The sequence below is a fragment of the Alosa sapidissima genome, chromosome 21, assembly GCF_018492685.1.
Source record: "Alosa sapidissima isolate fAloSap1 chromosome 21, fAloSap1.pri, whole genome shotgun sequence".
Taxonomy (NCBI): domain Eukaryota; kingdom Metazoa; phylum Chordata; class Actinopteri; order Clupeiformes; family Clupeidae; genus Alosa; species Alosa sapidissima.
This window is the reverse complement of record NC_055977.1, coordinates 25,964,488-26,031,363: the sequence shown is the minus strand read 5'-3', so window position 1 is coordinate 26,031,363 and position 66,876 is coordinate 25,964,488. Positions and strand designations below refer to the sequence as shown.

At 43.8% G+C, this 66,876-nt stretch overlaps 4 protein-coding genes across 10 annotated transcripts; 3 read left to right on the top strand and 1 right to left on the bottom strand.

The window, feature by feature from the left end:
• The first annotated feature begins 13,472 nt into the window (after positions 1 to 13,472).
• Positions 13,473 to 22,639, top strand: nr1d2b (nuclear receptor subfamily 1, group D, member 2b). 2 transcript variants are annotated; one of them, XM_042077384.1, is made up of 8 exons: positions 13,473 to 14,061; positions 16,101 to 16,331; positions 16,479 to 16,567; positions 17,647 to 17,791; positions 18,069 to 18,829; positions 18,964 to 19,149; positions 19,511 to 19,721; positions 19,957 to 22,639. In XM_042077384.1, the coding sequence occupies exons 1-8, from the start codon at positions 14,043 to 14,045 to the stop codon at positions 20,151 to 20,153; spliced, it is 1,839 nt and encodes a 612-aa protein (XP_041933318.1). In that variant the 5' UTR covers positions 13,473 to 14,042; the 3' UTR covers positions 20,154 to 22,639. The 2 variants fall into 2 exon arrangements, with proteins under 2 accessions (XP_041933318.1, XP_041933317.1); XM_042077383.1 differs by having other exon boundaries at positions 13,476 to 14,061; positions 16,098 to 16,331.
• A 707-nt stretch (positions 22,640 to 23,346) lies between these two features.
• On the bottom strand, positions 23,347 to 29,861 carry LOC121696043 (tissue alpha-L-fucosidase-like). Its single transcript, XM_042077356.1, has 8 exons — positions 29,390 to 29,861; positions 29,142 to 29,276; positions 28,914 to 29,051; positions 28,606 to 28,711; positions 26,295 to 26,495; positions 25,835 to 26,025; positions 23,951 to 24,050; positions 23,347 to 23,776 (listed from the first exon to the last, which is right to left on the bottom strand). The coding sequence occupies exons 1-8, from the start codon at positions 29,839 to 29,841 to the stop codon at positions 23,645 to 23,647; spliced, it is 1,455 nt and encodes a 484-aa protein (XP_041933290.1). The 5' UTR covers positions 29,842 to 29,861; the 3' UTR covers positions 23,347 to 23,644.
• Positions 29,862 to 30,662: 801 nt separating this feature from the next.
• prrc2a (proline-rich coiled-coil 2A) lies at positions 30,663 to 55,060 on the top strand. 4 transcript variants are annotated; one of them, XM_042075985.1, is made up of 18 exons: positions 30,663 to 30,783; positions 30,999 to 31,070; positions 33,530 to 33,681; positions 35,041 to 35,218; positions 36,128 to 36,236; positions 37,930 to 38,005; positions 38,192 to 38,335; positions 38,966 to 39,210; positions 40,678 to 40,760; positions 41,102 to 41,256; positions 43,100 to 43,202; positions 44,501 to 44,696; positions 45,145 to 45,237; positions 45,426 to 45,975; positions 46,248 to 46,537; positions 47,507 to 47,816; positions 48,271 to 48,508; positions 48,905 to 55,060. In XM_042075985.1, the coding sequence occupies exons 3-18, from the start codon at positions 33,567 to 33,569 to the stop codon at positions 52,044 to 52,046; spliced, it is 6,027 nt and encodes a 2,008-aa protein (XP_041931919.1). In that variant the 5' UTR covers positions 30,663 to 30,783; positions 30,999 to 31,070; positions 33,530 to 33,566; the 3' UTR covers positions 52,047 to 55,060. The 4 variants fall into 4 exon arrangements, with proteins under 4 accessions (XP_041931919.1, XP_041931918.1, XP_041931921.1 ...); XM_042075984.1 differs by having other exon boundaries at positions 30,676 to 30,783; positions 31,036 to 31,070; XM_042075987.1 differs by lacking the exon at positions 45,145 to 45,237 and having other exon boundaries at positions 30,676 to 30,783; positions 31,036 to 31,070.
• A 1,364-nt stretch (positions 55,061 to 56,424) lies between these two features.
• On the top strand, positions 56,425 to 60,497 carry csnk2b (casein kinase 2, beta polypeptide). Of its 3 annotated transcripts, XM_042077231.1 has the most exons (8): positions 56,867 to 56,890; positions 57,223 to 57,303; positions 57,547 to 57,661; positions 57,976 to 58,091; positions 58,394 to 58,469; positions 58,829 to 59,018; positions 60,308 to 60,447; positions 60,483 to 60,497. In XM_042077231.1, exons 2-7 carry the CDS (start codon positions 57,232 to 57,234, stop codon positions 60,396 to 60,398), a joined length of 660 nt encoding a protein of 219 aa, XP_041933165.1. In that variant the 5' UTR covers positions 56,867 to 56,890; positions 57,223 to 57,231; the 3' UTR covers positions 60,399 to 60,447; positions 60,483 to 60,497. The 3 variants fall into 3 exon arrangements, with proteins under 3 accessions (XP_041933164.1, XP_041933166.1, XP_041933165.1); XM_042077230.1 differs by lacking the exons at positions 56,867 to 56,890; positions 60,483 to 60,497 and adding an exon at positions 56,425 to 56,557 and having other exon boundaries at positions 60,308 to 60,448; XM_042077232.1 differs by lacking the exons at positions 56,867 to 56,890; positions 60,483 to 60,497 and adding an exon at positions 56,425 to 56,557 and having other exon boundaries at positions 57,547 to 57,649.
• Positions 60,498 to 66,876: the final 6,379 nt, after the last annotated feature.

Genomic DNA, 66,876 nt, shown 5'->3' with positions numbered 1-66,876 from the left:
GGCGGAAGCTGCACTGAATACAACAGGAAAGCCCTGCAGCGCATAGTGAACACAGCTGGAAGGATTATTGGTGCTTCACTCCCCTCCCTGAAGGACATTTACACCACCCACCTCACCCGCAAGGCGACCAAAATTGTGAGTGATGCAAGTCACCCCGCTCACAATCTGTTCGATCTACTGCCCTCTGGGAAGAGGTACAGAAGCCTGCGCTCCCGCACTACCAGACTCACCAACAGCTTCATACACCAAGCTGTAAGGATGCTGAACTCTCTCCCTCCTCTCCCCCCTCCACCCTCAGCTACATAACATCCTGGACATTGGACCCACAATGGCCGCGTGCACTACTCCACTTGCACACTTGCACACTTGTACACTTTACAACTTGTTGTTGTTGTCCTGAAAACACAACACTTCTGCTGCTCTTACATAACTTGCACCACTATGTCACTTTCTTTCTTACTTAGGTCAAACAGAACTACCCAAGCCTTTTATTGGCCTGACTTTGCACTAGTATTTTATTGACTGTCTATGCACAATTTCAACCAAATTTTGCTGCTCTTATTTTTTTCATTATTATATGTGCCCTCTTATTTACTTACTTTTTTGTTTACTTGAATGTTTTTCGATTTCTTAAAAGATTGAGCTTGGTCTGGCGAAAGCCAGACTAACCATGGACCTCATAGTTGCAAAATGCAAGGGAACGTGAATCAGCATATTATTTGCACAAACAATAACGGACTGTAGCTCTTCAACTTGGCCCGTTAAAATGTGTATAAACAGTCTAGCAACGCATTTCATGAAGGCCCTTTTGGACATGTCAGTTATTTGCACCACTGGGTGCAACGGCATTTTGTTTTAGACTACTGGTATTTAATTTGTGCATTGACAATAAAGCTGAATATCATATGAACTAGAAGACTAAACTTATGCATATGTAGAAGAAGAAACATTCACAAAAATCCATGACATGACCTCTCTTCTTGATAGCTGTTGAAAACTGCATGGAACTGACAGGGATTGTTTTGTTTAATAATAAATAAATAAATACATTATGCTGCTACCTGCTTTTCAAATACAATGTAGCCTAAAGGTGTACCTTTAATCAGTCCAGTTGCAATGGATGGACTGTGATGAACTGCCCTACTTGTGATTGTTTAGATATTTTAAAGGTTTTATAACAATGCTACAAATTTTTTGGCAAGTGTTACAAATCTATTCACCTTTGCAGCGCCAGTAGGCTACTTTGTGTGCGGCCCACAAACACACATTCCAAACAAGCATACACAAAATTTTCAAGAGTGGGGGATGGAGTAGAAGATGGAGACAAATTCATTTATATGATTTATTTTCACGGAATGGATGTACAGGACTGAGCGGCGGTCATATTTTGTACCGCTATGCGGTACATCTAGTTTAGACAGAAGTAGCTATTGCACTGGTAAATAGATCACAAATTCCCATTGAGAGACTGTATAGCCTACTGATAAGCTAGCTAGCAGGCAAACTAACTTAGCTAACGTTATATTATAACCATTGTTCTTTTTTCTACCTGTAGGCTATACGTTAACCTTTGTTCACGGCCTGCTTAAACACAGCGCATAGGCCTAGGCTATTATTATCATTCACTAATAAGGTCAAGATTTCACTCAAGCATCACTCAAGCACTAAAGAAACACAATTGAAACAATAGATTGACCATATTGTACAACTGCAAAGCCCTATCATAGGCTTGTTACATTCATGACATGAAAAGTGGAACTTATAGAACGAAAATGAGAAATTACTCAGTCGGCTAAACGTTTTAAACTTGCGCAAAACTGATGAACCCAGCATCGGTGCGTCGCATAAATTAAAACACAAACTGAAGCCGCACAGCTTGACCATTGGACAATCCTACCACAAAACCTTTCCATAGGCATGCAACGTTTATGACATAAAAAGTGGAATATGAACGCATTTCATCACACCTTACAAATAAACGGGGCTGTGGCCGCGATTTTACTGTTTTATTGAGCTCTCAGCGCAGTGCTGACTTGCGCGTCTTTGATGAGCGTAGGCCTATACGAAGGAAAGCCCTCTAATCGGACGGGCAAGACTGACAAGTAGGCCAGCCCGTGGCTACGCGTAGCCTATGCCAAACAGGTGCTTTCTCTTCGACCTCCACAAATTAAGCTAAAGTTAATTCCGTAGTCGTTTGAATAAGTTTGCGATTGACAACGCTACGTTGTGATAAATAGGCATTCTAACTTTTGCAAAGTCAACTTGAATGCATCAAATTTGAACAAAGTTGACCGAGGTGAAGTTAGTTTGATATTTGATATTAGGATATTCGACAGATATTAAAAAAAAAATGTATGCGGCCGGTTACACCCTGTGTTTGCAGACAATGCACAAACAGAGGACCTGTCTACTTGCTCCCAGCCGACCTTAGGGACCGTCTAAAAAGTACCTTCTGAATTACCTTCATAGTCTTTTTTGTCAATAGCTTTGACATCATGTGACCTAGTGACTCCAAACCAATTCAAAATAGTTATCCTATATAGGACTCATCAGACACACCTCTTTTTATAGTCACTGTATGCACACTGTATTTTATATGAATATTTTTTTTTAAAAATACATTATATCCTATATGAATGGTCCTCTTTTTTCAATACCTCCCAAGTCATGTGATCTAGTGACTCTAAACCAATGCAGAATAGTTATCCTATATGGGACTCATCGGGCATAGGCCTACCTCTTTTTATGATCACTGTATGCACACTGTATTTTTTATGAATATTTGAAAGAAAATACATTATTTCATATAAGAAACGGTCTCCTTTTTTTCAATACCTCCCAGGTTATGTGACCTAGTGACTCCAAACCAATGCAGAATTGTTATCCTTTATGAGACTCATCAGACACACCTCTTTTTATAGTCACTGTTTACACGCTGTATTTTATATTAATATTTTAAAGAAAATACATTATTTCCCATATGGTCTCCTGTTTTTTCAATACCTCCCAAGTCATGTGACCTAAGGACTCCAAACAAATGCAGAATAGTTATCCTATATGGGACTCATCGGGCACACCTCTTTTTATAGTCATTGTATGCACACTGTATTTTATATGAATATTTTTAAGAAAATACATTTTTTCCCATAAGGAATGGTCTCCTTTTTTTCAATACCTCCCAAGCCATGTGACCTAGGGACTCCAAACCAATGCAGAATAGTTATCTTATGTGGGACTAATAAGACACACCTCTTCTTAAAGTCACTGTATGCACACTGTATTTTATATGAATATTTTAAAGAAAATACATTATTTGCCATTATGAATGGTCTCCTTTTTTCAATACCTCGCAAGCTTTTTTCTCGCTAGACATCACAGATCAACATAGAACTGTTCTGCTATGTGATACTAATCAGACACATGTCAATGTGAAATAATATTTTGCATGAACTATTATATTTAATTTTTTTTAAAGAATCATATTTATTTCCTATGGAAAACAGCTTTTTGCTCAATAGCTGCCATATAAGGGGTCCTAGACAACACAGATCAATACAGAACTGTTCTGCTATGGGGTACTTATGGGGTAATCAGACACATCTCAATATGAAAAATGATTTGGCATCTACTATTATATGGAAGGTATTGAGAAAACACAGTTTCCATAGGAAACAAATGGGTACTATAAAATAGTATGTGCAAAAATTATATTAATTTAAAGTGTGTCTGATTAGTCCCATAAAGGATATTCTGCATTGGTTTGGTGTCCCTACGTCACTTCCCTTGGGGGGGGGGGGGGGGTATTGAAAAAGAAGACCATTCCTTATAGGAAACGATGAATTTTCTTTAAATATTAATATAAAATAGAGTGTGCTTTCAATGGTTATAGGAAGAGGTGTGTCTGATGAGTCCCATATAGGATAACTATTCTGCATTGGTTTGGAGTCACTAGGTCACATGGCTTGCGAGGTATTGAAAAAAGGAGACCTTTCCTGATGGCAAATAATGTATTTTCTTCAAAATATTTATATAAAATACAGTGTGCATACAGTGACTATAAAAAGCAGTGTGTCTGATGAGTCCTATATAGGATAACTATTCTGCATTGGTTTGGAGACACTAGGTCACATGACTTGGGATGTATTGAAAAAAGGAGACCGTTCTTTATGGGAAATAATGTATGTTCTTTAAAATATTCATATAAAATACAGTGTGCATACAGTGACCATAAAAGGAGGTGTGTCTGATGAGTCCCATATAGGATAACTATTCTGCATTGGTTTGGAGTCCTTAGGTCAAATGGCTTGGGAGGTATTGAAAAAAAGGATTCTGTTTCTTATATGAAATAATGTATTTTCTTTAAAAAAATCATATAAAATACAGTGTGCATACAGTCGCTATAAAAAGAGGTGTGTCTGATGAGTCCCATATAGGATAACTATACTGCATTGGTTTGGAGTCACTAGGTCACATGACTTTGGAGGTATTGAAAAAAAGGAGACTGTTTCTTATATGAAATAATGTATTTTCTTTAAAATATTCATAAAAAATACAGTGTGCATACAGTGATCATAAAAAAGAGGTGTGCCCGATGAGTCCCATATAGGATAACTATTCTGCATTGGTTTGGAGTCACTAGGTCACATGACTTGGGAGGTATTGAAAAAAGAGGACCATTCATATAGGATATAATGTATTTTTTTTTACAAAATATTCATATAAAATTCAGTGTGCATACAGTGACTATAAAAAGAGGTGTGTCTGATGAGTCCCATATAGGATAAATATTCTGCATTGGTTTGGAGTCACTAGGTCACATGGCTTGGGAGGTATTGAAAAAAAGGAGACCATTTCTTATGGGAAATAAGGTATTTTCTTTAAAATATTCATATAAAATATTGTGTGCATATAGTGACTATAAAAAGAGGTGTGTCTGATGAGTCCCATATAGGATAACTATTTTGAATTGGTTTGGAGTCACTAGGTCACATGATGTCAAAGCTATTGACAAAAAAGACTATGAAGGTAATTCAGAAGGTACTTTTTAGACGGTCCCTAAGGTCGGCCGGGAGCAAGTAGACAGGTCATCTGTTTGTACATTGTCTGCAAACACGGGGTGAAACCAGCCGCATAATTTTTTTTTGAACATCTGTCGAATTTCCGAATATCAAATATCAAACTAACTTCACCTCGGTCAAAGTTGTGTAGGCTACACCGCGCCAGTTGTAGTCTGCATGAAGTTCTTGCACAAGCCACCGTTTTGATTTCCGTAGGGGAGATGCGGGCTGAACCCGCTTGAGGGAGAGAGGTGCAGGGAGAGAATGGGTGCTCTACACTACGCACATCTCTATTAAATAATGTAGCCTAGACTAACCCATATTTTAAATATTTTAAATAAGCAATCATGGAAACAATAAGTCAATAGGCTAGACAGATATTGTGAGTAGGCCTAATGCAGGAATGGACGTTACAGTTATTCAGTAACTATAACGAATTACTGAAATTTAAATTGTAATGTGTTACCTTTAGACTACTTCGTTTTCCAATAAAGTAACAAAATTACAGTAATATACGTTACCCCCAACACTGGCCTATTGAACTTTGGATGATGGACAGATGTCAGTGCCCTAGCCTAATTTAGCCTACCCTCGGAAATAATTCTACATTGTCTTTACACAATATATTTAACTTGTCTAGACATGGTGTGGTCTATTGGGTTTCACGTAATTTCAACATACAGCTTTACAGAATAAATATTGTTAACATGTTAGCCTATAGGATTCCCACGGTAGCCAGCGTCTGTGACGACACCTGAGCTTACCAAAATGGCGCCCATAGAGTCATAGAACGTACTTCAACATATCCAACATATTCTCAGAGAATCAGAGAATGTCTAATAAGGGGAGAACCTTCACTCTCGGAACGCTTCCGGTGTGGTACTGCATCTAGGGGCACTCGCGGGCGAGTCCAGAATGAATGGAGGTCTATGGAGCTGTACCCCTCAAAATCCACTTTCCACGGGATGTAATTTTTTTTCAAGTAATTTGAATATTGTATTCGAAAGGGGAGGCAAAGACAATACACTTGGTTGAGTGTTATATTTTTTAAAGTCACTTAATTGTTCTAAAAAGCCTTTCAAACGTGTCAATGACATCATTCATTAGCATGATCATAGTATAGCATAGCATCAATGCTAGCGTGTTATGGGCAACAACAACCCAACCTGTAAGAAAACGAAAGGACATGACTCCCGGATTATTTCACTTTTGATTGATAATCCATATCCATTTTGCGAAAAATAAAATAAAATCTGAGTGTTTCAGTTGTTAAATAGGTGAAAACAATAAAATTTATGTAGCCATGTAGCTCCATAGGACCCCATGTATTTTGGACTCGCCCGCGATCGCCATCTAGGTGAACTCTGGTGAACTGCAGCCAAATTCGGTTTGTATGGGATTAAGGGCCCGTCCACACGGAGACACTTTTTAGGTTAAACGCAGAGGTTTTGCTTCGTCTTGGCCGAGCGTCCAAACGAATCCTGTAAACGCACTGCCCGAAACCGCACTTTTCTGAAACCTGGTCCCAGAGTGGAGAAATCTGAAACCGTAGCCCGTTTGAATTCGTTTAGACAGCGAAACTGCACATACTGCTTGCGTATCGATGCTGTCATCGCCACACCTCAGCTGCCCTGGACTTGCACTTATAGTATTGCCTAACAATACTAGTTTTCATACATGACATTACCTACGATTACACACGTAAGATAAATATCACAACTGGTGCTGCGCAGCGCCGATAACTTATGACTTGGTGGACTGAACACTGTTTTTTCCCGGTGTTTTTTATGCATTCTAGCTACTGTCAGTGACGCGAGAGAACTTAAGTTATTAGTGCGGTGTAAGTTTAGGCTACATTAATTTGTGCGTAGTGCCAGTGTCATTCATTTATTTTACATGTCTTACAACATATTGTGATACTCCGGACACTCTTGTCACATTCGAGGGAAACTTCCCGTACTTTATTGAAGTCAAGTAAACTGTTTTAGCCACAACTCACGCATGCAACAAGGCATTCACCACCAACTCTCTCGAACCCACACCACACACGCACCCGCGCACACTCCTAAACTCCACCCCCCAATTCCCCTAAAAGGCACACAACAATTTAAGAACTGACCAGTAACAGAACACAATTATCACACACAACTCGCAGGTTATCACAATATATACATGCATTCACAGTCGAGTGAAATCAGATATAAGCATACAAAGACGCTTAGAACTCACGTTAAGCAGATGGTAGCACACTGAATGCAAATGCGCGATTTGATTTGATGCAGGCAAACGTATTGACTGTTACTAACGAAGGTTTTATAGCAATATTATAAATGTGGCGACAGAATAGCCTAGAACTTGGGTAAGCCAGAGAGGGTTAAAGCGGAGCTAGTAATCAAGGATCTTTGGGTAAGCCTTGCGTTTAGTAGCCTAATTGCGGTGATAGCCAAAACTAATGTGAATCACGGACTATCCTACAACCAAAGAAAGTAAAGGTGATTAGTAGGCCTACCTGCGTTAGCCAAATAAAGGACTTCACAAACCTTAAAATAAAGTGTATTAGTTTTACAGTTGACTACAGTTGACAGTTCACCATCAGTCCACACAAACAATTCTGGTTTTCCTTGCACTAGCCATTTTGTCATAGCCTATTCTGTCTGATTGTAAAGCACAAACTTTGGTCAATTTCTGTAAAGAAACAGTGCCACCTATAGGCCTGGGGTATGAAGTAACGTGTTGAGTCGTGTTGAGATGGATCTGTTTGGACGCAAATATTCTTAATGCGGTTTCAGGGAAGACGGAGGAAAAAAAGATCGGTTTCGTACGTGTGGACTAGCCCTAATAGAGAGTGGGGAGGCTCTCCTGCCAGTAATCTATCTTGCTCTGTTCTAGAATCTTTGGTAAGAGTTACTATTCCTAAGCTACAAAGTAGCACCGTATCCAAGACTTTACTGCATTCTAAATAATGCCTTTGCCGTAGTGACAATAACAAGCGTGCAGCCAAAGCCTTAGAATGCACCTTGTGGAATGTCTTATGTAGGCTACTGTACCAATGGAATTAAATCAAATATAAATGATACATATGAATTGAAATTAAACAAAAACAAATAAACAAGACATGTTTATTTACACATACCATAGCCTAAAATTTCAAATAATACACAGATATGGCCTTATTATGGCTTCTATGCAAGACCTGCTCAATAAAACAAGCGCCCTCTGTTTCATTTGTAGGTGACTATATCTAATTTAATTGTTGTTATGAACTGGATATGTGATGATTCTGTGAATACTGGATACGGCCCCGTTGTACAATGCCTGCATTCCACAAATAGTGCAATCATACAATCAATGACTAAACTTATGCATATGTAGAAGAAGAAATATTCACAAAAATCCATGACATGACCTCTCTTCTTGATAGCTGTTGAAAACTGCATGGAACTGACAGGGATTGTTTTGTTTAATAATAAAATAAATAAATAAATAAATACATTATGCTGCTACCTTCTGCTTTTCCCAAATACAATGTAGCCTACAGGTGTACCTTTCATCAATCCAGTTGCAATGGATGGACTGTGATGAACTGCCCTACTTGTGATTGTTTAGAGATTTTAAAGGTTTTATAACAATGCTACACATTTTTTGGCAAGTGTTACAAATCTATTCACCTTTGTAGCGCCAGTAGGCTACTTTGTGTGTGGCCCGCAAACACACATTCCAAACAAGCATACACAATGGATGGAATGGATGTACAGGACTGAGCGGCGGTCATATTTTGTACCGCTATGCGGTACATCTTGTTAGATCCACAATGAGAGATATTGCTCCCAAAGTGTTGGATTTAGCCTACTCTCCCACTGCTAAACGTTAGCCGAAGCTGTGAGGGGATTTGAATTTGCCCTGCAGTTCCGTCTGGTCATCCTCTAATTCACAATGATTTCCAAAATCACCATCAACCAATCACAGCAACTTATCCACCATGTATTTAATTTAAAAATGGTTTGATTCTGTAAAAAACAGCCCCTGCTACAAGCCATCTTGTTCTAACTTAAAGGGGAACTTGGCAACTATTTCAACGTAATAAACCCATTTAGAAATCATTTGGATGGTTAAATGACCTGTTCCGGTGAAAATGGTGACTTTCCCCGCTGCCCCTAGCGTCCCCTAACCTGACCCTAGCCAGATGAATTTCGTTCCGCTTAGCTCCGCCTAGCTTTACTCACATCCATCTGGGACCTCTTCCATTGAGAGTGATTTCTGCAACCGATTTTATGGTACCGCCAATCAGGACGCAGGGCGGGAGTTTCATAGATGTGACATAGCGTAGAAGCGACTGTGAGACTGTTATCAGCGTCACGGGTTGGCTTCGATGTGAGTGGTTGAAGTAGCACGTCAATAGATGACGGACAAGTGGCTTATTCAATCATATGCAAGCATTTTTTGATTAGGCCCAGCCTTCTGAAGCAACACTTCAATGGATCGGTTCCAGATGGATGAGTGAAGCTAGGCGGAGCGAAATTCATCTGGCTAGGGTCAGGTTAAGCGTCCCCAGGCGGAAACCCAACCTTGCAACATTGAGACTACCGTCCCGGAAAGAAAAGTGAGAAACAAGAAACCGTGTTTAAATCCTGTTTCTTACCTTGTAACATCCACATTGTCTGCCGAACTTATGCTAACCGTTTTGCTAGCTTGTAAACAAATCCATGTGCTTTATCGTTTACCTTTTTCCACAGTTAGAAATAGCATAATGCACAATTTCTCCAGCAGAGGGGGAAATCCTGCCAAGTTTCCCTTTAATCCATTTTAGAGTATTTATCTATGGTTTGTTTTAAATATTTATGTTGCAGAGAAATGAGGAGATGAGGCTTTGCAGCTGCCGCCCATGTTGATCCCACTAAGTGTAGAAAGTTGGAAGGAGAGTCAGGCCTACCACCGTTGATGAGCAGCCTGTGAGTTAAGACGATTGTTACAAATAGAACGAGCACCAACTATTGGCACCCCTGGTAAAATTGAGTAAAAAGTGCTATACCAAATCAAATTGCCATATTTATTAGTAGGCCATCAGTATCAGAGGCGAAAGAAAGTGGTGACCCTACCTTTGGTGGTCATAAAGTTTGAATGTGTTTCTTGTACTTGTGTATGCAGGATATTATGCATTCTGATAAAGTTCCCTTGGCTTTTGAAATTAAAATAGCCCCACATCATCACATACCCTTCACCATACCTAGAGATTGGCATGGTTTTATTTCAGTTAGCTTAATAGCTGGTTTGATTGGCATTGAGAGATGATCTTATGGAAAGTACTCCATGCATGCATCCTTCCCAGAATGCACCGCAGACGCAGGAGGCCCTGGTGCATTGTGCAACTGTGCCGGTGGATAAGAACATCAGAATCTCTCATTTGAGACTTGGACGCATCACATATTTTCAGCTAGCAGTTTTTTTTGTTTATTTAAACCCAAACACCAGTCTGACCATCAGCAGGGAAGAACCTTGGAATGCTGGCCTTGTAGGCAGAAAAACATGTCCAAGACTGTGTTATGAGAGGGGGGAAAATGTAAATGGTTAAAAGAAGTCACACAATGATTGATGATGACTGGTAAAGATTGAAAGCATGTTAAGTGTAAGTTGATCCCACAAGATAGAGTAGTAATTAGTCCATCAAAGTTTGTAAATGCACAACTGTGCAAGGTTTGATGAACATCACACAAACACTGTATATAACATGCAGGATGTCCTTTGACCTTGACCTTTGACCCCACAACTTTGATTTCCAAAACCAGTCCATGTAGCCGTTGAAAGGATTAATGGTGCGATGTTTGAGGAAGATCCTTCAACCCCCTATAGGGTGATATCATCCATACTGTGCCATTACAGGTCATGGAACCACGCATACACGAATGCACACACAAACAAACAGCTGAAAAACAGTTTGCCTGCCAGTTCGCTATAGTGCAGGAGTAAATGTTTTATATAAAAAGGTTGTAGCTCCATTCTACCCTAACTTCCTCGCTATGCCATATACAGCACTTGACTTATAATACAGTATGGATCCAAATTATTGCTCCAAATTATGGAAGACTTTTGTGGAAAAAGCAGTATGGATGTGTTAAAAAATGTGGTGACTTTTTCTTCTGACTTCTTTTATGCATGGTTACCTTTATAAATTGTTGCATTTACTTCATGACTGAACACTTTCAATAAGTAACAACTAGGTCAGATAGATGTCTTGGATGTCAACCAAGGATCTTGTTTTGTTGCTTCATACTTTATTTGTCAAACTTGATTGCAGATAAGGAAATAATTGATGTTGCAGACTGTGAGTCTGCATTGTGCACACATGAGCACACACGGAAGATGTTCTGATCTGGGTCAAAGAAGTGACGCAGCACTCATTTAAAAAAGAGTCCTTAAAGTCAGTCTCAGGGACCAATTGGCCTATATATCTGGATAGCCACGCAGCTTGTTTTGGCCATTCTGAAATGAGTCCAATGAAGGGTGGTGCAAACCTATAAATGCCTTATGTTTCACATGACTTTTAGCTTGAGCCAAATTTGACCATGCCCAGGGATTGTTTTATATTTGTTGAAACGGTATTCTTTGTGAATTTAGTCATAGTATTTGTCTGCATGCAGCATTGTCCTGGGAAGTTAATTTGAAATACATAGTGTCTATCAAGCCTTCTCTAAGCAAACTCTATGCCAAAACTGCTTTGTGTAACTTCACCTTGGGCTCTTCTTCTATCACTGATATCTGCCATGGAGAGGGACAAAAAGACAAACAAAAAAATGATTTGGCCTTGACTCTTTTTGCATCGCTGTGGAGATGGAGATGTGACGAGACAAAGACACCTATACATCCAGCCATTTATACAAGAAATAAAGAATGACATTGACCTTGCAGCTTGTCTTTAATGATCTAGCTTATGGTCAATTGGTCATTATAGGAAATATTTTATTTAACGTTATGATGTATCAGGTGCAGGGATGTAGTGGAGGCTAAACGTAAGTAAACACAGTTTATCCACCTCTTATTAGAGTTTATCCACCTCTCAAAAGAGTTTATTCACCACTTGCAAAAATCACAATTATCCACATTCACAATATGTACACTCATCAACACTCTAGGAACCATTTAATACCACAGTTATAAACATTGGACAATAACCTCAACCATCATCAAACATGTTCTGAATGCCTTTTTCAAAAAAATGGCGCAGTCCACCTCACCGAGATCACATAATTCATAGTTTACCCACCTTTTATTTTACCACTAAATCTCTGATCAGATGGTACTGTTTTTGTGACAATACAATATGGGCTCTCTGTTCAATTTCAGTGGGGTAGGCTATAACCTTTCTCCCTTAGTGTAATAAACCATTGCCAGGGTGCACCTATTTTTTCACCAAATTCCTTCACTCGTGCTTCTTATCCATAGTTTCCCTTTATTTCCTTTTATCTCCATAATAACCATTACCATAACCACCAATAATGTCCAATCACCATCCAACAGCCTTCCCTGAGGGAACTCTGCCATTTGGCTTGGAAAACAGTTTATATAACAGATCCTTGTGGATGTACTAAAGCCAATCTGTATACTGTGGTTGGTTTTGGCACCACTGCTGTCAGAGCAATCTCTCTTCTTCAGCATTCATTTCATTTCAGCATGACTCAGAAACCCTCATACGGTTTCTCTCGACAGAGTTGTCCTTCACCTGTTGCTGGGTGTGTTGGTGAAAGCTCTTCCAAAGCCAGGATCACTGGGGCATGCCCCCCCACCCCACACACACACACACTATAATAAACATTTTCTTTACCAGGTCCACCCAACATGGTTCACACAGAACACGTTTTTAGACTTTTCCCTTCCACTCCCTCAAACCCCCTTTTCCACCCATCTCTCTGCTATGTCATGATGACCCTCTTAGTGAGAATGTGTCCACCTCTTTAAAATAGTCCCAGTTACAATACCTTATTATCTCCTCCACACTGCACTCTTTTGAGCACAAAATATTTTTAGCAATGGGATTGAAATTGGAGGCCAAGCAGAATGACTACCAACCTTGGAGAATTACCGGCATGGACAAGTGGAAGTGGGAGAGAAGAGGGTTGGTCTGTTTGAGCCCTTGGGCCATCCTGATTAAACCTGTATGGGACAATAGGCAACGAAGAGTGGGGGTCATCTTGACCCTAAGCTAAAGGCTGTCCTGACCATCACTGATTCAGTCATGCCCAAACAATTTTGTTGATGCATCATAGACTAGGCTATGAGGGGGCAATTTTGATAGCAGACCAGAGCACTAATGGGCAAATTTGCATAAACACAGTTTTCAAACGCCCTTCTCATATTGGTAATATCGTAGGGACTTTACAAGACAGGTGAAACTTTCCCTAAATTCTTAGTGCTGATGCCAAAGATGCCCTTCGAGGGTCATGAGTTAAAGTGTGTCAGTGGGTTACATTGACATACGCAAAGGTAGGTTGCGGAAGGAGGAGCCGAATGAAGTGGGTCACATGGTAGCGAGTGTGCTTTACTGTAGGCTAGTCAGTACAAGCGAGCTGTGGTCAGCGGAGTTGTCTTGCCACTCTGGGCTACAGAAAATTATTCTTCTTTCACCGTCTTTTCTTGGACAACAGCCGTTTTTAGTAGACAGTGCGAACAGCTTCAAAGAGAATAGCCTATAATTTCGTCTGTGGAAGGGCTGAATACATTAGGCTAGTATTGTAATTACCAGGCATTCTTTGGGTTGCTCAGAAAACTGATAAGCTGAACTCTTCGTTGATAAATCGTTACGGGACTTCACTGTTCATATTATCGGAGACGGAACTCTGCAAATCAAATACATGCGATTTCACGGATTTAAGTGACAGTGGGCTATAGAGCATTTCCATTCAAAGTATCGCAGCGACTTTTTAGGTTGCTGAGAACTCAAGAAAGACGGCATCTAACTACAGGTGACCAAGAAGGTATCGGTCGTTGGAGGACATGGATTCCACAAAAGCAGGTAGGTTCCTTTTAATTTGTAAACATGCACAGAGTAAGCTACTGGTGGATGAAAGAGACCAAGGCTTCCCTAAATCATAGCCTTAGCTACAGGTTGATAGCCAGTGTACGGTGAGCTTGCAAACAAATATCATATTCTGGTCAACAGTTTAGTCACGGAATTTAATAGCAACCTTGCTTGGTTGGCATGTTTTCATGCGGGGCAAAATTTGGGCAGTTTTCGTTGTATCTCAGACCTTTTAAATATAACTAGGTTAAGAGTGTCAATGCCACTGTTGTCATTGCAACAGCGTTTGGCTCTGGCGGCACTGCAGATCCCTCACTCACATGGACTGGTCAACTTAGCCATGTGCATCTCTGTTTTTACGCTTGCCTTGCGTCGGCCCTGATTGGCTGAGAGGCGCTATGACGTATAAGTTGCATAAATTCTCATGACTAGCTGGTGTGGTGCCGGGGTGGTGATACACGTGAGGCGTCCATTGGCTATGCTGTGGCTGACCTAGTTTTTCATTCTGGCAGTCGAGAAAACGCACCGGGTCCACGTGGGGGCGTGTTTTAAAAAGGACTGGTAATTGATGGGGAGTGCGTCTACCAACCGCGTTTCAGTGCCTTTATAATAGGCATGTAGCTTATGTGTATTACGTGCGACTAGAAGCAACTTGAATGAAAGAAATAAGAAAAAAAATCAGTTATTTCGATATAGCAGATGTTAATTTTATTTTCATAGAAATAAGAGTAATATCCACATAATTGATTGACTTTGATGAGATAGGGTACTGTCGTTCCCTGTACCGTAGACTCGAGATGCCCTATTGAAATGCTAATTTTTAAATGCATATGTATAAGCTATCTTCTCTCAGATATGTAGGCCTACCACATATTACCCAGTACACGAATGAACCTAGTTGGATTTTTAACTATTTTAATGAAGCTTTTGATTTGGCACCTCTTTATTATAACTTTGATAGACCTGGATTTATGTTTCTTTGCACACTGCCCCAACAAAAGCCCACAATCCAGTCTTTAGATGGTTCTGAAAACAACTTTCAGTGTCACACAGACAGTACTTGAGAAGACTCACTTTATGATTATGTAATACTCAAACAACTCTGTCCAACAAACACCAGCAGACAGTGTGACGGTCAGTAGCGCACACTAACCCAACTGTTGGTCTTTGTCTGAGTTTGTTGGCCATTGTTGAGGCAGTGTGCAAGCTCCTTTAGCCATTTTTCATCTCAAGAAATTGTTTATTTCCACAGTGGCAGACATTATACGTGGTGTTAACATTTGGTTTTGTGAAGGTGTAATTTTAAGATCATTACATAAGTCTGTATATATATCAGACTGAACATGTACACATTATACATTTTGCATCAAACATCACTTACATCATTTTACATTATACATCAAACACATTTTCATTTCAAGATTGTCATTTTAATGCTCATTAAGCCACTGTTACTTATGATACTTAGAAGAACTTCAGGCACCCATGCAAATAATATGGTGACCTTTATTATATATCCTGATAAGCTTAAGTTTGACGTACCTCTTACAGTCATCAGCTTTTTGGGGTTTGTTTGTTTGTTGAGTGGCTCTCATTCAAGGCAGCCTACACCCTCTCTGAGAGGGGCATTATGTAATGGCGTTATCTAACCATTGAGAAGGGAGCGGAGGAAAATCAGGTCAGGCAGTGCTGGAAAAAAAGAAGCAGTCTGTCTGGTCCACTTTCTCCAGCTAGGTAGTAACTGCACGGCATTGTGGGAAATCACTATTATTGGAGACATCTTGTCTTTATGGAAGTCAGAGATTTTGTCTCCACAGTGAAAATGTAGTGCATAAATGCTATTAGGCTTTTTTATTTACTTATATAAAAATAGTATAAATGTATTTGTTTTTAACCCTTGTGACTTGTATGAATAATTAGCAAACCTAGATACCTCACATATCACAGTCACCTTAGATGTCACATACCTCCACCTCCCTCCCTCTCCCTGAACTACTAACCCAGGTGACGTTCCTCTTGTTTTTCTCCAGCAGGGGGTGTGATAGCGTACATCAGCTCCTCCAGCACAGCCTCCAGCCCGGAGTCATGTCACAGCGACAGTTCCAACGGCAGCTACCAGTCCTCCTCCCCGCCTCGAGCCCCCTCGCCAGGACACCGGCAGGCCCAACAAAAACACGCCGCCACGGACACAACCACGTCACGATCGGCCAATCACGGCACCGGGAAGACGCGCTCCCCTTCCACTGCAAAATGCGGCATTACTAGTGAGTGTAGAAAATTTGGTGGATGTCATTTTTCCGGTTTATTCATTTAGCAGATGCTAATCACAAAGTTGTTGTATTATTCCTGTTACTGTGTTTTTGTTCTATTGATTTAAATGGATTTTGCTGTTGTGTTTGTAACCCCTCCAGAAATCAATGGCCTGGTGCTTTTGTGTAAAGTCTGTGGAGATGTGGCCTCAGGGTTCCATTACGGGGTTCACGCCTGCGAAGGCTGCAAGGTGAGACCAGGTCTCACTAGTCTGAGACTCGAGAGGTTTTACTGCACCAACACAACAGATCGCCTGAGCAGATAGTCCGAATCGTGCTTTTGTGATGGTCTGTGATGCAAAACGCTCTCGTTTGAAATCATGTGCACCAGAAAGGGGACAACATTAGTTAAGTATAGTAAGTATATATACTCGTTTGATCCCGTGAGGGAAATTTGGTCTCTGCATTTATCCCAATCCGTGAATTAGTGAAACACACTCAGCAAACAGTGAACACGCAGTGAGGTGAAGCACACACTAATCCCGGTGCAGTGAGCTGCCTGTAACCACAGCGGCGATCGGGGAGCAGTGAGGGGTTAGGTGCCTTGCTCAAGGGCACTTCAGCCGTGCCTACTGGTCGGGGTTCGAACCGGCAACCCTCCGGTTACAAGTCCGGAACGCTAACCAGTAGGCCACGGCTGCCCTTATAAACAATTATAAAGATGCATACAACAGAGCACCCTAAACAGCCCTCACTTCACTACCAACACAAGCATAGCTAGAGCTTCATAATATATTGAAGTCACAATCCAATCCATTTATGATGGTCGATCGGGTTAGTTGCTCAGTGTATTCAGAAGCTAAACTCATACTTTAAATCCCTTCTTGCATTGTGACGACGACATGTCATCATTCTAAGGAAACCATTCTGGAGCAGGTCTACTGCAGTGGCAGGATTCCTTCCCTAAGTGGGCCACTTCCACCTGCATCATGTTGCGTGTTCCCAGGGCGGTCCCCTCGGGAGCTGATCGCTTGTGTCTAAGTAGTTCAGTTTTATTTATATAATTCGGCCAACCCTGCTGCTTGCTGGCCTAGTTGGTTACTGGCACATAGCCCCCAATGAAACAGACTCTGTGGGAGTGAGACTCTTAAAGCACTCCCACCTGTTCTCTGAATTTCCCCCAAGGCACATGCTAGGGCCTGGTTATTTTCAAGTGACCATCTGCACCGTTTCAAGTGACCAACACAAACAAATAAACACACACAGACAAACACACACACGCACACACACACACTAATGTTCTAATGTTTTCCAATTGTATGTTCTCCAGGGCTTTTTCAGGAGGAGCATCCAACAGAACATCCAGTACAAGAAGTGCCTTAAAAACGAGAGCTGCCCCATCATGCGCATCAACCGCAACCGCTGTCAGCAGTGCCGCTTTAAGAAATGCCTGCTGGTGGGCATGTCCAGAGATGGTGAGTCCCCCCCCCCCGTCTCTCTCTTACCCCCACTCTCTCTCTCTTACTCCCCCCCCCCCCCCCCTCGCAGGAATTGGAACTTGTGTTACGGTCATTGGAAATGGAAATGGATTTTGTAGTTCAGCAAAGTGAAAGTGTAGTAGTTTAGCAAACAGCTAGTAGAGTACCAAGCATTGGTAAGCAGTGGTAAAGATCAGGCGTGCCCATTGTGATGCACAGAAATGCTGAATAACTCAAATGGTGATTTTTTCCCCCCTTCTTTTTTGCCCCCTAGCTGTGCGTTTCGGCCGTATCCCTAAGCGGGAGAAGCAACGGATGCTTCTGGAAATGCAGAGTGCCATGAACAACATGATGAACAATAGCCAGCTCCACGACCAGCTCCACGGCACCCAGACGCCTTCTCCGCCGCTTGGCAACCCGTCGCCCCCTTGCCCCGTGGAGGTCCCTGCCGAAGACCCGTCGCCCACTCCCATGTCCTCCTCTTCCTCCTCGCCAGGCTCCTCCCCCCGCAGCAGCCAATTGGAGTCCAGCGCCGACGCCGAGCCGTCCATGCCCATGGACACCAGCCCGAGCTCGTCCTCCTCATCCAGCGGGACGGAGAGCGGCGAGGAGGAGGTCATCGGCACAGTGACGCGCGCCCACCAGGAGACCTTCATGTACAACCAGGAGCAGGGCAGCCCGTCGTCGGCCGAGCAGCAGCGGCGGTCGCCGAGCGCGACCGAGCGCGCCCACAGCGACAGCAAGACGATGGAGGAGCGGCAGGACACCTGGAACAACTACAGGAACAACGTTGCCACGGTAACGGGCCACAGCAATAACAGACTGGCCTCCAGCTCTCAGGCCAATACCTCAGAGGGACATCCATCCATCCATGTGATGGACAACGCTCCCAGGCACTGCCCAGTGCAGATGCCCAACACTGCCCCTAGTGGCCGTTGTCCTGTCACAGGACACAGTATGCCTCATAGAGCTGTGAACAACAGGGAGAACGGCTTCAGTGGACCAGCTTGGAGAGGGGGCAACAGAATGTATCTAGTAAGTGCAGTAACACCAGAAAAGAGTGTGTGTGTGTGTGTGTGTGTGTATGACTGTCTGACTTCCTGCCTGATCTCATCACTGTATTTGCTTTCCTCCGCCTCTCCTCCTGGTTCTCCTTGCGTCCACCCAAGGTGTGTCCCATGAACACCACCCCCTACGTGAACCCGCAGAAGTCAGGCCACAGCATCTGGGAGGATTTTTCCATGAGCTTCACCCCAGCGGTCCGAGAGGTGGTTGAGTTTGCCAAACGCATCCCGGGCTTCCAGGACCTCTCTCAGCACGACCAAGTCAGCCTCCTGAAAGCTGGCACATTCGAGGTAACAATAACATTTGGATATCAATAGGTGTTTTGTACTGAGCCATTCCATAAGATTGAACATGATAAATAAAACTCTTGGGATGTGGATGAAGTGCCATATGTGACAAATGGCTTTTTTTTTTTTTTAAATGTATCGACTTTGAACCTTAGAGTTTATAAATGTATCACGCGATGAATGGCCCATAAACCTCACATGCTCTTTGGTCACATATTAAACCATCACAAGGAACAAACAAATGAGTTATGATAGTGTTTTACAACATGCCATGCCTATCAAACACATCACAAACAGTATCATCACTGTGGCCATGGCCTTGACCTAATTGATTTTTAACCATTGGCTTGTTTGTTGCGTCCAGGTGCTGGTGGTCCGCTTCGTGTCGCTGTTCGACGTGAAGGAGCGCACGGTGACCTTTCTGAGCGGTAAGAAGTACAGCGTGGAGGCCCTGCGCTCCATGGGTGCCGGAGACCTGCTCAACTCCATGTTCGACTTCAGCGAGAAGCTGCTGGCGCTCAACCTGAGCGAGGAGGAGATGAGTCTCTTCACCGCCGTGGTGCTTGTCTCCGCAGGTACACACACGCGCACACACACAAGACACACATACAACTTAAAAAGCACACCTGGCATGAGATTGATGGGGTAGTGGTGGTCTAGTTGATAAGGATCGGGGCCTCCAAATAAAACACTCGAAGGTCGTGAGACCGATCTCAGGGGCTGTCACCATTCTGGTCCTGAGCCATAGTTAATATATGGAACGTAGAATGTCAAATAACATTGTAGGGCTTGTGTGTGTGTTTTTTTTAGATCGATCTGGCATTGAGAACGTGAACTCCGTGGAGGCGCTTCAGGAGACCCTGATCCGCGCGCTTCGCAGCCTTATCACCAAGAACCACCCCAACGAGGCCACCATCTTCACCAAGCTGCTGCTCAAGCTGCCTGACCTGCGTTCCCTCAACAACATACACTCAGAGCAGCTGCTCGCCTTCAAGGTCCACCCGTGAGGCCCACTGCGCCATGGAGGATGCTCGCTCCTCCGTCCTCCATCCCAAGCGGCCGCAAGAGGAGCAGGGGACCACGCCACTTTCCCCTTCCTTTGGAGATGAACCCCCTCCTGGCCTCCCTCCTCGTCTGGCCCTGAGATGATGGAGGACCCAGGGAGGTGTACTCTGTTGTTGTTATTTTAGGAGGAACGTGGTTTCGTTTCTTCCTTGATAGAAGACCTAGACTTGCCAGGGTAAATGTTAGGGTAAGGTTGAAGTGGGGGGTGGGACTTTAAAAATGAAATCTATTGTACGGTAAGGCACTGATGCCTCTTGTTGTAGTATTGTACAGATTCTTAGACATAAGCTTGAAGGTTAATGATGTATATGTTTGTAAACATTTTTGTGTATGTGTGGGAGGGTGGGGTAGGGACTGCAAGTTTGCACTTGGCCTCTATAGAAACACCTTTTTAAATCGTTATGAATTTATGTTGCTGCATTGTTCGTGCAATATTTGACACACGACTTCAGAAAACTGAAAAGAAGAACACTTCTACAGTTTGTCTCACAGTTGTCTGCTGCTTTGGCAGCAGGCCTGAGCAGAAATATAAGAAAACTTAATGCGTTTATAAATTAATGCTATGAATAAATAGGTTTAACAGAGGGTTAGATGGAAAACACTATACCTTCTACTTGTGAATAACGAAGAAATGTAACAATCTGGCCATATTGAGGTGCATGGTTACAGCTCCCCTCTAAAATAAAAAGTAATTGAACAGTGAAGATTGTGGTTGAAAGCTGCTAAATCACGGCTTGTTTTTCAGGTATTTTGAGGTCCTAGATCTCCGTACCTGTCTAAGAAAAAGCTGAGAATGTTTATTAGATGTATTCTCTCGTTGTCATTGACAACAGCCAAATTAATCAATCAGCAACTAAGGCACTCGCATTTCAAGCCAGAGCTCACGGTGCAACTGTATGTATGTCCTAGAATATTTGGCTACTTCATAAACTCGTTCTGAAGTTTTGCATGGACAGACATACTGGCAATGACTCAAAATGTCCTGTGAACACAGAAAGTGGCGTCAAGGACGAGCCTAAAGGCCTGGCACTCTAGGACTGGACACTCGACTGACCTGTGTACTGTCCGTTACTCGCTGGTGGTACCCAATCCAAATGATTGACCACATTTGTCTTGCATTTACAACAAAATTGCTGTCCAGTTAAAACACAAAGCATGAATTTGGTCACTCACCACCACCTCATTTGTATACTTTTTTCACAGAGAAGCAGAGAGAATGTTTGGTCTCCTGTATGATGGAGGGGGATATGTATTTAGGAATGTGTGAAGCTCTAATATTCTGAGAGAGGCGTGTAAACTTGTTCCCCCTTTGTTTTAGTATTGACTTCTTTAGCTTTCTTTTTTAATGTACATTTTTTTCTCCTTTTCTTTTTCTAGTTTAGAGTTTTGTCAAGTGAGAGTCGATGCAGGTTTTTAGTTAATGTTATCATACTACATTACAATTATTTTTGTCATCATGATCCAAAAGTGCAGTCAGACAGAAGGGGGTTTGTTTGTGGGACTTCCTGTGAGCCCCAGGAAAACTGATGGAATGGGGCGGGGCAATGAGGAAGTCTGAATAAAACCCATTTGAGCAAAGCATCTGAACCATACCTAGGTGGTGTCGGACTCTTGATCGAACCAGAATCAAGTCTTCTCGACTGTTGGCTCCTGTTTTGAAACCAAGCCCTAATCAGAAGAAAGAGTTGTCTTTAACTTTGTAGTTTGACTTTACTATGAAAGAACAGCATGATTGTAACATTGACAATTATGTGATTGTAGATGAGATCTGGTTTACAGAGGAGGTACGAAGAGTTGAGATGAAACCTTTTCCATTGAATATGCTCCCAATCTTTTCGGTATTCTCTCTCAAAGCTTCTGTTAATGTGAGCATTGTGTTGATATGCTGTGGTCTATCTCTGTTTTCTTCTGTGAAACCATTGCAAAATACATAGATTTCTATATGTATAAATATATATAAATAATATAAATATATCCATATAAATAAAGATATAAATGTGGGACCTTGTGATGAAGTTGTTACTTCACTTGCAAAATTTGCATATCACCTGGAACCTGTACCAAAAAGCACACATACACGCACACACACAAAACAAACAAATAAGAAAGAAAGCAAAAACAAACAAAAATTGTGCTTCCTTGTTCAAGTAACTCGTGCCAATACAAGTTATTAAAATATGCCATTTTCCCTTTCTGCCTGATTTCTAATACAGGTAATACTTGAATAGGACCTCTAGTTATTAGCTTAAATTGCTGGGTATGCATCTTAAGACTAATAAGTATAGGATTGTATTTGTGTGTATTGATTGTATGTATTGATTTTTTTTTTACCTGCACTCGACAATCTATTCACACGCAAGTGAGTAGCGTTGATGATAAACTTGATTACTATGCTTTTATATAAGGATATTAAAAAGAAGTAAACTAACTGAAACATGTTTCTAAACATAATTAACACGATCACCCATACAAATTCCTCCTACAAGTCAGGTTATGGAGTACATTTCAATTGAAGAAATTATGAAAATACTGAATAGAAATCAGTCAGTGTAATGGAATTCAACTACAAAAGCAGGAGGAAGGCATTTTCACTCGCTCCTCACCCAAATAGATAGACAGACAGACAGACAGACAGATAGATCAATAGATAGAAACTTTAATAATCCGAAAGGGAAATTCAGACTTCTAGTCGCTTGGTACCACTATGGTACATATAACAGTAGGAAAGCACACGAGAAGGTAGAGGTTAAAAAGTATAAAATCCGTACCACATCTTCCCCCCCATGTTTGCATTGGTCCAGGAGCCCTGAACCCTGATTAACAAGTGTCAGCCTCTTACTGATAGCAGCCCACTAATAGTTCTCTAGTTTTAACTAGTTCTCTATTCCACTACTGGCCCATAGGGGATTTAAATGTACAACTGCTTGGAGACAACTACCTGTCAAACACGCCTCTAGCCGCTGTTCACATACACACCTACCTGATTCCTCCAGCTGTTGTTCACACACTCACATCTTTCCAAAAAGTCCTATTACTAACAATGAGCAGTCTTACCTGTACTATGTGTATAGGTATTGTGCTTTACATCCTAAACAAACAAACACACTCACACACACAAATGCATATGAAACCACATAAGAATGGCAAATTGTGTTTATTACAAAAAGGGATAAAATCAAATGTGCAGTGCAAAAACATCCTGTACAAACAGAATATCATATATTTGTTGTATAGAGAGACAGAGAGAGAGAAAGAGAGTAAAAACAGCTGATTTAATTGAGGCTGGACGAGGTCGGATCATAACAAGTCATCAGCAGCAGCCTGCCCTTAACCATCATTAAGAGCAGATGATTTTAGAAAACTCCCGTCATATAAAATTCCCTTGGATTCCACATTCTCGAATTGACGGCCACCTTCACCGCTTGTGTGGACCTCATGAAGCCCCCTGCAGCTTCAGGGTCCAGGCTCGGCCGGGTGAGTCAGGGATTTCAGGTAGGAGTACGGTCAGTCCGGTGGGGTGCGAAGGACTCCACCGAAGCACAGCAGAGACACCCAACATAGTCACCTGAACAACACCAGAGAACTACTTAGAAAATGTCAGAGAGCTAAGGTATCATGAATACAAAATAAAATGAGATTTGAACTTTACAGAAAGGTACACTCTGAAAATACACATTGCACCACTTTGAAATAAGTCAAAAAGTCAGTTTTGCTATTAAATTAGAAATATTGAACTTACCACCATTTTGTCTGTAGTCTTTGGTGTAGTGAGTTGGAACATGTACTCTGTGGGTTTCCCAATAATGATGGCATACACACTGGAGTCTTTAGAAGTGTACCTGCAAACAGAAAAATAACTGACAATGGCTGCTAGACATCCTGCATCCTGATATTATGAACAACTAGATACTGTTCAGGTCAGAATAGCAGAGTATGAACTAACACGACCAGTGGGCACGGCTGAAGTGGCACCTAGCCCCTCACTGCTCCCCTAGCGCCGCTGTTGCAGGCAGCTCACTGCGCCGGGATTAGTGTGTGCTTCACCTCACTGTGTGTTCACTGTGTGCTGAGTGTGTTTCACTAATTCACGGATTGGGATAAATGCAGAGACCAAATTTCCTTCACAGGATCAAAAGAGTATATATACTTACTTATACGCATAAACAAGAGTTAAAATGGCCTCTAAAAGCACTGTTTCCATGCTGGGCCTAGGGCTGGGCTAGGCCCAGCAGTGAGTACAGGTCAGTTATTATTAATCCTTTCCTAGAAATGGAGACTAACAGGCCTGGTGCTCACGTCCGGTTTCTGTAGTGCTGAGTGGATGAGAGGTGTAGACCAAAGTCTTTACAGGCAGGTCCCCCCTCTCGGTACTACACATTGGGGAGTTATCAGGCAGCTATGTTCCTATTCAAGTGAATGGAAGGCAATGGAATGGATGATTCTTTGAGTGCTATGTCTCCTCATTAAAAAGTCTCTGTGTAGACTCCCAGGATGGGAAGCTAGTCCATGGTAGGTAATCCCCATTTGAAGCCAGTACCCATTATTGGGTACCAATTCTGGTAATTCTGCTTGGAGAATCAACAGCATAAACCAGACTACAATTTTCCACGTACTTTCCTCAAAGCACCTCACATAGCTTGCAGTATAGGTAAAGGGTCATTCCATGTCAATTCAACCAGGGCCCACGCACTTGGGTCTCAAAACAAAATTCTGAAAAAATTACCAGGTGTACCTATGTTACCCAGGAGGCACACTGTAAAATTAATTTTATGTAAGATCAATACTTTCCAAGACACAGCCAGTTTTACAGGGGGAGGGGGGTGTCGATTTTGTTCGGCCTCTTTTTTTTGTCAAAGTTCACAAGCCCACAGCGCAAGAACTAAACCATGTAGATGGCTCAAATTTTGCATGCTGGTACATAAATAGGAATAGTATGTAGCAAAATCGTCACGTTTGGTCTGGATAATCCTGCATGGTCATAGCTGTCCCTCAAAGTTGATTAGTTTTATTAGTTGAGTTGTTTAGTTACCACAGGTTACTCTACACAACCACAGGTGGCACTGTGGTAACTCTATATAAAACATATTGACCTCAATGGTACAATTTGCCAATTTTCAGGGTGAAAAATAAAAAAGAAAGATTTGCATAAGACAAGTCAAATTGGTGTTTTTAAAAAGAAGGGATCATGGAGAATAAAGAAAAAAATGTTTTTCTTTGTATATTCCCACAAGGTGTTTGGGTGCTCTGAAAATGAGAACCAAAATGATTTTTCAGACTAAAACATGTTTTCTCTGAATGTGTGCTAAGTGTAAACTGAACCCATAACCATGTTGTTCTTAAAACCTAAGCAACAGGTGCATGCTAAAAGGTATGTTTTCCACACATAAAGATTATGATTATGCTATTATTATGTTAGTACAGTGCCATTGCTCTCGAAAGTGTATAGAAAGTGCATATTTTGGCTCTCAAACAGCCTACTTGCACACTTCAAATACTTAGTTTAAGTATATAGTGCAGATAACACAAAAACGGCAGTAAAAATACCCGGATGATGCCCTTATAACAGTCAAAAAGGAAGTATGTGGTTTGAGATACAGCCATTTTTACTTATTGCGATGCTCACCACACAGGTAGGGTGGCAGTCTCGTTCTGTACCCGCCAGGGTTTGCTGGCGTAAATGGCCTCCCCGTTGACCTTCAGCCATTCCCCCATGCCCGTGAGCCTGTCCTGGAACACCGCAGGGATCATGCCATCGGGAGTGGGGCCCACATTTAGCAGGTAGTTCCCTCCTAGAGCCACAGTCTCAACCAGGTCCTTCATTATCAACACAAACAGCAAGACAGGGCGGGATAGGGCAGGACAGGGCAGTGGGAAACACTGGTTAAAAAGTTCGACTGGATTGTTGTTAGTGTTTGTGTGTGCGTGTTGCTCTCTAAGCATTTGTTTTTTTTGTGTGATTTAAAATTGTGTGGTTACAATCCAAGGCCAAATAACTGTTGTTAAAACATCTCTGTTACAGCAGCCTAAAAGCAGTATGTGAAGACACTACACTTTTAGGACGCACTGCATTTTTCCAAGGTCACCTGAATGATAGCTGGCAGGTTCATGAGCTCATGCAGCCTCATGTTCCGTCTGTAGCCCCAGGAGTGAGTGTCCACCGACTGGCACTTCTCCCATTTGTGCGTTGGTAACGTTCCGGGGGTGAATTTGTCGGCGCAGTTGAAGTAACCTCCATGCTTGCATGCGCACCCTGCGCCCCATCGGTCATTAGTTACCACAACATCCTATGACAGGAATATAATAGAAATGTATGGGGTTAGTTCGTAACACAAACATGGCAGTCGTCTACACATATTCCGCCCCTTCCACAGCCAAAAGTTGACATGTGAATACATCGTGCCAATCATGTGGTATGTTGTGAATCCATCGTGCCAATCAGGGGCGGAGCTATTGGTTCACTATAGAGGGGGCGACGACCTGTAGTGGGCCCTATATACTGTCGGCTTTTATCCCAATATCATGTTTTTATTTAGTCCACTTCATATTGTGCTTATTCGAGGCTGATGCATTTTGTTTTCTTTATCTGGGTTGAAAGAAGACTGTCCATGCATGCTAGACTTTCTTTTATTTATTTTTTACAAGATTTGGCAACACACTGAGGCAGCAACTCCGCTGACACTAACAGTGTTCGTACTAGGCAATGTCCTGTCGACCTAGCCTATCTTCTTGTCTCTTGAAGTTGTGTTTCGCGTGTTGTGTTTGGATAAGGTAGAGGCTTTTTTACCGTTTAGTCTGTGCATCGGGGCAGCCAAGGTCTGCGACGATGCAAACTTTATTGATCAGGCGCGCCTGCAGGTGTAGGGCATACGAACTGTGCATACCATCAGGCAACTCAACAACGAGAGAGAAGAGAGAGAATTTCCCCTGTGTATTCAGACCAAGTTAGCCCACCATAACTTCCCAACTGCGCAGTATCCCATTAACTGCTCGACAATAGGCTATTTACAATTTTCTGTAAAGTTTGTAAACACATTATCAAAATCTCCTTAATGCACACACCTTTTGTTTGAGCAGGAGAGAGAATAATAGCCCAACAAACTGCTGATAGTGATTGCTGTTGTTGCGGTAAGCTTATGCTCCTGTCTCGGCAGAGTGTAGACCAGTGTTTCTCAAAGTGTGGTCCGGGGACCACTGGTGGTCCTCAAGCTATCCCAAGTGGTCCGCGAGCAGACGTGGTAAAATATAATATAGAGGAGTTGTTTGCAATATTGAACCAACTTGTATGTAAATCCAAACAGTTCTGCAACACTGTCTATGTAAGATATGCCAGTTTAAATCATATGAATCCTCTGACACAATAAGCAAAGTGCAAAGACAATAAGCAAGGTGGTTCAAAACATATTGATGTCAATGGTGCATTTTGCCCATGTTCAGGGTGGAAAGTGAAAAAGAAAGATTTGCATAAGACAAGTCAAATTGGTGTCTTTGAAAAGAAAAGATCATGTAGAATAAAGAAAAAAATATTTAAAAAATCTTTGTATATTCCCACAAGGTGTTTGGGTGCTCTGAAAATGAGAACCAAAATGATTTTTTAGACTTGTAAAGTCTGATGTTCAGACCCTGAAGGAATTTATTTTCTGTTCATTGTTTTTTGTGAGAGTGTTTCTACTTATCTCAGTAAGGAAAATAAATCAAGAGCCTATGTTGAGTACAAATATGTCTTCTGAAGGCTTAAACAGAGCCCAGCCAAAAACTCCAATAAAATTTGTATCAACTTTGAGGGACAGCTATGACCATGCAGGATTATCCAGACCAAACGTGACGATTTTGCTACATACTATTCCTATTTATGTACCAGCATGCAAAATTTGAGCCATCTACATGGTTTAGTTCTTGCGCTGTGGGCTTGGGAACTTTGACAAAAAAAAGAGGCCGAACAAAATCGACACCCCCCTCCCCCTGTAAAACTGGCTGTATCTTGGAAAGTATTGATCTTACATAAGAGTAATTTTACAGTGTGTCTCCTGGGTAACATAGGTACACCTGGTAATTTTTTCAGAATTTTTTGAGACCTAAGTGCGTGGGCCCTGGTTGAATTGACGTGGAATGACCCTATTGTGTTATCAAAGCTACACATAAATAAGAGAGGGAATGATATTCTGTGTGATATTTGTCCTGTGTAAAGATGTGCCTCCTGATGCATATCAATTCTAGATTGTAGATAGGACTTAAGTGCTACTACTAGCCAGTGCCAACCAATGAAACTGACACATAGCATGACACTTTTATTTTACTTTTATCTTCATCAGCTACTACTTGTGTCCTAATCTACTGTTTTACATGTGCTCTATTGATAGCATTGACTAGACATTGAAATGACAGTACTGCGTTCACCTTGACTGGGCTTTCATTGTAGAGCCAGGCCAAGAATTCAGTGGAGTTCCAGTAAGTGTCTGGAGCCTCCCAATCTCCATCTGACCAAATCAAGTCAGGTTTATACCTGATTTGCACACATAAGCAAAACATGAACTTCGAGAAGTACCAGATAGACAACAACAAAACCTTTACTTTACAATGAGTATGATAACAACGTTCATAAGAATTATATGAGCAATGTGTTATGTCTATAACTCACATTGCACTTTATTTTCATATTTTCTGGACAATAAGCCCACATAATGATCAACCTCACGTAGCCTTACCTTACAACAAGGTTGTAGAGCTCTGGCAGAAGTTTGTTGTGGGGAAACTCCTGAGTTTTAAAGCCATTCTTCTTGTCACTTAAGTACATGGGATTGAACCACTCATACAAGGAGTTGTAGACACCGTAGTGAAGAGACCTGTGAGGAAGTAATCACATGATCGATCTTGCACCAAACAGGCAAACTGTGAAACAGTAAAAGCGTAGGTGTGTTCAGCTTTAGACTAACTTGTTCCGAATTGCATCCATCAATTCCCCAGTAAGGTCCATGTGTGGCCCTGTGTCAACAGAATTCCAATTCCAAGAGAACGGGGATCCCCAGTTTGTGAAGCCCTCATGATGTTTTGTTGTCAGCACAACATATCTGGGGAGGGGGCATAAGATGGTAGAACATTATGGAAATCACACAGAATTGTGAAGACACATCACTTATTCCAACCTACATTGGGAATTAAAAGAACATGACCAATCACTCACTTTGCACCTGCGGACTCAAAGAGGGCAGCCCATTCGTTTGGGTCGAAGAATGTGGCACGAAAGTCGGGAGCGAAATCCGGATATGTGAATCCAGGAGGATAGTTCTTCTCCATGAAAGACACAAGAGCAGGGTCTTTCCCACCTTGCCAATTCCACCAAAACCACTCGCTGCCGAACCCTGGAACTGAAAATACGCCCCAGTGCACGAAAATCCCGACTTTCGCCTCATCGTACCACTTAGGAAGTGGTCTTGAGTCGAGACTCTTCCAGTCCGGAGTGTACTGGGCTGTAGTTTCTGACATGCACAGCCATGAACTCAAAATGCTCAGTATCCAAATACAACGACTCATCTTTTCGAAAAAGGTCAAAGATGAACGACAGAATGATGGCGCTGCAAGGTGTGAGTGCCAGTTACCAGACCTTCCTTGACATAACATGACTGAATCAATCATATGACTGGGGACAGGTCATGACAACAGGTTTTGTTTTCTTCTTCTACTAGTAGTAGTAGCCTATAGCAGATTATACACCATTTAGCGCAATACCGCCACCCACAGTAATAGAATCCTGCAGTCTATGGAAAAAAGGAGAATGTGTATACCGCCATCTTCTGGACATTTTGGGGTAGACTGGTTTGGATGGACAGACCAAAGTTACAGATGCTTCTATGAAGGAAGGAAGATATTTCAGTATCAAAAAGCAATATCTAATGGTTTTAGTTTTCTGATGATAGAATTAGATTTTCAGATTAAGATTTTCTCTATTTTTTAATTAAAAAGCTACAGAAACAGGGATTGTTTGTTCTTACTTATTTGAGATGTGTCATAATCAATGACAGCAAGGTGATTATTAATATAGTTAAGAATGATTAAGTAGACTTGGCAAACTGGGGGTGGAGGTCACAAAGCCAAAATTTCACATGGCTAATGCAGCAGGTAGGCTACAGAATACAGATATGGCAAAAGTACAGAAAATGACTACTAAGAAAATGTTGCTATTTTAGTTCATGGGGAGGGGGAGAACCACCTATCAGGTCAAGATTAGGCAAAAATGTTGTATTTAAACAATTTTGTATTTCATTAGTTTATCAGAAATCTCAGTCAAAAACATTTTAACGGATAAATTACATGAAATCTTAGTTTACTGTGGGGCGTGATTTAAATCCATGCTAATAAAACATAAACTAGATTTTTTTTGCCCTCTGATAGGCCAAGACTGGGTTTTGGAATTTATTATGTTAAATTGACCCCGCCCCCAAAATCTGTAGCCCACCCCCTTCTGCGCTACCGTCTCTAGTAGCCGTTGACGGCTCTTGTAGTGACGGATCAACCCCGCTCTGTAACATTTTCTTTTTCTTTTTCATTTGTTTTGTGGAAAAAGAAAAAGGAGTACAAGTAAGCGCATCACAAACATCCGTCTAAAGCCCTTATTTTTTATAATTTAATCAAAAATACATTTTCTGTCTTAATTTGGGGTTTCCTTAGCTACGGCTATTGAGTCGATAACTGTTCAGAATTGGGAACGTTAGCTTGCTAGCATAGCTAACGTCAAATAGCTAGCTAGCTCGAGGTTTATGCTAACGTGTGTCATTGCTGTTTGATTACGTTAGGTAGCCGGCCAGCTAACGCTAACTGTTTTTTATTCAGCGATACAACCTCGAGACAAGTCGGGACAAGACCAGGTTAGTAACCATAATTTATCATTCGGTTTCTTGCGTGGGGTATTGTAGCTTCCTGTTGAGTAACATTAATGGTTAAGTGTATCCAATGTAGAAATAGGCTAAAATATCGTTACCGTTTACAGACTTAGCAAGTCTACAAGAGTTAATTAGCAGTGGGCCAGCATCCACTGCCTGCTCAAATTACTTGATTTCGATGCTATCTGTTTGCATAACTAAACACTATATTGTTAGCAGTTGTTATTTGATAAGGCCTATTTGGCAAGTGTGCATGCTAACGTTAAGTTTATTGCTGGATAACTGTTGTAAGAGGCTGTCGTTGGTTTGCTAGCTAATGTTGCCAAGCTTGTTGGGTGAAATGTAGCTAACGTTACGCATTGGGTGGAGTGACCCAAATACAATTGTCAGAGAGATATTTGAAACACTTTTGCGTAATATGGTGATCAGATAATTACATGCATGTTGTATTTGTTAGTTATTTCGTGCAATTTGCAATCATCTGATACCTCCTAGGCATTGGGTTAACATTAGGTCAGTAAACCAACTGCTGAACCGGTTTGTTGTTACAAACACCGTTTCGGCCTAGCTAACGTTGCCATATAACGTTAATGCCGCCATTTTGTTTTGTTCTCTCTAATAAAAACGATTTGGTCTATGATCAAAATATGGTGTTGAATATTTTGATAACCCTAATTGTAACTCACATTTTAGCGATGTAACGAATATCTAGATGATTACATATTGTTTATAATCTGTGAACACCAAATATGCTTGATATGTATTATGAAACGTATCGCAGCCCCCGTCCTCCACACGAAATATGGAGGCCATAGACGAGTAGAGCTATTTAGCAGCGTTGCTAAATTGTTATAGTGGATCCCAACATTAGCTAACGTATGATTGGTTTACGTTCACAGTCACGCAGTTGATGTAACGTTAACCTACCTTTAGAACTAAACGGTACATGTTAACTTAAATGTTATGGTTTATAAATGGCAATATATAAAATTACTCATTATTGTAGAAGTATGATTGAATTCATGATAACTTAGCTAATGTTAACCCTTGTCAGTTAGGCTTACATTGGAGCTAGCTAGTTGTATGGCTAAACTAGAACCATTAGCCAATTTACCTCGCTAGCTGTTTCATATACAACATTTGACAATTTGCCATAAAGGAATAGACGCGTTTGAATTCGTGCTTAGATTAATTATTTTATGTATTTTGATTTCGAGTAATACATATCACTAAGGCAGTGTAACTTAATGTTCGGGAACATGTGGGCCTTCGGAAAGGTGATGGCTTGCTAATGTTAGTTAGCTAATCTCTACGTAATATGTAACGTTAGCGCTGCTTGCCGGCCATCCCACGACCTAATTTCCTAATCTCTTTGGTTAGCCCATGTTCTCTAAGAATAGGGCGTGCGGACGATAGGACATTTTAATTGATTGTACCGTCGTTTATATTGTTCACAAGTATTTGTGCTGGTAGGCGACAATTTTCAACAAGGCGTTTTGGTAATCTGTAAAGCTAGCAGGTCTTTGAGTATTTTTCACACATCTAGAGACCGAATCGCACATCTCACTCAGAACAAATGTAGATTTTGTACCATCGGATAATCTGTGCCATGCAGTCAGGTACTTGCATAATGCAGTATCTTCGGACTAATTATAGTCTATAACATGATTTTGTTTTGATTCACTTATGGCAGTTCTACTTATGGGGTAGCTGTAATATACACGTCAGACTCTTTTATTCGTAATATGGTGATACAAGGCGCCCCATCAGACTCTATTCAACCACGAAAGATTGCAAATTGATTGTCAAAAATTACTTAATTGCATTGCCATTATGATGCATCTGAAATATATAGTAAACTAAACATATTATAGGGAGAAAGCACAACATTCAACTTGCAAACAAAATTTCCACTGGGAATGTATTTACCGGCAATACTTGTTTATTGTCTTGTGATTTGATTAATGTTAGCATCTTGCTCAGTTCATTGGATAAAACTGATTCACTTGAAATAATCATAACCATAGGTTAATGCACCCTGTAACAAATTCCTGTGTCACTTGACTCAGGAAAAAGACTCTGTTGTTGTAAATCTGCAAGATGTCAGGTCCATTGATTTTTATTGGCAAGCAGTAAAACATACTTAGTTCTGTTGTTGCCATGGAGGCAACTCAGCTGAAGGCAGGCACAGAGGAACATCATTTATAATGCATTGCCATGGCAACACCACTTGTACAATTTCCCTTGAACTGTTAGCCTTAAACATTGCATAATTCTGTATATATATATTTTATTAGGACTCCAAATAATGAAATGGAGGTAGTTCTTAGCATTTTTAGTTGTACTGTTGTCAGGGTATCATTAAAGTGTTGTTTGTTATACTCCTGGGTTATATCAGAATGCCTCTGTTGTGTTATCACTGCTCCCTTCCGCTCTCATTTCAGTCTCAAGGCTCACCATACTCAATGAGCGGACAGCGCAATGTCAGAGCGCTCTGGGCAAACGGCAAAGGGGAAGGATGGCAAAACCAAGTATGCATCTCTCAACCTGTTTGAAACCTACAAAGGAAAGAGCCTTGAAACACAGAAGCCAGTTGGTGAGTCCTTAGGAGTCCACATGAGAACTTTTAGCTGGTCTGCCATGGCCACTCCATTGTTTTTAAGTTAAAGAGGAAATGACCAGGGAAGTAGATGCCAGCTTCCTCCTTCCACATTTTTTTTCCTCCATTTCTCTTCCTTTCTTTCCATTTATGTACCCACTATACTTCAGCACTGGACCAAAGGTTACAGTTGGACAACATTGTAATTTAGTCATATTGTATTACGTCATGGCATAGGTCCATGTGTGAAAGTGACGGCGCAACTGTCAGTTTTGCTATAGGTTTACTGAGGTCCTCAGGCCTTTAGTATAATCTCTTGAGGGGAAGTAGCTGTGGGGTAGGCCTATGCCTTGGTTTTCAGCATTGTGGCTTCCTGGTAATGCAGAATTAAGAGATACAAGATGATTGTTTTGTAATAATGTAACATTGTTCTTGTAAATACTAGACTATGTCATATCTAGGATAATATTTGTTTAATGATGTGTAGTTTACTGTGTTTCTTGTAGTATGTGTTGTGAGGATTTTTTAAGCTAGAACATTATGTACCACTGTAAGATGCACAACACTGCCTCCCATTTACATGACGTGTTATACATCCTTAGGTCCTTGTATCACAGTTGTACTCAACAGGATTCCTCTACTGCATACCTGATACTGTGGTTTCAATTTTAGGCTATGTAACAAAAGGCAGTACAAGGCAGTGTAATTGAGCAGAACAAGCTTTTTTAGGGGGTGGGTTTGTTTTCTCCAGGAGGCCAGACATTATCCTGAGTAGGATTTCATGTACTTCACTGGGCTGTCAGCTGAACCCTCTTATTGCGCTTATGATAATGACTGATTTAATCGGCTGGTGCAGTGTGCATGCGAAAAGATGAATTCTGATACGGTAGGCAGACTTAATAAAGCGCAGACTCAATTACGCTTCATAGGAGAAGAAGACTCTGGTAACAGAGGATGGGTCAGCAGCAGAATTGATCATTTGAAGTCATTAAGCAGCCCCCCCCCTCCCCTTTGGAGCTTGTTTTGTTTAAAGATGGGGGGGGGGTGTAAATGAGCAATCTTGCTTCAACTGTGCCCTCAATGTTCAATGTTTATACATAAGCCATAGTGAGCCATGTTAAAAAATCCAAACAGTTGGCGACTACAGAAGAGAATGTACCAAAATATCCATGTCTACTCCTGCTATTTTGTCCTGTGCCTCTCTTGGTTTCCTGCTCCCTCCTTGGTCTTGTACACGCTTGCTCCTCCTTGCCTAGCAGTATCATATTACAGCACTCTCTGTGCTATTGGGACTCTCTCTTTCTTGTCCTCTCTCTAATGCTCTCCATCTCTTTATCTTTCCCTCTCTGCCATTAGTTGCCCCTCGTCATGGCTTGCAGTCTCTTGGTAAAGTGTCCTCTGCGCGGCGCATGCCCCCCCCTGCCAACCTGCCCAGTCTGAAGGCGGAGAACAAAGGCAACGACCCCAACGTCACGCTCGTTCCCAAAGACGGCACAGGATGGGCAAGCAAGCAGGAACAAGCAGACCCAAAGAGGTGAGCATTCTCTCTGCCCATTCTACAACATAACAGGGCTTCAGGTTCCCAGGCACTGAGCCTGATTGTTGGTGTGGGGTTGGCAAGGCAGTGCAAGACTTGATAATAGATAATTATGTTTAATGACTTGAAAGTTCCTGGTAATTGCAGGCACAAAAAATGTTTCTTACTTTATGCCCTGAGACACGGTTTTGGATTCCCTGTCCTCAATACAGTATGGTTGCTGGCATTAAAATGTACATAAAACTGCTTATGCTTTATGACGGGCAGAGCTTCATGAGTTCTGTTCACTGATAACCCCCCTGCCCTGTCTTGTTATGCTCCGCCCAGCGTGAGTGATCTGCTCCATCACAGTAAACTGCTTATACTTTTCCCTGTGGGGAGTGCATTTTACAGTAATGCAGTTGGTTCTGCCCCATAGGCATAGCTTTATGTGCTGATGCAGTAAAGTGAGACCGATGGTGTATTTCAAGCCCTTAAATCTGTATCTTTAGAACGGGGCTTTGTGAATGATGTTGGTATTGATCACAAGGATGCCAAATATCTCCCCATTTGTTGCTATAGCAACCGCCTTAAATCTCTCTGATCAATGGTTCCTTAATTAGTGCTGAATCATCTGAAAAGAGAGAGAGAGAGAGAGGGCTTGCAGGTGTTCTGAGGCAACTCACTGATCTGTGGTGTATTGCCTGCCAGGGTCCAACGATAATAGCTTTCATTTGGAACTGTGGTGTTGAACGTGAAGGCCTTCAATGGGCTTGTTTGTTAGGGCTTGCCTGGTATCTGTGTTCGTATTTCCTGTGTCTGATAGGAACACTGCGCTCTCTCTCTCTCTCTCTCTCTCTCTCTCTCTCTCTCTCTCTCTCTCTCTCTCTCTCTCTCTCTCCCTCCCCCCTCCGTCTCTCTCCTCAGTACCGATGCATTGTCAGCACCGCAGCCGGAGTTGCAGCAGCCTGTGGCTTCACAGACGCCTGCACCGACCCAGTCGAGAACCCCGCCAGCTCAACCGGTAGTGCAAGAGGTCACTATCTTTATTTCTATCTATCACCTTTTAACCACTGTAAAAATATATATAATAAATAGCCAATGAAGATGTCTTGTGCATTTCATTTTGCAATTTGCTTAGACTTCGGTATCATTGCTTACACTTAATATTCAATTTTGAATAAGGCTGTCACTTTACGTTCGAAAATCGATTGCACAATCGATTGGACCAACCAACACAAGTTTCGAAAACTAAAATAGGGAATCGATTTTAACCAAATATGTATACTATTCATTTTAAACGAATTAAACAAATAAAAATCTAAATGTAACAAAACTCACAAACAAGCAGAAAAATAACAAAGAATTCCGAAGTGCAGTAAGCATTGCGAAAGCTAAAAAGAAAATTCCCACCAATTTTACGCACCCGAAACAGCTGTTTCAATCGGCTGCTGTGCTGCTGGTGTTTTGCCAAAAAATTGAGGACCACGCGATCAACCTGTGCGACATGAGAGAGACGAGTGATGGGCCCTAATAACTTGAGGAGTTCGATATGGAAGCACTTCGGGGTTTGGGTATATCAAACTATGGAGAAGGACAAAGTGGTATGCAAACTGTGCAGTCGTGAGTTCTATGTAGGCGAAATTTGTTTGACATTTCTAATTGTAAACGCAGCCACGTTGAAGCCTGCAGTAATGTTTTTCACTGATGTTACGGTAGTCCACTCATGTTTTTCGAGAATGTCGCACTCCTGTTTGTCATTGTGCACGAAACTTCACGCCAAGAAATCATCAGAAATATTGCTGGCTTGTGCGTCTTCAAGCGCCCCCTCCGTGGATTGGCCTATATTTGGCGTTAAAAATTAAAAACGTCTTTAGACATGAAAAATCGATTTTACAATCGATTCAATGAATTATTATGTCTCAAGAATCGAACAGGATTTTTTCACAAAAGTGACAGCCCTAATTTTGAATAGTGATTGTTAATAGAATGTTTTTAACTAGAGAACTCTTGACTAGATAAATCAATCAGTTACTGAATGGATGTTCAGAATGGATGTAACTGGTGGGTCGGGACCCAAAAGTGGGTCGCGGACCCGTTCTGGGTGGGTCGTGGGGCTTGTTTTAAAAAAGAAGAAATCACTCATTTGAAATGCTACCTTATTAGGTCTAATATTGGACCTTTATTTTGATAGACTTTCTTATTCGTATCTCAGTCATTGTCATGGACATGTTTATAGACAATGTTTATGTGACAGGTCATGTTAGACATCTTTTTAGCAGTAAACACAATTAGGCTACGGCCCTGAATATTTGAAGTAGGATATGGATTCACTTAAATTGAGGACAAAATGGGACAGTGTGTGGTCTGCAGTGAATTGCTGGCACATGTGAGCATGCAACCATCAAAACTAAAATGCCACATGGAAACAAAGCACCCCTGTCAAAGACAAACCTGTCGAGTAGAGTACTTTGAAAGGTGACATCAGGAGTTGAAGACTTCACAATTGTGATGCCAAACATCAGCATGTTCTAAACAAACAGGCCTACAGGCACTTTGCGTGTAGCTCACCTTATCCGTTGTCTTCTCATAAAATATATGGGTAGCAACTTGATGAACATGGGAAATTTTGGGTCCCAAAGCCAGACCAGTTAAGATCCACTGGATTACAGAGCTGCAGAGCTTGGACTGGTTGTGACTGTGTGTGTGTGTGTGTGTGTGTGTTCCAGGCCCCAGTTACAGCTTCGGCCGCAGGGGCAAGGTCCTGGGCTCAGGCCAGTGTTACACATGGAGCACAAGGGGATGGTGAGTCACTGTCGTAGTCACAATTCAAGCGTGCACACGTGTGTGTGCGCGCGTGTGTGTAAACTTTCTATGCACATAATATGAATTCATACATTAATTTCTACATCTGAACACTGTCCAGGCCAGCGTTCATTGTTTTCCACTGAGGCGCCACTGAGTGACCCCTGTGTCTTGTGCCTTGTGCAGGTGGAAAGGGATCAAACCAACTGTCGCCATTCTCTCGCGAGGAATTTCCCACCCTGCAAGCGGCTGGCGACCAGGACAGAGTTGGCAGAGAACAGGCCACTGCCGATCAGTGGTATGGGCCCGGACCAAGCCTCCGCCCCCAGAGTGAGTGACCACAACACACACACACACGCTCTGAGTGTCACACACATTCACTGTCAGACTCAGAAACACGCATATACACTGTCACAACAACTGCCAATTCTGAATTTCTTGTGTGTATGAATACATTTGGCCATTAAAGCATGAATATGATTCTGATTTAGTCACACACATACACCCCTTCTCACTCATTTTCTCTGTGCATACAAACACACACACACACTGGCATGCTCTTTCACAGACACAGCATTGACACCTTCCGAAGTGGGCCCAGGAAGGCATAGTCATCTGTTTAAAAGAGCTGTTTGTGGTGATGTTTATGTGAGAATTTATTAAAATCTCATAATGAGCTAAAGCGGTGTATATTTAGACCCCTTCCTCTGGCCTATGATTCAGCTGCTGCCTAGAGTGGTAGGGGGTTGGCGCAAAGGATGCTGGGAATAGGATAGTCATTAGTGTTTATTTATTTATTTATTTATTTATTTATTTATTTATTTATTTAAAGATCTAACCACTGAGATTCTATAAGGTTGCCACTTATTGTGAAGAGTATAGAGACCATAAAATGGATGCTGAGTTGGTCACTCAATGACACTGCTGCTCACTGTACCTGTGTGTCTCTGTGTCCTGCAGACGTGACGAGTTGGCGGGACGGTGGGGGCCGAGGACTGGCGCCCACCCCGGCTGGGGAGGGGGTGGCGGAGGCTGGTGCTGGGGGAGCCCTGGTGATGGAGGGGGCCGCCGGGGCCCCTCCCCTTCAGCAGCCGAACCCCTCGTCCCACGGGCCGCCTAGGAACCCCCCGGCCGGCAGCCCCGCCCTGCCACAGCCTCCTGTCGGACCCCAGTTCCCTGCCTACCGTGGAATCATGCCTCCCTTCGTAAGTGGCACACGCTTACCTCAACACTGTTTAAATCACATCTTAACTGGTTTAAAGAAGCACTACAGAGTTTTGTTCTAAAAATAGTGAGCTGCCAACATAAAAATCATGCATTCAAATGCCACCAATAGTCCAATGGGCACTGATAAACAGGGTTCCCACGGTTCATGGAATTTTTGAATATCATGGAAATTTTTATGAAGTCTATTCCAGACATGGAAAGTCAGGGAATTGTATCATTTGTGGGGCAAAGTCATGAAATATCAGGGAATTTTGTTAGCAGTTTAAAATGTACTTGCCAAAATGCATTAATGCAAATATATGTCCAGGCAGAATTTGTATATCTGATAATTAGATTTACTGCTGGCTTAAGTGGTTGTGGTTGGCCCAACGTTGTTTATTCAAAGCCCATTTATTAATTTCTCATTCTAAAAAAAGGTCAAAGATTCTTGAACGTTACGCAGCTACTCTGAAATCTTTGGTCGCTATATTGTATGATTCGTTCTATAGTAGGTAATGGAAATTCAGGTTTTTTGTCAGGGAAAAGTCATGGAATTTTACATCTGACTTGGGGAACCTTGGATAAAGCCTTGTTCATGTGTACTGGTGAGAGGTGAAATTCCTTCGCCTCTGATTTGCCATTTATATGAATGTTCCAGTGTTTCCCACAGAATTGAATTGTATTTGTGGTGGTAGGTGAGGGGTAGGGGGGTTCTGTGTCGGAGTCAATAAAATGAATAGCCTATAGTTATGCTTGCTTTGCATGAGAAGTCGATATTGACAAGTAGCTGTAACGTTATAGTGTGCTAACCTCGACAACCCAACAGTGTTCTATTCTACATGACTTCATCCCATCTCAATAGTATAACATGGAAAATCATTGTGTGGTGGTCAGTTTTGATATTGTGGTGGGCCGCCACAAATTAGTCAATGTATGGGAAACACTGTGTTCACAATTTGCATGTGCTGTGCACAGAGTCAAGATTAGGTACGTAGTACATGATACCGACTGGTAGTGTTGACATGGTCAGTGACATTTTTTTTAATGTGATGTCATGACTGAAGGATGTTGCATTGACTAAATGTCGTGTCTCAGACAGCTCTTGGCTGACGGACTTTCAGCTGGCTAAGATATTTGCCATTTTCATTAGGCCACCTTAGCCAGTCAATGTCATCCTGTCCTGTTGGAAATAAGCCCTGCAGATGGTTGAAGCATCTGTCTGCAGTATCAACAGTGATATGTCCGTCAGCTGTGCTTTCGAGCGAGTTACGATTGCTCCTAACATTTCTGCCTCTATTCGTCCTGTATTATCTAAATGACTTTCTAAGACTGAATCCGCTTACTATGCTTAGAACATATAACATTGCAACAATAAAATGTTGCTAGTGACATGTGTAGAACACAATGTTTCAGATGTTGATGCATGCGTGCACCCTTGTTGATGAGGAGATCTTTGGTGTTTACAGATGTATCCGCCGTACCTGCCCTTCCCACCACCGTACGGCCCCCAGGGGCCCTACAGATACCCACCGCCCAACGAGGCGCCCAGGTACGCCACGTCTCAAGAGTTAAACACAATAAATCTTCAGCACCAATAAACTGCAATTGAAAACACTCAGAGCTTCAAGTTGCAGATGCTACTAGAAAATCAATCTGTGCCATGGATGATTTACCAGCTTAGCATCAGTGACCTTATTTCAAATGTTTTTTTATAGTGAAGCCTACAGATGAGGTGTTTGTAACTACATACTGATGCTAAAGATTTTGTGGATTGTGCTACAAAACTGTCAAAAACCTCTGTACAGAAAAACACAGTTAACATACAGCCCTGCCAATCACCAACCATTCTTTCTCTGTGCTCACTGGGACTGCTGTGTTTTTCCCCCACAGATTCGCTCGTGGTCAGGGTGGGCCAGGCCCTGATGGGCGGCCCCCTGGAGGTCCCCGGGGCAGTGGGGAAGCGGTGAAGCGGCCCTCCATCCTCAAGCAGGACGACCTGAAGGAGCTGGACGAGTTGGACCATGATGGAGACGAGGGCTGGGCAGGTGAGCACAACGCCCTTCTGGTGTGTGGTTGATGGGGCTGTAGCAATAACTATTCATCCTAAACCACCACGGCACGGAACTCAAGGCTCAGTATACTTTTATATACAGTCATTCGTGTGGTGCATCGGCTGTGCACGTCCTCAAACATAAACGTGAAGCGTGTACGCCAACGGATGTGACTGGTTGGTCAAAAAGCCTATCCCTAGCCTGTACATCCCTGGCATATTTTGCTATTTGTAGCATTATGCTATTGCACTCAGTGATGCTTATTGCTATGGATGCCATTTTGCGCTTTGAATCCATACTAGGCACACAGGGATCAAATTCAGCAAACAAAACAAGTGTCTCTCACAAGAGGTCCACATGAGTTGTCTTCCGTGTTTAGCACAGAACTTTCTGTCCAGAAATGTGTTGTGTGTTTTCTATTTCTAGGCTCTAGACTCCTCAGTCTAAACATGGTTCTTGGAATACCTCAGGAAGCTGCAGCTATTTTGTACAGACCAGTTGTGTATCTTGTTTTTCCTCCCAACCCCTATAAGCTCAGCTTTCCACATGGTGGAGGCTTTCTGAGGCGTTTTTTTGTTGTTGTTGTTGTTGTAGCAAGCGAGGGGAAATCAAGTGGTTTGATGAATTAGCGGAAAAATGCCTGCAAGCTTGGCTGCCTAACTCCCTGAGGTGATCATCTATGCAGAGAGTGGAAGGGAGGCCAACTAAAAGAGTGCAGTGCACACTGTATTAGAGAACACACTGTGGGAATGGTAGGGGGTTGGGTTGAAAGAGTCATTGTGTTGAAATCACAACAAATTGCAACGGCTGATAATTAATTGTGCTGCTAGCGACTCTGAACCAGTGGTCAATAATGTTTAATAATATGTTTTTTAGTCATGTTGTCATGTAGTCATGTTTTTTAGTCATGTTGTCCTTGTGTGAAAGTCATACTCATCAGTCAGAGGTACGGTGCTCCGCACGCTAACAAATCACATATGGCATCTTATAGCAATATTTGGAGGTAGTTGGTATATGTAATGCGTGTGCATTGTTTTCGTCCTTGGATTAGTAGATAGAGCAGTTTATGTTTTGATATCTTAATGGGTTTGTAAACTAAGTTTGTAATCCTGACTTGAAAGCCTGAAATCCCAACATCTGTCAGACAAATTGAAATTAGATATTATTTCCTAATCGTTCAGCCCTAGTAGGGGGAGAGTAGAGGGCAGTGGCTCAATCCCTATGTGAGCCCTGAGGACTAAGGACAAAAGACTGATCTCAGGAGCTAAGTGAGTGAGTGTGTGAGGCCACATGGGCTCAGATAGATATAAATTGGATTGGGACAGCACTTCACAAGATCATTTGTTACCTTGGCAACGTTTAATAACAAAGATGTTGATGACACTTGCCGGTTCCATTCCATGGTCGTGTGCCCTGCTGTTAATTTCCGGATTTCCCTATAGTCTCCGTGGTAAACGCTATTTGCTTTGATCTGTAGTGAAGTCTGCACTGATGCAGACTCACAAAAGGGCTCGGTAAGTGTGTACTCAAACCCTCAAGCCCTTTGAAATGCAGCATTGGGATAGCCGTAAGCCCTTACAAGTTTTACGAGAACGCGCAGCAAAGTCCATGAGTCTGAGTCCGGACTTTGGGATTGAGCCAGAGCGTCTCAATGAGCCGGAGATAGACTAGCCAAATATCCTCAGACAGATGATCAGATAAGGGTTGTTCTGGGATGTGGTTGAGAAGCAGTGTGTCTGTCAGCCCAGTTTCAGCGTTTGCTAAATCCCACTCATTTTTAATTAATTTCTCATTTTTTTACTTTCTCCTGAACGCCTGCGTGTGCTTCTGTCCGTAGGGGCTCATGAGGAGATTGACTACTCCGCCAAGCTGAAGTTCAGCGATGACGAAGGAGAGGAGGATGGTGAAGAGGAGAGAAGCGAGAGCAGGAATGGCACTCGGTAAGAAGACTGCAGTGTGTTTCTGTGCTTTAGCTGGTGGAACAATATGGTGACCATGACATTCCCATTTTCAATTCCCATGAATACACATGGGCCTGGCGATTAAATATTTACCCATACTGGTTACCCGCTAGCATAAATATTTACTTTACCCAAATGATTACCTGCTGGTATAAATAACTACCTTACCCATACTGATTTATCCGCTAGCATAAATATTTACCTTACCCATACTGATTATCCGCTAGCATAAATATTTACCTTACCCATACTGGTTACCCGCTAGCATAAATATTTACCTTACCCATACTGGTTACCCGCTAGCATAAATATTTACCTTACCCAACTGATTACCTGCTGGTATAAATAATAACCTTACCCATACGGATTACCTGCTGGTATAAATATTTACCTTACCCATACTGATTACCCGCTGCTATAAATATTTACCTTACCCATACTGATTACCCGCTGGTATAAAACTCTGTTTGTAATTGTAAACGGAAATATTGTAATGTAGCTCTCGAGCTTAGTCAGTCTATGTCAGTCAAAAAGCTTTGACAAACTTGTAATTTACAGTAACATGGACTAAATGTAACCTGGATTAAATGATTTTGACATGCTGCATTCTGTAATGATATTGCAATGGTAGTGCTGTCACTTTCATATTAAAGCTAAAATGAACTCTGTGATCATGCAAAAGTAAGACAAATTTCTACCATGACCAGATGGGCCTGATGGTCTTAATCAGTCTTAATCAGTGCCATCCCAACTAAACCTCTTCAAGACCAAACTGCTGGTCTTCCCAGCCAAATAAGCTATACATCACATCATAATCATCATCAAATTTGACTCATCTCTTGCTCCTATGAGATTTGCGAGAAAGTTGGGTGTCATGATTGCGACCACGTTGCCGGTCTTCCAGTCGTGCTGCATCGTACTATTCAGTAAAAGAAAAACCGAGTGTACCGAACCTAACAGGCCACCCAGCTCTTGGTACAGACCATGGTCATCTCTCGCCTCGACTACTGTAACGCCCTTCTAACAGGCCTCCTGGATTGTGTGTTGAAACCACTACAGGTGGTCCAGAACATGACTGTGTGAAAGTGTCATGGCACATTTGGTTTTTTAATCAACCAAAAACGGCATGTTACCTTGCTGTTCATTGAGCTCCACTGGCTACTCGTAGCCGCCTGCATCAAATTCAAGTCACTAATGCTTAGTGCTAAATGCTGCTAAATGAATACATAGAAATAATAAGTAATAAGTAATGGCCTCCGTTTGTCCGCTCCCCACAGAGAGCCACAGCAGCAGCGTGCTCAGGACGGCTCTGCCCCGACCTCACGCTCCCGAGCGTCCGACAGTGGAGGGGACTCCCGCCGCACACCCCCAGCCTCTGCTGCAGATAGCCCCACACCCCCCTCCAGCAAGCCAGCCTGGGCCGAGGAGGGAGGTGGCAGCTGGGCCGGACAGGGCAACACCGGACCCTACCAGGTACACCGTGTGTGTGTGTGTGTGTGTGTGTGTGTGTGTGTGCGCGTGTGTGTGCGCGCGCGCGCATGGGAGTTTGTATCTGCGTGTGTGAGCACTTTTGTGTGTGTCTGTGTACGTAAAGACTTCCTTCTCTTGAAGCTTAACACGTTTGAAAGGCAGTTGAACTGTACTGACTGGTCTTGGTGTGTTTACTCACGTTGTGCAGTGCTATAAAGACTGATGCAATGCTATAAAGACTGGTGGAGGCCTTCACCGTTCAGTCACCTCCTCCCCCTCCAGTACCGCCTCTGCAGATATATATATATATCAGTGGTCTAGGTGGTTGGGTAGTGCATGAGGTCCATGCAGGCAGGACTCCAGGTGTTCTCTACTGGTACAACAGCAGAGCAGCGCAGCAGAGCAGAGCGCCCCCTGACTGCGGCTGATGGTACTGTGTACCTGTGTGCAGGGCCGTAGGTCTGGACTGGGTGGCCCTCGGGAGCAGCCCTCCCCCCCACCAGGGCCTCTCCTCGGACAGGGGCCTTACTCCTACTACCGACAGGTACATGGGGGAACTTGGCGCCCAGACTCGCACGGCATTGGCTCCCATTGACTCATTTGACTCAAAGCATGCCCCATCTTATCCAGCCACTCTTCCCATCCAGCATGACCGCCAGAACAAAATGCTGTTTGACTTTGGTTGTCATGGAGAGAATGTTACCCTGACTGTGTCCTCTTTGTCACACGCAGGACCGCTCGTCCAATCAGACAGGCCCTCCAGGTCCTGTCCCCCTGGTGGCCCAGAAGTCCCCAGGTGCTCATCAAGGCAGCGGTAGTAGCGGCGGTGGCCCCACTCCTCCGCCCCCCTCTGGCGGGCTCCTGCCCCAGCCGGGGGCGGGTGAAGACGAGGACGAGACGTGGCGCCAGCGGCGGAAACAGTCCTCCTCGGAGATCTCAGCCGCCGTGGAGCGCGCCCGTCGCCGCCGCGAGGAAGAGGAGAGGCGCATGGAGGAAGAGCGCCGGGCGGCGTGCGCCGAGAAGCTCAAGCGGCTCGACCAGAAGCAGCAGCAGCAACAGCAGCAGACTGTCAAGCCGGACGGCTCAGTTGCGGCCCCCGCTGCCCCTGCCAGTAGCCCCAGCCCCAGCCCCTCACTCTCTGCCTCCTCGCCCAACGTCAGTCAGCCCCCCTCGCCCTGCGTGGACCCCGAGGAGCCCCCGCTGTCCTCTGTACAGGCCGGCTCCACTGCCGGCAGTAACCGACAGAGGGCCGGCAGCAGCAGCAGCTACGACTCCAACACAGGTTAGGCGACACACCACAGCACAGTAAAATGCTATCAGATCAGCTGTACACCGAATGCTTTTAGAGTGTATACCTACCTGATTTTAGAGTTGATTTTGCTCTTCAGCTGGTGGAACAATATGGTTATCGCTCAAAAGTAGTGGAACGTAAGAACATAAACTATTTGTCTATAAATATATGTTTTTTGAAAGGAAGGAGTTTATATAAAGAATATATGGTTATAATATTTCAATGCCTCAATATCATAATGATGCCACTTGTGTCTTCTCCAGAGAGCCAGCCGGGTCCTCCACCACCAGTGTCCCAGCAGCAGCAACAACCGCAGCAACAACCACAGCTGCCTCCACAGAAGCTTCTGGAGGTCGCAGGGCCTGTGGACAACAAAGAGGACCCCCAGGGTGTACCTCACGTCCGCAGTGGAAGAAGTGGAGGAGGAGGAGAGGATTCTGGGAAGGTGGAAAGCATGGGGGGTGGCGCGGGTCGGCAGCCCAGCGGTCCGCCTGGTCAGGGCTACTCTAAATACCAGAAGTCGCTGCCACCTCGCTTCCAGAGGCAGCAGCAGGTACGTCCACGGCACAATTGCAGCAGCACTTCTGCTTTTTATCCTTTATTCAGACAGGACAATAAAGGCCATCAGATGAGGGGGTTAGACACCAAGTTCTGGAATGGTTTGGGTTTAAATTTGGGTGCCCAAATGGGGCACCTGCACTGTACGCCGGCGACCCGGGTTCGATTCCCGCCCCGTGGTCGTTTCCGGATCCCACCCCAACTCTCTCCCTCTCACTTCCTGTCATTCTCAACTGTCCTATCAAATTAAAGGCATAAAAAGCCCAAAAAATATATACTTAAAAAAATAATAAGCTTTATTTGTATAGCACCTTTCATACATAAATTGTAATAATACAAAAAAATAATAATAAATAAAACAAAAGAATGGCAACATAAGGATGCCAACTGTACCGTTTGTATCAGGGCTACCTACACTCTTTTTCTTGCTTTGGTCTTTTTTAGTATTTATGCAACAGTACAGTGGAGTAAAAGATGTTAAGAGAAACGATGAACAATCTTGTCCAAGGGCATCTGCTGTTTTCAAAAAGCATTATAATGCTGGTGATTTGTTGCTCCAAAATGGTAACATATTTCACAACAAAAACAGTTTAGTCTCACTCTAATGGAGGCATTTTGGAAATGGATTTGTACAGAGATCAGATGAAGACATCTAATAGCTTAATGGAGATGGAAATCATCCCTCTAAGCTCTGTTCCAGTGTTGCTGCTGCATTGCAGATGGCTTAGGCAACAGTGTGCTTTAATCTTCTGACATTACCCAGGGAGTTACGTAACCTTGTTGGCAAACAGACAAGAGAACCATGTAAGAGATGAAGAGAGTTACCGAGGCCCGTTTAAATTATGCATGATGGACACGCTGCCAGATATTGTTTCTACCCCCAAAACCCGGGCGATGGGAGACAAAAGCAGAGTGTGTGTGTGTGTTTTTCACTCTTCCTTTCTTCTCTCCTGGCCGCTCCCAGGAGCAGCTCATGAAACAGCAGCAGCAGTGGCAGCAGCAGCAGCAGCACAGCCAGGCTTCCCAGGGCCAGCTGCAGTCTCAGCAGCAGGCTCCACCACAGGGCCCCGGGGCCCAAGGGAACGCGCCACAGGGCGGCCCCAAGCAGACCGGCCCGCCGCTCTACCAGCCCGGCTCCATGGGCCGACCCCACGCGCCGCCCCTGCCCATGAACTTTGACCCCCGCTGGATGATGATGCCCTACATGGACCCCAGGATGATGCAGGGCCGCCCCCCGCCCATGGACTACTACCCGCCCAACATGCACCCTTCTGGTGGGTGCACATAACTGTTGTCCCATCGCGTGCAAAACTGACCTACATATCGCCACACAATACATGCAAATCTGTGCACACAATGCTAGCATTTGTTGGATGTAGAGTCTGCACTCTTGACTTTAATGAGATGTTAACATGGCTTTCATGCATCAGTTGAAATTAATATTTTGTGGAATGCTTGAACATAATCCTATTTGTAATGCCTGCCATTGCAAAAATAGATGCTGTGGTGGCAAGAAAACTCTCTTGGATCATTGTGATTTCTGACTTGTGATTTCTGATCAGCATAACAAATCATTGACCCTCTGAATAGATGCATCCTTGGCTTCCAGTTGTCTTGATGTGAGGGTGTCCCACAGTGATGAATGACTGTTTACCTTTGTTGTCTCTTCTGAAAGGTTAGCTGGAGATGATATGTGTTCTAACATTTGAATTGGGTTCCTTGTCACAGGGCTCATGGGGCGAGAGCGTTCCGACTCCGGAGGTTCTGGGTCGGACCAGTTTGACCGGCAGCAGCAGCAGCAGCATGGGGGACCCCCTCATCCCCACCGCGGGACACCCCCCATGGATCCGAAGCTGGCCTGGGGGCCCGAGGTGTTCCCCGTTGGAGGAGAAGGCCGAGGACTCAGCTCCCCGCTGAGGCAGAAGCAGGCCCTGGATGAGGAGGACAACATGGGCAAGGGGCCAAGGTAAGAGCCACTCCAGTCAGGATGTCCTCTCATGCATACCTGATGAAGCCTGTGAAAGGGGCTTGACAAAGTGCCGGCTCTGCCATCTGAATGTATTACATTACAGCCTTTTAATCCTGGACTAGATTAGATGGATTTTGTTGCATGATATCCATCGTGTTGTGGTTATGTTTAAAAGGATTTAAATCAGGTGGAAACCACAGAACATTATGACAATGTAGCCAAGATATTATTATGCTTCAGGACTTAGTATAAGATATGATCCACTTGTCCCTGATTGTTTTGCATGGATAAACAACAAGGCAAGGCCAGGTTATATAGCACATCATACACACAGAGGCACTCTGTGGAAACGCAGTAGTGAAAATGTGTTGTCCTCCTTACCTTCTCTTGCAGGAGTGACACTCCTCCCGTCCGAGGCAGGGATGGCGGATCTGGCCCGATACAGCAGCCTGGCATCTCCCCCAACTCTCCCTCTGGCTCGTCCAATCAGACGCCGCCACCCGTGGGCTCCCAGGTTGGCGGACCCCACCATCAGCCCTTCATGGGGGGCCGAGGAAACTACAGCGGCTTCCCCGACGGTGGATCCCGAATGGCTGCGCACCAGCAGCAGCAGCAGCAGCAGCAGAGGGGTAACAGTGGAGGGTCCCTGCACGGCTTCGGTCACCAGGACGAGGGGCCCCCTCGTGGGGGTCAGCAGCAGGGTCAGATCTGGGGCGCTCCGCACCCCCACTACGACCGCAACGGCCGCACAGACCTCTCTCCTCTGGAGAACAGTGGCCACCTCCAGCAGCAGCAGCAGCAGCAGCACCATCACCACCACCCCGGGCATCACCCGCACTTCTCCCTGTACCCCCACAAGCAGGAGAACGGGCGCGGTGAGCGCGAGCGTGTAGGGGAGCCCAAGAAGAGCAACCCCTCACCCCCGCTCCACCAGCCGTCCCTCTCCTCCTCCTGCTCCTCCTCATCCTCGTCATCCTCTGCCAGGGAGGACGGCAGTGGGAAGCAGCAGCAGCAGCAGCAGCAGCCCCAACAGCAACCCCAGCATCAGCAACCGCAGGCCCCACAACCAGAGCATGACGCCACGGTTGGGCATGGCAGCAGCAGCGGTGGTGGTGGTGGAGGTGGCGGTGGCCGGAAAGGGGATAAGATGCCCCCCAACGCCCACTTCTCTCAGTCCCAGCATGCTCAGCAACCGCAGCAGCACCCCAAAGGCGGCCAGCGTGGCCGCGACCACAAGACTGAGACCCAGTGGGGCCCGCGACCAGGAAGCAGCGCACCGGGCGGAGGAGGTTCCCAGCACGGCAGAAAGGGAAACGCTGGACCGGGCGCCAACGTGGGAGGGGAGCACTCGGCAAACGCTTCCGCCGACAGCAAGTCATCTGCGCAGGGAGGGGGCGCCAACTTTAACAAGAGGGCAGGCCCGATCAAGAGGCCAGTGCTGAAGGAGATGAAGAGGGAGGGCGGAGAAGGGGAAGGCGGGGAGAAGACCGCTGTAGGATCGGGGAAAGAGAAGGAGCAAGATGGCGGCCCGTTAGCAAACAAGCAGGATCCAGCCACCAACTCTCAGACGTCATCCACCAACTCCGGCAAGGATGAATCTGGCCCAGGCGGCAAGCCCAGGAACGGTGGCGGCAAGGAGCGAGCACCTGGAGGCAAGGGCCCCAAAGATGGCGACGGCTCGGCCCCCGGCCAGGGCGGCTCCGCTCCGCCCTCCAGGAGGGACCGCGAGCGCTCACATGAGGGAGTCGGCGGGCCCGCCACGTTCCACCCCTCCGCCTCCAGGGGCAGTCGGGCGACCCGTGCCCGTGGTGAATTCTATGGACGCGGACGTGGGTACCGGGGCTCCTACGCAGGTGGCGGTGCCGGTGGTGGTGGCGGCAGCAGCAGGGGCCGAGCAGGCGGCAGGAGCAGCCGGGACTTCCGGGCGTCGGCCAACAGCGGCTACCACCAGGAATATAACAAAAACGATGGGCCGCGCGGCGGCGGCAGACACGGGCAGCTGAGCTCTCAGCACAACCCGGCGCGCGCCCGCAACCGCAGCGAGACGCGCAGCGAGGGCTCCGAGTACGAGGAGATCCCCAAACGCAGGAGGCAGCGCGGGTCCGAGACGGGCAGCGAGAGTGGCGCCAGCGAGCACTCGGAGAAGGAGGAGCAGCAGCAGCGCAAGCCCAGCGCCAAGAACGGCACCGGCCCCGAGAATGCCGTGTCCAGCGGCGGGCAGTCAGCCCCACCCAGGGGCTCACAGGCACGGGTGTTCACCCCTCGAGGAGTGCCCTCCCGTAGGGGCCGGGGAGGAGGAGGCACCGGAGGAGGCATCTACCGCAGCGGTGGTGGAGGAGGGGGAGGCATGGCCGGAGGTCACCGCTCGGCCTCTGGGTCGGCATCCTCTCACAGCTGGTCTGCCAAGTCCTCGGCGACCGTCCGCAAGCAGCAGGCCCCTGCCAACCCCTCACCCCCTAAAGACTCAGGTCGCACCAGTGGGGGAGACAAGAAGGAGAAAGCCGGTGGTGGTGGAGGTGAGAACCAGTCTCAGAGCCAGGCCGCTAACCCGGCTCAGTCAGGGCAGGCTGCCACCGCGGTGCCCCCTCCGCAGAGCTCCACCGAGAACGGGGGTGTCGTGGGCCAACCTCCGTCGGCCAACCCCGCCACCAACTCCACAGGGACCCCGCCGCAGTCGCTCCCGGGTCAGGACGGCCGTGGAACGTTCCCACCGCGGAACTTTGAGCGCCCGCCCCGACGCCGTCGCCACGGTCGCTCGCAGCATCAGCAGGACAAGCCACCCCGTTTCCGCCGGCTCAAGCAGGAGAGGGAGAACGCCGCACGCATCAACGGCAGCACGGGGCAACACCGCTCCTCCTCGCCTGCTGAGACAGATGGCCCCGGCAACCCCAATGCTGCCGTTCCCAATGCTAACCACAACTCCACAACCACCAACGCCACCACCAACAACAGCGGCAGTGGCCATGTTGGGGGTAGTGGTGGTGGCAGCGGCAGCAGTCTGAACTTAAACAGCCACCACCACCATCACTACAACCAGAGCAACGCGTCCCAGAATCACCCACAGCACCGACACAACCACAACCCGGCCGGGGGCGCCAAGTCCCCCGACGTCTCCAACCAGAACTCGGACCACGCCAACGAGGAGTGGGAGACCGCCTCGGAGAGCAGTGACTTCACAGAGTTCCGCGAGCGAGAGGCAGGAGGCGGCGGCGGCAAGTCATACCCCTCCCACCACCACCACCAGCACCACCACCAGCACCACCCTCCAGGGCGCGGTGGAGGAGGTGGCGGTGGCGAGCGAGACCTGTCCTCCAAAGAGGCGGCCGGAAACAAGAGGAGCTTCTCCAGCCAGCGGCCCGGCATGGATCGGCAGAACCGGCGTGTTGGCGCCGGCGGTGGCGGTGGAGGAAGAGGTCCCCGGGGGCCGCCCGGCGGTGGTGGTGGAGGAGGCGGAGGCATGGGTGGGGCGGGCAACGGAGGAGCCAGTCGCGGCGAGAGGCGCGGCAACTGGCCCTCCCCTAAAAACAGGAAGTAATTTTTTTTTTCTTTTTGTTACTTTTGTTTTGTTTTGGAGAATTTTTGGAAACATTTCAAATGCATCCTGTGTCTCTTCCCCTTTCCTACCCTGATATCTTTCTGCCCCTTTTTCGTTTCCATCAACTCACTGTTGTTTTCTTTCCTCAACCCTAACATGCTAGCACATTATTGTACAATACATAGTGACGGAGACCGTGTACTTACTCATTCTTGAACCCTACCTGCCCCTTCTCTGTGTTGCTTTCTCTCTCACTGCTGTCTCCCCCCAACCCTTTTGTAGATCCATGCTCTGCTCCCCCTCTCCCCCACCCCCTACAGCAATCACCCCACCCCAGCCTACCCCTCTCTGGCCTGGCTCTTGATTAGATTTTACAGACACTTCATTTTAAAACTCGAGCATCTGTTGACTGAAGCTACAAACGTTCAAACGAGATCCACAACAGTCGCACGTTTGCATTTAACAAGCACAAGATTGCATTGAACCCAGTCCAGTGAGAGTGCCGAGCCCGTGTCGGAGGGAGGTGGCTGGACAAGGCTCAGTTCAGATACACGAAGACGGGGTCAAAGGCCACAATGAACTTTTGTATTGTTACCACAGGGTGGATGGACTGAGGTCATCAAACTAGCAGGGGAGTGGGTGGGGGGTGCAGACCTGCCGATTTTTTTCTCTACAAGAGTGGTTGGGAAATGGAGGTTACCGTTTTATCGTGAACAATTGTACCATAGGCCTGTTTTGTTTGTCTCCCCTCATGTTGTGGGGAATTCTTTAATATTTTTTTCTTCCTACCCTCCTGTGTTCATTGTTCTTTTTCTTTCCACCCTTAGAAGAGTTAGGGCTGTGTACTTATTTCTCTTCTTTTCTGCAAGGCAGATCATTTATTAAAAAACACCTTTTTATACAAACCCAGCCCTTTCTCGCCGTTATTTTTCTTTTTGTTTTGGGTCTTTCAACAAGTACATCATTACTTACTGTGACTACCAACCCCACAAAGAACTACTGCTCACTTCCCCACTCACACTGATTCTGTCTCTAACGTCAACGTCCTTGCTGCTCTGTCCTACAAATATACGGTGTGATTTCCTCTTTTTAGGGTTTGGGGGAGACTCCTCCGGTGTTATCTGTTTTGACTGATGAAGCCTGTTTTTGTTTATTTTTGTTTTGTTTTTGTTTGCCAGCCTCAGCGTAGCACTCTAGTTTTCTTGACACAAACATTTGAGTACACTTTCATTCAACGAGGAAATGTCTTGTCCTCGAGCAATGGCATGCAAAAAAGGTGACTGAATTGATGGCTTAAAAAGGCTTTAAGAGGTTTTTTTTTCCCCTCTCAACTCATTTTCCGAGGCAGTTTTTCCCCTTTTTTTTTTTTTTTTTTTTTTTTTTTTTTTTGTCTTCGGAGAATGGGTCTTGAGTATTCCTGTCAATATTGTTATGATTAGATACATGCACAGTTATTTGTTATCCATAACAGCTTAATAGTAAGCACTCCTAGAATAAAGCAAACTGTTATGGTGTTTCTTTGGGGGGGGTGGGGTCCTCCCTGCCCCTCTAACCCTCTCCTCTCTCCCCCTCTCCCCCCTGCCCCTCTCCCCCTTAATGCATGCCCTCACAATGTTGGATAGTGCAGCAGGTGTCATAACCCCTCTCTGCAGGGGCCAGAGAACTGCTGGCCACTGTTGCTGTTGTTGAGTGTTTTTGGCTCTGCCGTTGTGTACATATAATACGGGAGGAGGAGGAGGTGGCGGCTCTCTGCTTGGGTGGTGCGGCTCCTGCCATAAGTGTCTACAGGGTGAACAAAACAGCTCTGTTTAAAAAAAACAAACAAAAAACTTTCCACTAAGTGTTTCATATTCCATAGTCTTCAACTTCATGGGCCTGCTGTGGAAGTCCAGCAGATGTGAAAGTTCTATATATATATATTATATATCCTCAAAACTGACCCTTTCTGTTCTTTTCCTTTATTGATGAAATTTGCTTACTTTCCTGTGAGTGTTACGGAGCTGTTCAAGGGACGTTGATGAAACCCAAATGTTGACAAAAAACACTGACAAACTTCTACACGGTAACTCCGCCTTAGGGCTCAGCTCAGAGGATTTCCAAAGTCTAAAAGGGCATCATAAACAATTGAGAATACATTTTTTTTTCTTTGTTCCTCAAAATTGTATCAATATCACACTGCTGTAAGTTGGGGTTTGTCTGTGTACTGGAGCTTCTGTGACGTCGAGTAGGGTTTACGAATGAGTGTGCGCATGGGCAGTTTTCTCAACTCGTGTGACGTTCCCCCCCTCGTCAAGGCAGAGGTCGTATGCACACGTTTAAAAATGTTCTTTTGTTTCTGCCATATTAGGATACAATTGTACCACTCACCTTTGCATACATTCACGTATATACATTGAAGTGTGTGTATATGTTTATCCAAATGAAGTACTTGCAGTGGGGTAACTTAGCCAATTGTTTGGTCATCAAGGATTTCCCCCCTCATTTTATACATTACGGATAAAATACAAAATGGGGTGGGTATCTATTTTCCTTTTTAACACTGTTTTACCCATGCATGAACACATCTATGGATGCAGCAGCTTAAGGAGCCTGTCATACATTGGTAGCCATATTACTCGGGGTGGGGTGGGGGGCTCTTAACTGATTCCTTCATCCCTCGTTAACTTTTATCTATTGACGTGGTCATATTGTATGTACCCATGTTTAAATAAAAAAGTAAAATAAAATAAAAATGTATTCCTTGAAATACTCCAAGATTGTACTATATTTCCAGCATTACCAAGGTACCCTGGAGTGGTTGAAGCTGTTAGGCTATAACTGGTTTATTATTGGAACCGTAATATACACACATGTATGTATATTGGTATGTATCTAAGTTTGTCTACCCCAACTTACATTCCCACAAACAAATGTTGCCATTTTAAGTTCAAGGGAGCAATGTACAAGCAGAGAAGTGTCTTATTATAATAAAAGTATACAAAGAAAAAAGTTAATAAATTTTTGTTTTACTGGAAGAACTGGTGTGGTTTGTTTCATTGGGCTATGGGGTGTGGTCAGATTAAAGTTGATAATCATTATTATCAACTTTACGAAACACCGGGGCACATGAAATTTGGTGGGTATGTAGCCCCACTAGACTTTTATGGAAAAATTTCGTTTGGTCCCCGGGGGCCACTCCCCCCGCGCTGGGCCCCCCCGAAACCCAAAAAATGCGGTTTTTCCTAAATACAGTAACTACCTGAACCGTGGCCCTGAGGATGACTTGGCCCGTTAAAATGTATGAGTCTAGCGACGCATTTCATGAAGGCCCATTAAGACATGTCAGTTATTTGCACCACTGGTTAGATGTAAAACTAGCCTGGCGAGCCAGACCCACATTAAATTGTAGGGTCTGGGCACTCACCGTTCGCAGTGCTCAGTCCGAGGGGCGGGATAATCAGTTGTCTTTCAAATTCCCTCTGCACGCAATAGGACACAATAGGATATTTGTTTTCAAGTAGCAGGGAATTCAAGCCAAACCGTTGCAACTCTGCCATCAATCATTATGTTAAGCCCAAGATTTCAATGTCCTGATTAAGTTTCGATTTCTGGAGCTCACAAGCCAACGGAGAGTTGCTAGACTAGCTAGGGGCGCGTCTAGATTTCTAGGCTAATGTAAAACTGCATTTCGTTTCAGACTACTGGTACTTAATCTGTGCATTGACAAAGTATCACATGTACTAAAGATGACTTCTCTTATGTAGAAGAAGAAACATTCACAAAAAATCCATCCATCCAAAAATGACCTTTCTTTTTGATAGCTGTTGAAAACTGCATGCACTGACAGAGATGTTTTTGTTTATTCATAATAAATAAATAATAATAAATAATACACATTATGCTGATACCTTCTGCTTTCCCCAAATACAATGTAGCCTACAGGTGTAAGTGACCTTTCATCAATCCAGTTGCAATGGATGAACTGTGATGAACTGCCCTACTTGTGATTGTTTAGAGAAGGTTTTATACCAATGCTACAACTTTTTTGGCTATTCTACAATCTATTCACCTTTGCAGCGCCAGTAGGCTACTTTCTGTGCAGCCGCACACACACACACAGGCATGCCAAACAAGCATACACAAAAGTTTCAAGAGTGGGGGATGGAGTAAAAGATGGAGACAAATTGATTAGTGTGATTTATTTTCGCGGAACGGATGTACAGGACTGAGCGGCGGTCATATTTTGTACCGCTATGCGGTACATCTAGCTATTAAAGTGCAATAATTAGGGTTCTTATAAAGAAATATTTTTAATGTGTTACTGTAACCTATATATTGCTACATCCACAAAAAGTAGTGGTCATATAATACATCAAGCCACGTTAAACCTTTTTTTTTAAAACTACAAGTCCCATAGACCTCAACAGGAGTGTCGTGGCTCATCTTTTGTGCGTCATCTTGTGCTAAAGGCGAAAATCGCCAATCACTTTTACTAGCCTGTAACAGCAAACGGATACCGGGAGAACCGGGAGGTACGAATTGGATTCATTTATTAAATTGTATTATTTTGTATAGTATATTTAACTGTTCTTATAAATGTTAACCAAACGTTGAATTTGTCAACGTGTTGTAAAATTGAGGAGCCTGGCGGAGAAATATTTTGCGGCCTACTTCACCCTGCGCCATATTGGATATTTAGCTATCCAGCTAACTCTGTAGAGCAGGTTAGGGCGTATAAATTGAACATCCTATCGTAAAGTGCTAATTTTGTAGCCTCTAGTTAGTAGTTTACATTTTGTTGTTGGGGTTAATATAGTAAATTGTGGTTATTTAATGGCTATCACATCTACCTGACTTGATGAAAGGTAGCTAACGTTATTGCTTAAGCTTTTCGGAAGCGAGGCTAATTTAGCTAGATAAGCTATGATAGCTAGCTACTTGCTTAAATGTTCAATCAACAACGATGTCTAACTCTTAGTCGAAAATGTATGTTTTAACGATGATGATCTTATTTCATGTTCCTTCTTCTTGGTTTTATTTTTTAGTCATTGAACGGCTATTTGATGAGTAACAGATAATCTCCTTTCGTAGGGAATGTTAGTGGTCATGGTAGTAGGCTACCAACAGCATTTGTGTGACTAGGCTTGGTGTCTGTTTAGGTTTATTCACAATATACGGTATGTTTTCGCCCCCTCAGTTTTCCAAAATGAGCAGTTCAGAGGAAGTGTCATGGATCTCCTGGTTCTGTGGACTACGGGGAAACGAATTCTTCTGCGAGGTAAATGTCACCCATAGCATAACGTTACCTGCCCAGTGCCTGTGGATATACTACTGCCACTGTCAAGACCGCAGCATTTCTAATTTCTAACCGTGCCTGACGTTACCGTTAAATGCAGTAATTTTCCTGACTAGCTTCATTCCACTGTGCACAGCGAATATATTCTGTGTGTGTTTTTACATTCGTAAGAATCATCAGAGAATAAGGAAGTTGTCTCACATTTGCTCTCTCTCCTTCATGCAGGTTGATGAAGACTACATTCAGGATAAATTCAACTTGACAGGACTCAATGAACAGGTTCCACATTACAGGCAGGCTCTCGATATGATTTTGGACCTGGAGCCAGGTAAGGGCAGAGGTCTGATGTAGTACTTTGCTTCTTCTTCTTCTTGTGTGTATGTCAAATGAGGCCAGGCCTATGTGTTTGTGCATTCAGTTTGCTTTGTAAGATTTGTATCTCTCATCCCACTGTGTATGTGTTCGGTGTATGTACTAGATACACAAATAAACTTTACACCGATCAGTACTGGGGTATTTAACAACTCTCATTCTGAATTCTTGTTTTCTCGATTGTTTTCTTTAGTTGCAGAAATATTGCAGGCTATTGTTTAGTGTACAATAGCCCTAAAATGGATTGTGTGCAAACTTTTTTTCTCCTCGTTCTTGTTGCAGATGAGGAGCTGGAGGACAACCCTAACCAGAGTGACCTGATCGAGCAGGCAGCTGAGATGCTGTACGGTCTGATCCATGCGCGCTACATCCTCACCAACCGTGGCATCGCCCAAATGGTGGGTCTTTCTGTCTTTCCCTCCCTTCCACCCTTCCTTCTACTTTTTCTTTCTTTTCCTTCCTATCTTTCTTTCTGTCTGTCTGTCTGTCTCTCATTCATTCTTTTGGTTTCCCTTTCTGTCTGTCACTTTCTTTTTCAACCCCCTCTCTTTCCCTCCCTCTCTTTCTTCCTTTCTTCATTTCTTTCTTTCTTCCTCAGTACCTCAGTCATTCTCATTGTGCCTCAGCAGCACACATACAGATGCCACATTTATAAAATGGCTTAACCTTTTGTCCATAATGATTTCCTTTGTGCTTGCAGCTGGAAAAGTACCAGCAGGGAGACTTTGGCTACTGCCCCAGAGTCTACTGTGAGAATCAGCCCATGCTGCCCATAGGTGAGTGCCCACCACCCACAGTCTGTTTACAGTTTTTTTTGTGATGTATACATGGTAAAACCTTAACTTCTTTAATGTTACCCACCTCTTTCAGTAAAAAAAAAAAATGATTCATTCCTGAGAACTAATATGCAAACTTCCCTCAATATTAGCTTTGTAATGGCACTGCACCTTATTTGCTTTATAATGCATTGGAATTCTAGTTGGCACATTTTCAGGCAACAGGTTTTAACCTTTGTGTATGTGCAGGTTGTGTGTGTGAGCGTTCTTTGTGTGTGTGTGTGAGCATTCTGCGTGTGTGTGTGTGTAAATGCTTCGTTGTGTGCATTGATTGATCTCTTCCCCCTTTGACACCCCAGGCCTTTCTGACATCCCTGGAGAGGCCATGGTGAAGCTCTACTGTCCCAAGTGCATGGATGTGTACACGCCCAAGTCCTCCCGGCACCACCACACGGACGGGGCCTACTTTGGCACAGGCTTCCCCCACATGCTCTTCATGGTGCACCCCGAGTACCGGCCCAAGAGACCTGCCAACCAGTTTGTGCCCAGGTTCGTTTTCGTATTGAGTATTAGTATAGTGTATAGAGTATAGTATTATTAGGTGGGCTCTCTGTGTGTGTGTGTGCGCGCGTGTGTGTGCATTTATACCTACGTGTGTTAGAAATGTGTATATTTTGTTTTTGGTGCTTTCCAGAGGATCTGGCGCTATATCTCCTCAGAGTCGCAGTCTAATGCCCTTTGCAGTCTATTTCTACACCAAAGCTGCTCTGCTTTTTAGCAGAATCTCAGCTAGTCAATAATTGCTCTTAGGCCCTCATGGGCCAGTTTCCCGTACATGGATTAAGCCATGCCCTGGACAGAAACACTTTTTTCCATGGAGATTCTATTGACGTTTCCGATTTTGGTCTCGGACTGTGCTTAATAAACTGTGTATGGGGAAACTTGCCCCAAGTGTGCCACCTGCCTTCTAACTATTGGAGAGCATGAATAGTGTGATCGTTTATGCCTGTGAAGTAAGGTGATTAATCAATAGCGATAGTTTATTGCTGTGAAATAGGGTGATTAATCAATATCGAATTGCAATTATGGCTTGTAATGATTAGGAAAACAACATAGGTGAGACACCGATTTGCTTGTTTTTATGTTATAAATCCAGCGCCCCCTTTCGATTTACAGTGGTAACTGTTGTATAGATTATATTTTACACACACACACATACTATTGCATGAATAATATTTCTAAAGTTTGTTTTGATAATGAATGGTGTTTCTACAATCAATAACTAATCTAATCCTGTTAACTAATCCTGATCTCAATATTTAAAAATAATGGACCTTATGCAATCTTTAGTCAGCAAATTACGATGTAGAAGGATTTATGTGTTAATTGTTATACTTGGGCAAACAAGATATTCAGTGTCGGAGTGAACATAGGAGCATAGAAACATAGGTGCACACAGAATATAACCGAAAATGCTAACATATGCTAACAAATGCTAACGCTCCACCATAAATGAATGCGCTGGCTAAAGAGCCTTCTGTGCATAAGGTCCATTGTAATAATGGCACACAGCAGCTCTAGTGTGGAGAAGTGGACAGCAAATAAAATCGGCAAGTGTTAGGACTGTTCTAACACCTGTTGTATGCTTACTGTAGTTCCATGACTGCTTGCCCTTGGTTTTTTTATCTGCTGTGTGAGAATCCACATAGCTCAGTTTACTTGAGCTAATAATTAATTTTTAAGACTTCATGCTCACATATTTCAGCCTGTCTTGTACAGTCAGATACGATCACTCTATTAAACTGACTGGTATCTCTTGTACTCTTTTCCTCTCCCAGGCTCTATGGCTTTAAGATCCATCCAATGGCTTACCAGTTGCAGCTGCAAGCCGCCTCCAGCTTCAAGAGTCCAGTCAAAGCCATCCGCTAGGACCCCCATCCCAGGGGAATGGATGGAGGAGAAGGAGAGGGCGAGTGGGGAGGGGGGGGGGGGGGTAATTATCAATGATGGAGAGGAGGGGGTGGTGTACCTCAGTTACCACACAACACACACACACACACACACACACACACACACACACACACACACCCACCCACCACTGCGAGGGCAGAAAAGAAATGTTTTGTTTTAGACTTAGTGACCTTGAGAGAAGACATTAAAGTATCAAGAGTGTGTGTTCTATATATAAAAACTGGATGGATGGCTTAAAAAAGAAAAATCAAGTTCTCTTCTCTTGTCACATGCACACATGCTCATACACCTCGTGTACACACACACACACACACACATAGTGTGAGAAGGGGAGAGGATATCCCACTGTTTTGAATATTTGCTCTCCTGTCCGTGGTCATGGCAAACCCTTTTTTGTTTTAAACCAGGATGTTACATTTGAAGTGCAGACTTCAGCTTCAGTAGTGTTTCAGTATTGTCTCCCATTCTAGTGAGCAACCCCCTTACCCACGACTCGGTTTCATACTATGGCGTAGAAAGGTCCCTCGGGTTTGTGTCCCGAGCCTCTTGCGCAGCTGTTCCCCAGCACTTTGCGGTTGACACAAGCGGAGCCCACAGGTGACCGGTGAAGGCACCAGGCCTGACACGGGGCAGTCTTGTGCCTCTCTCTCAGTCGCTCGTCACTGTTTTCATAGCAGGAAAACAGATGGCGTTTTGGGTCGACTCTTAAATGGTCATTTGCATGGCATCCTTTGACGTTTCACAGTTGCGCTGCTCAAACCACCCAGTCTTAAATTGCCTTAAGTGCAGTCAGTGGAAGCCCTCGGGTGCATAGAAGGGTCACAGTGTGTGTGTTAGGACTGGAAGGCAGAGGCTGTGTGTGTTGGTTCTTGGCTCTGTTGCAGCGACTCTGCAGGGCTGAACTGTTGGCCCTTGTATTGTACTGCTAATGTCTCTTGTGACGGCTGGAAGTGTTTGGGGCACATCTGGAATGGCGACGTGTTCACACAACCCCCCTCCCCCTTTCTCTTTCTCACAAGCAAACATACACACAAACAAACAAACACACACACTCATGTTTATCAGGCACGCACAAGCACTGATTCATATTGGTGGTTCCTCTGCCTCCAGTAGAACAATTTATGTGAGATGCGCAACGACATGCCTCCATGGTGACATTTTGTGTTCCTCTTCTCTGTGTGTGTGTTTTTCTTCCTTCCTACTCAGAGTGCATCAGATGTTATTTGTGTGGTAGGCCAGATGTACCCAGCTTTCTAAGTTTTTGAAAGAAATTACACATACGACGGACGGATGGAGTGGACTGTAATTATTGTTAGTTTTAAAATTGTTTTTTTTTTTTTTTTTTTTTTTTTTTCTGGGTTCTTTTTTTGCTGCTGTTAAAAAGAGGAACCAGGGTTCAAATTTCACAATAAACATTTTTTTTCCTAACAAGTCTGACATCGGAATATCATGTTTGCATCTGTACTGTACTGTTGTAATAGAATCTTGCTTCAAAGTAAAAAAAAAACATGGGTGTATTGGTGGGCTTACGTTTCTCTTAAAATAAGGGCTTCAAGCTCATGTTGATATACTGATTTGGAGTGCTTTACATTGCATTTGCATCTAAGTACTAGACGGGGGAAAAAAAGAAAATTATAATAAATATATATCAAAATAAACCACTTCAGAAAGCTGAAGTATTTTCACACAAGAAGCTACTCAAACTTTAGCAATGCTTTCGAGTTTCACCATTCCCCTTCCCGGAAACTGAATACATGTGCCCTCTTAAACTGCGCTTCTTGACATCCACACGACCCTGCACCTGCTGGCTGATGCAAGGCACAGGCAGTTTGGCACGTAATGCAATCGCACACACCGGAATGTTCATGCTCCTTTTGTCACTTTGTCACACGTGTGCTGTAGGAATGTCTGCGAGTGAGTGAGAACGGAGGTTAGTGCCTGGTGGGTTGATCTCAGCCATGATATTTGTGTTCTTGTACGCCGCATGTGTTAGTGTAGCGCTGGGTCTGCAGCTGCAGTTTGGCAGTATGAGTTTATGAAAACGTGACCTGGGATGTATTTGGAGCAGTGGCAGTAATGACGTTTTGTGATAGAAACAGATAGAATGGCAATTCAGTCACATCAAAGAATGTAGAAAAGAGGTCAACAGAGAAGAAGGTTATGGTAAGTGCAAGTGAAGTGGGTTAGGTTGTTAGCAGCGTGAGACAGCCTTTGAGTGAATAATAGAATTACAACTTTTCTGGCCCCTAGTTCCGGTCTTTCCTTTACTTCCACTGCATTCCTACTCAACTTCACCCACTCAAGACATCTGCTGCTGCTGCTACACCTGGAAATTTCAAACATTTGAAACATTGGAGACCTGCGGTGACATTTCCTCATCATCTGTCCTCAAACCTACACCTTATGCTCCACCCACTCAAATGAATTGTTGCTCTCTCTGAGGATCTCTGTTCAGTTTAAACACTAAGGAAGTCTTCATCACTGTCTCCATTTGTTACACATTTCATAGGTGTAAAGTGTGTGTGTGTGTGTGTGTAACTGTTGCAGAATAATGTTCTTGTTATAGGTTTTGCCACTGACACAAACAGCATACCACATGGTCAAATGTTGATAGTTTGGAGTTTGGACTATATGGACACAAATATTGGGACTCTTATACACCCATTGCCACAGGTGTATAAAATCAAGCAGTGTGCATTTACACACATTTGTGAAAGAATGGATTGTTCTGGAAAGCTCAGTAAATTCAAGTGTAGTATAGGGTGCACAACGCAAGGTCCAAAAAGACACAGCTGGGTGAGTTTGGTGTGGAAGAACTTGACTGGCCTTGGCTTGAGGCCTGACCTCAACACCACTGAGCACCTTTGGGATGAAGAGATTGCAAGCCAGGTCTTCTTGTCCAACATCAGTCCCTGACCTCACAAATACTCTTCTGGATGGCAAAAGATCACAGACACACTCCAAACCCTTATGGAGAGCTTTCCAAAAGAGTTGAAGCTGTTATAGGCTATACCAATTGCCTATAGATTTTGAATGGGATATCATTAAAGTTCCTGTGTAATGGCAAGTTTGCCAACGTCTTTAAAGTTACACTTGGTACTTCATGATAATAATAATACTCAATTTAAATAATACTAAATTTTTTAATAAAAAAAGTAATGCTCTGATACTTCAGAGCATTCATGAAGCTAATAGCTTAAGATAGCCCCAGCTAGTATTGCCCAGAGGACACCACACATTCCAATATATCTGGCCAATAGTGGTCCTTTTTTGTGGCCAAATTTGATTTGCCGATAGATATTACATGGACATGACTGGCATTTTACAAAGGGATCATCAAAACATTTCAATTCCAGGATGCTGACTTTATTTAGCCACCAGGTGGCAGAGGTGAGACAAAGTCAGGCAGAAAAGTAACGGTCTTCCATGTTTGACACTTACCACCATGTGCTTGGACTGTAACTAAATCAGTGGGTGTTGTGTGTTCATATTGAGGAAGGTGTGACTAATCATATCGTGCCTCCTTCAGGAACGCTGACTACAGTGGTTGTTTTCAGGCTTGTTTAATGACAGACTGTGCGTGTCACATGCTCACGCTGACACACGAAAGGATTTCTTTCTCCTCAGAACACAGAGGTTTCCTGTTATTTTCCTCAGCCTCATTGTGAAGATTTCCTCGGCTTCCCTCATTTCTGCTGTTTCTGCTGTTTTTCAAAGGTTCTGCTGTGTTGGGCCCAGTCTACTTTATCCTGTCCTGTGATCCTTTGACAATAATAAAAAAGCCTTATTCCTCAATTCTCTTCCCTCCCTCTGCACTGCTTTCTACTCTCTTGCGCAATTATACTGTAGATCCACATTCTCACTCATTCACTCACTCACCCACTCACTTATTTACTCACTCACAAGCAATCAATCAATCTATTACTTGCTCTTTCAGTTATTCACTCACTCACTCTCTTAAATTCTTTCTTTCTTTCTCTCTCTCTCTCTCTCTCTCACACACACACACACACACTCCCATTTCTGGCTCTTTGTTGTCAGTGTGTCGGTCTCCTGGTTCAAATGACCTAATTTGATCTTTTCCACTGGCTTTGAGCAGCACACAGGGAAGGTCCAGGACAAAGGCACTCCTACTCCTCCATGAACAATATTACCCCGTATCGGCGTCCTGTCCTATCTGAGGGGATAGAATGACAACAGTGTTTGGGGTGAAAAAGAAGTGAAAAGGGTTTGTGTCGTCAGTGGGTGTGAAAAGGGAAAAGGGAGGGAAAAATACTACAATAGAATGTGTTTGTGTGTGTGTGAGAGATAAAATGTGTGTGTTTGTGTAAGAGAGGGACGTTCCATATTTGAAGCACATAGTGGTTTAGTGTTATAGCATCATCACCTTGTCCTTGTCAGTCACACTGTTAGTACAGCAGTTAAGCCCTCAAATCAAGGGGAACTGTGCACTTTTTGAAAGAAACATGAAACTTCTACCATAGTTAGGTTATACCATAAGGTTTATTTTCAGATTGGGAGGGAAGTCAAATTTGACCTCTGAGGCCCGGGAGAGGTCAAATCCAAGATGGCCGCCAACAATATTCAAAAGTACCTCACGTTGGAACCAAACACAGTAGAAAAACACTTAAGGTATCATTTCCCACTAACCTTTGGGTGCCCATTCTGTATCTGATAACTTTGAAACCACCAGAGTTCAAGAAAATGCATTTATGTAAAGGTCAAGGTAAACAAAACATCAAAATATTCATTTTTTTATGTACCCTATGTACCCCAATTCATTTCTTTGTTGTCGCTGTATTATTCAGTTATTAGTTGTTATTTCATGAGATGTGTGGCTAATTTCATTTCTTCACAGCACAGAATTATCCACAGGTGACCCCCCTAGACCATTTTCACAGACCACCTGCCATACCACTGCTGGTTAAAAAAACCCTGCTTTAGAGAGTTGTTGCTACAGGCCACAGTACGCACAATGTAGAGAGCACTTCAATCAACATATTCTAACAGGTAAACATATTGACTATGAACAAACAATATTATTACATAATTACATAATTACATAATATTATTCATGTTGCAAATTAATTTAACCATAGTCAGGAAGGAGTTTTCCTTGGTAGTTAGCTTTTGAGGTAAACATCATGGACATTCATCAAAATAATTATCCTAGCTAAACTAGAAGACAGTCTGGAACATTTATGTGAACATTTATGTGAGCTGAAGCTAGTTTAATGATCTTGGTACTTGGTCTTACTGTAGGTGAACGGATTCACACCACCACTGAAAGAATGACTGCTTTCTGAGCTTCCACATCTGAGGGCACATTTACAACAACAACTCTCTAAAGCAGGGTTTTTTTAACCAGTGGTGGTATGGCAGGTGGTCTGTGAAAATGGTCTAGCGGGGTCACCTGTGGATAATTCTGTGCTGTGAAGAAATGAAATTAGCCACACATCTCATGAAATAACAACTAATAACTGAATAATACAGCGACAACAAAGAAATGAATTGGGATACATAAAAAATGAATATTTTGATGTTTTTTTTACCTTGACCTTTACATAAATGCATTTTCTTGAACTCTGGTGGTTTCAAAGTTATCAGATACAGAATGGGCACCCAAAAGTTAGTGGGAAATGACACCTTAAGTGTTTTTCTACTGTGTTTGGTTCCAATGTGAGGCACTTTTGAATATTATTGGCGGCCATCTTGGATTTGACCTCTCCCGGGCCTCAGAGGTCAAATTTGACTTCCCTCCCAATCTGAAAATAAACCTCATGGTATAACCTAACTATGGTAGAAGTTTCATGTTTCTTTCAAAAAGTGCACAATTTTCATGGTTACCCGCTGTACTATGTGACAGTTGTGTCAGAAGAAGGAGGAATCACCAGACTTTTCATGTGACCGCCTCCCCTGTCTCGATGTATTCCTCTGACATCATCCAAACTATTCTCCATAGCCCTCATTCTGAATCAGCAGCATGTGAGTTTCTCTCAGCGTGAGCAGAACACTATATGCGAGATAATGAGACACTGAGGTGGGATAATGGAGTTAAGGTCAGATAGCATTCGTGATAGAAAGATCGGCGCACAGACAGATGGATTGTGACATAGAGAGAGAGGCTTAAAAAGGTATGCATACTGTATGACTCAAAATAACCTTAGGCAGAATATGGAAGGTTTTGGGTTGGGTTGGCAAATGTCAAGACATGTACATATAGATTGCTCTTAGGCTAATACCACCTGTAGGCTAATACCACCCGTATTGTATTTTCTTGTCATACAACACTTATGATAAATTATGATTTATTTTTAGAAACCAGTGTGATCCAAAGGAGATCAGACTTACCTCTGTCCTAAGATTGACAATGAACATGTCTGTCATAGCAGGTGAACTGTCTATAGTAACACCCCCGATTATCACCACTTTTGTT

Excerpts from the sequence above, each read along its gene's own strand:
- nr1d2b (XM_042077383.1), top strand. Across the intron at positions 18,830-18,963 it reads GGGGCAACAGAATGTATCTA|GTGTGTCCCATGAACACCAC; the intron begins GTAAGTGCAGTA and ends CGTCCACCCAAG. Across the intron at positions 19,722-19,956 it reads CGTGGTGCTTGTCTCCGCAG|ATCGATCTGGCATTGAGAAC; the intron begins GTACACACACGC and ends TGTTTTTTTTAG.
- LOC121696043 (XM_042077356.1), bottom strand. The coding sequence starts at position 29,841 with ATGATTGATTCAGTCATGTTATGTCAAGGAAGGTCTGGTAACTGGCAC. Across the intron at positions 29,277-29,389 it reads TTTGAGTCCGCAGGTGCAAA|ATATGTTGTGCTGACAACAA; the intron begins GTGAGTGATTGG and ends CCCCCTCCCCAG. Across the intron at positions 28,712-28,913 it reads CTCTACAACCTTGTTGTAAG|GTATAAACCTGACTTGATTT; the intron begins GTAAGGCTACGT and ends TGTGCAAATCAG.
- prrc2a (XM_042075985.1), top strand. The coding sequence starts at position 33,567 with ATGTCAGAGCGCTCTGGGCAAACGGCAAAGGGGAAGGATGGCAAAACC. Across the intron at positions 35,219-36,127 it reads GAACAAGCAGACCCAAAGAG|TACCGATGCATTGTCAGCAC; the intron begins GTGAGCATTCTC and ends CTCTCTCCTCAG. Across the intron at positions 48,509-48,904 it reads AACATGGGCAAGGGGCCAAG|GAGTGACACTCCTCCCGTCC; the intron begins GTAAGAGCCACT and ends CTTCTCTTGCAG.
- csnk2b (XM_042077231.1), top strand. The coding sequence starts at position 57,232 with ATGAGCAGTTCAGAGGAAGTGTCATGGATCTCCTGGTTCTGTGGACTA. Across the intron at positions 57,662-57,975 it reads GGAGCCAGGTAAGGGCAGAG|ATGAGGAGCTGGAGGACAAC; the intron begins GTCTGATGTAGT and ends TTCTTGTTGCAG. Across the intron at positions 59,019-60,307 it reads GCCAACCAGTTTGTGCCCAG|GCTCTATGGCTTTAAGATCC; the intron begins GTTCGTTTTCGT and ends TTCCTCTCCCAG.